The sequence below is a fragment of the Lithobates pipiens genome, unplaced genomic scaffold (assembly GCF_037356315.1).
Source record: "Lithobates pipiens isolate NorthernLeopardFrog02 unplaced genomic scaffold, aLitPip1_a1.2 Scaffold_1, whole genome shotgun sequence".
NCBI lineage: Eukaryota > Metazoa > Chordata > Amphibia > Anura > Ranidae > Lithobates > Lithobates pipiens.
Genome location: NW_027507685.1, coordinates 8,808,405 through 8,880,493, shown reverse-complemented (window position 1 = coordinate 8,880,493; position 72,089 = coordinate 8,808,405).

Genomic DNA, 72,089 nt, shown 5'->3' with positions numbered 1-72,089 from the left:
TATAGCTGGCTACTGTGTGCTTCACCTATAGCAGCCCCCTTTCCCTTAAGGCAAGCAGGCCTACCGGTGCTTGGTTGCCCCCAGGACTTATGCACAATGCTATAGTGGCTGGCCACCACGCCAGGGCAGATGCAAACTAAGCAAACAGACTACTTGCGATTGGTCTCTCTTGTTCTATTTAGTATCCGTGTTCCCTACTTTTTCAATCGTTTTATAAATATCCCTCTCCTGATAACCCTTTTCCAGAAACCTTGATCTCAGCACTTGTACCTGCTGATGGTAATCATACATATCCGTGCACTTACGCCTAATGTGTTGAAAGTGGCCTCTGGGAACTGCATTTAACCATGATACATGGTGGCAACTGAATAGGGGAATGTAAGAATTATGATCAGTCTCCTTAAAATACGTGGTAGTGGTCAGACTCCCATCTTTAACCATGATATTAAGATCAAGGAAACATACTGTAAGGAGATGCCTCTATCATTCTGATTGAGTCTTCAATGTACCTCCTCCAAAGATGTAACTCTCTTTCTCCCAAATGAGCCATAAACTAATTAGCTAAGCTGGAATCAAATTTTGTGCCCATAGCCACTCCACAGGTTTGTAGGATAAAGTCACCCTCAAACCAGAAGTAATTATGACCCATTGTGAAAATCAGAAGTTCTATGATGAAGTCTTTCTGCATTTGTTGTAAAGAGTGATCCTGCTCAAAATAAAACATCACCACCTTTAGTGCCTGCTGGTAACATATGATAGTATAGAGAGAGGCCACATCAGCTGTCACCATAATGCAGCCCACATTCTCCCAACAAATGAATAACTTGTGTTGTGTCTCTCAAATAAGAGGGAGTCATAGTAACCAGAGGCTGAAAAAAATCATCCACATATCTGCCTATTCTCACTTTCACAGAGTCAATGCCACTGATTATAGGGCAGCCTAGCAGTTTTGAAAGATTTTTATGGATTTTAGGCAAGTAGTACATAACCGGTACCCTTGGCACTGAGGGCATCAGGTATGCCCTTTCTTTTCTATTCAGAATTCCTTGCCGAAACCTATCATCAATTAAACTCAAAAGTTCGCTCTTAAATTTTGCTGTAGGATTTGAAGCCAGTGGTGCATAAGTTACATGGTGGGATAGAAACCTATTCATCTCCTCCAGATAATTACATTTGTCTAGGATGACGATACCGCCTCTTTTGTCCGCGGAACATATGACAATGTAATTTCACATGCAGATTTGCTTAAGGCTCTTAGTTCTAATTCTCTCTATTTTAAGTGCTACCAAATCCCTAAGGACCATTTCCTTAACCGCTTCCTGACCGCCTCACACAGATATTCTGCGGCAGAAGGGCACGTACAGGCAGATTAACGTACCTGTATGTGGCCCTTTAAGAGGCGGCTTGCAGGCGAGCGCCATGACTGTGATCACGGGTCCCAGGGACTAGATGTCCGCGGAGAAACCTGCGATTGTCTCATGGTGAGGAAGAACGGGAAGATGCTAATCTAAGCAAGCATCTCACCATTCTGCCTAATGACACTGTCACTGATCACAGCTCCCTGTAATTGGGAGCGGTGATCAGTGTAGTGTCACACATAGCCCCTCCCCCCACAGTTGGAATCACTCCCTAGGACACACTTAACCCCTACAGTGCCACCTAGTGGTTAACCCCTTCACTGCCAGTCACATTTACATAGTAATCAATGCATTTTTAATTGTACTAATCACTGTATAAATGTGAATGGTCCCAAACTCGCACCAAAAGTGTCCAATGTGTCCGCCATTATGTTGCAGTCACAATAAAAATCACTGATCGCTGCCATGGAGAAACAAAACCCGGGGGGGGGGGTTGAACAATGAAGCATTTGAAAAATTTGTATGTTGAATAGTATCTCCACCTCCTAACCTAATCTGAGATGAGGAATTAACCACATCACCTGTAGTAATCTGAGGTGGGTTGTTAGAAATGAATTGACTCCAATTTCCTATTGGATTTAAAATAAAATGTCTCTTGATATTCATCTTACGGATACATTTATGCACATCAATAAATGTCTCAAATTTATTGAGTCTCTGGGGGGATGCAAATTTGGTTATCTCCGGGAGTCTGCCCACTTAGACCTGACCTATATTGATTTCTGTAGTGTCTGGGGTCTCCCCTACGGTCCCAGTGTCCCTGATGATTATAATTATCTTTATGGGGAGGCCCTTTGTGATGGATAGCCTCCTCTAAACATGTTCTTATGGGCTGAAACTCTCTGATGGGTCTGCCGAAAACCACCAGAGAAATTAGGTTTTGTACCGTTATTTTTATTATTATTATATTTTGGTTTATAGGTAGTATAACCTCTCTGGTTATACAGAGGGGCATATCCCCTCTGTTCATTCATAGTATTCCCTCTAGCTTTCAGAGAGGGAGGTATAGTCATATTAGAAAATAAAATAGGGAGAGACTGAGGTAGAGAAGTGGGAGGTATAGCTACTCCCTCACTTTCCATAGGCTCATCCACTGTAATCTGTCATTTAAACACAACTTTATTAGAATAATCAGCAAAGTCACACTTGTATTTTTTCTTCTTTTTGATCTTTTGATCGTTGCCTTGTTTTTTAAGAAATTGTCTCATTTGATCAGATTTTTGTTTATAAATTTCTTGATTCTTAAATGGGTTCAATTTATCCTTAACCATAATAATTTCCTCATTGAGTATCCTGAGTTTATCTTGTTTCTTAACCAATAATAATTGTAGAAACTTAATACCATTCTCGTTAAAGTACACAAACCATCCCTCTAGGTCGGTTTCACCCTTTTTGGGTTCACCTCCCATTTTAGACTATGAGGTACCATTTTCTGTACGATGTACTGTTCAAGATATGCTACATCCCAACTGGTGTGTAACCAGATACCAGAAGATTTTTGAGTCTGAGAAAAATACCACCTATCTCATCAGTCTGCTCCACATTCTCATCAAACATCCCTTCAGTATTGATATTATGTTGGGATCTGTATTCAAAAATGTCTATGATGAATGGCATGCGGAATGACACAGTCACCTTGGCAATCTCCAGACCACGTCCGATAGTGACGATTTGCTTAAGTTGAAGCCTGCTACAGTGATTTCATCTTGTTTTTTCCTCTCAGGAGGTTAATGGACAAACGAATCAGGAAGTGAAGCGAAGCCTGTGGAGATGCCACGGTTCTTAGCACAAGACATGCTGCTGCATTGCTTATGAACGGCTTTTATCCTGTAAGTGCTACCCACTTATTTTATTGAATTCATTTACATAAAGTTACTGCACTATGGGAGCAATTATTTTTTATATTTTCGATATAAAAGGCTGCAGTTCTAGACAATATTAAGGGTCCTGGGGAGACCGATTTCCCTGAGCTTGGTGAGACTATTATTCTTTTGGTCATGGAGAGCTAGTACGAATGCTACTTACTCACTTGGGTGCGGAGCTGGATGCACATTGTGTGAAGGATCTTTCACGGTTTCCTCCTCTACAGCTTATCATCTATACTTAACACGGATGGTTGTTGTCATTTTCTCATTTATAGACTGACATTTTTGGGACTCTGTTAAAAACCATTCAAACACGCTTTTTCTGGGCCAACAAAAAACCCTGCATTAGCTTCAGTCACATGACCAAATCAAAAGCATGTGGATGCATGAGACTCCCAAATTTCAGGCACTACTACTATGCCATACATATTGCACAGTGGTTGACTGGAATTGTCACGCAGACAAAAATTATTGGATACACTTAAGCCTCGTACACACGAGAGGACTTATGTCCGACAGACTTCCGAAGGAGTTCTGCCGGAGTTCTGCCGGAGTTCCGACAGAGTTCTGACGGACTTTTCGACTGAGCGGACTTGGCCACACACAATCACACTAAACTCCGACGGATTCGAACGTGATGACGTACGACTGGACTCGAATAGGGAAGTTCATAGCCAGTAGCCAATAGCTGCACTAGCGTCGGTTTTAGTCCGTCGGAATAGCATACACACGAGCAAATTTTTCGAAGGGACCGGGTCCGGCGGAGTTCCGTCGGGAAAATTTGAAGCATGTTCCATATTCTAAAGTCCGTCAGACTTTGGTGAATCAAAAGTCCGTTGCAGCCCACACACGATCGAATAGTCTGACGGAATCAGTCCGTCGGACTTTGGATGTTGAAAAGTCCGCTTGTGTGTACGGGGCATTAGAAAGAACCTTTTCTACCTCAGAATTGGGGATTCCTCCAATGAGGTGCCCTAAAATGCTTCTGCAACATCCATTAAGAGGAGCCACTTTAAAGACCTTTCATCTCATCATTAAAAGGAATGATATCTCTTCTTCTCCTGGAACACTCAATCCACTAACAAACAACCCTGACTTCATTCCAGGAATAAACAACAAACACATCACCATGACCTCAGGTAAACCATTCTTGACAACTTATTGTTTTAAAGCAGGAATTTTTAAACTTAAATCTACACTGACAGATGAATTCAAATTCACTGACCTTCCATTCTGGACATACCTACAAATGTGTAGCTACCTCACAACACATAATTCTCCAAAAGGAGTCACCATAGAACACATACTTAAATGCGAAAAAATATTTAATTGTATTTTAATTATAACAAAACCACCAATTATTCAAATTAGTACAGCACCAAAACAAAAAGGGAGCATTTAAACACAGACTCATTAAAAGAAATATAACAATGTTGTCACACCTATTAAAAACAATAGGAAACTGACGGCAATTGGTCGGTGAAATGTGTCAGCAGTGACATCAGTACGCAACAACAGCACTGAGCGATGTTTGACCTGGTGTTTTTTCACATAGTCTGACTGACGAACGGCATGTACTCGTAAGAGAGGAGGGTAAATCGGCTTATCAACCTGCAAGAGAACCAATCGCTTTCCACCTCAAATAGATCCTTCACTGGCTGGAAGCAAACAAAAGGATTGGAGAGCTTGCAAAATAGCCACCTTTGTACCGGGGTATTGGGGTAGAGGAATGCACAGGAGGGATGGATATGTGATCCAGCAAGGATGATGAGAACATTGATTCTGAGAAATTAACCGCCTCCTTTCTAAATAATATATGCCCAGTGCTTAGTACTCCCCAAACTATAGACTGAATGTAAGCTAATGATAATGCTAACATGTGCATATCTAATAACATAAAGAAATAAGCAGCCCATTTTTATGCTACCGTCACTTAAGGTTTTATACCTATGAAATATACCATCAGTAACACACACCCGGTCAACTAACCATTCACCCACCCAAATACTCCAGGAGCATTATATCTGATTAATTAATTGAACTTAATAAAGTGCCCATATGGATATTATCCGTGCACATGACTAATATTAAGAAGATAATTTATGGCAATTGTGGTGTGTATGTGATGGATGTAGTCGCGGCGCCGTTTGATTGTTTTTAATAGGTGTGACAACGTTGTCATATTTTTTTTTTTAATGAGTCTGTGTTTAAATACTCCCTTTTTGCTTTGGTGTTGTACTAATTTGAATAATTGGTTGTTTTGTTATAATTAAAATAAATTTTTTTTTTTTTTTTTTTGCATTTACGTATGTGGTCTATGGTGACTCCTTTTGGAGAATTCTGTTTCTCCTAGTTTTTTCTTTATGCTTTGTTTGTCACCTGAACCACATTTTATCGCTATGATATGAATGGTAGTATTTGCAACGATTAAATTATATTTATGGTTGATCCAGGCAATTTTTGTTATTTTTTGTGTATGCTACTCCAGATAAACACAATTGTTGGTTCCCACAATCTTCAGACAAATGCTGGAGATGTGGGCAATCACGAGGCACAATGCTTCACATATGGTGGGAATGTACACATATTGCTCCGTATTGGACACAAATCAAAGACGTAAGCATTCAAATTACGGAAAATAAATTGCGATTAATGCCTGAATGTTGCTTGCTACACATAAACTCTAGGCCACTGCAAAAATACAAATGTTCTCTTACTAAACACATGCCCAATGCTGCCAAATCCCTCATACCCTTGCACTGGAAATCTGTCTCTGTGTCAACAATTAAAGACTGGCTACTAAGGATGAATGATATTCATGATATGGCAATTGCAAATAAATCCACCTCTCAATTTCAGGAAACTTGGACAACTTGGTTCATGTTCAAACTATCCGATCTATACGTAGAGCGCATGAACAAACTTTTATTTTGACTCACGCTATGGGTACTCCTTCATCCTTTTGGCAACTTGTACATTCTCAATGGATCAAAACAATCCCTTATCCTCAGAGTCTACTACCTCTCCCCCTCTTACCCTTCTTCATTCATTCAATTTTTATTTATCCTTTACTTCTTCTCTTGTCCCCATATGGGAAACCTTTGTTTTATGTTGAGATAACAGAACAGCTTAATTTCAACTGCTGTTGCAATATTATGATACTTTAAAGCTAACCCCTCTATGTATGCTATATATTGATTAAGGGTTAAAATCTAGTAGATGTATGATAATTAATACATCCAGTTTTACATTGTTTGTTCATTAATAATACTTACTACATTGGAGTCAACTTCTGTACCTTTGGCAAAGAAAAATGCCCTTTAGACTTTTGTATGTTATAACAGCTTACAAGATGGATGTACCATATACTTTTTCAATAAACTTTATTGTTACAAAAAAAAGAAATGGTGTCCCTGGGATTCTAGCAAGTGAGTTATAAAGACAAAGGCCCAGTTTGAGCCCTGGTTTACACTGACAGCGGTAGGAAATAGTGCGAGTTCAGCTAAAACACGATTTTATTCCCACATGTCAGTCCCGACTGCAGGGGGAATTTCAGAGACATCTGTGCCAGTTTCTGCACAGATGTCAATGGGAATTGCACCCTGAAATTGCCAAAAGTAGTACAGAAACTACATTTGGAAATTGCCGCGCTGCACCGATTGCAATTGCTGCCGATTTGTCATGCAATTTGACCTGTCAAATTGCATGCCAAATCACAATCATGTGAACCAGGGCTGACACATACAACACTGCCTATCCACCGGCTGAATTCATTACTAGGGATGAGCCGAACACTCCCCGGTTCAGTTCGCAGCAGAACATGCGAACAGGCAAAAAATTTGTTTGAACACAAAAAACTGATGTTTTTTCAGGAGCAGTGATTTTAATAATGCTTAAAGTGAAACAATAAAAGTGAAATATTCCTTTAAATTTCATACCTGGGGGGGCATCTATAGTATGCCTGTAAAGTGGCTCATGTTTTCCCCTGTATAGAACAGTCCGAGAGCAAAATTACATTTCTAAAGGAAAAAAAAGTCATTTAAAAGTACTCGTGGCTATAATGAATTGTCAGTCCCGGCAATACACATAAAAGTAATTGAAAAAAACGGTATGGGATTTCCCCACAGGGGAAAACCCGAACCATAATTGAAAATAAAATGAGTAGTAGTCCCCCCAGATTCTATACTAGGCCCTTCAGGTCTGGTATGAATATTAAGGGGAACCCCGTGCCAAAATTGTAAAAAATAAATGGTGTGGGGTCCCTCCAAAAATCCATACCAGACCCTTATCCGAGCACGCAACCTGGCAGGACACAGGAAAAGAGGGGGGATGAGGGAACACCCCTCCTGAACGTACCAGGCCACATGCCCTCAACATGGGGAGGGTGCTTTGGGGTAGTCATCCCCCCAAAGCACCTTGTCCCCATGTTGATGGGGACAAGGCCTCATCCCCACAACCCTTGCCTCTGGTTGTGGGGGTCTGCGGGCAGGGGGTCTTATAGGAATCTGGAAGCCCCCTTTAACAAGGGGACCCCCAGATCCCAGCCTCCCCCTGTGTGAAATGGTTGTATCTCTATCATTTCACAAAAAAAGTGTGAAAATTATAAAAAAAAACACAAGACATGGCTTAGGTCAATTCTTTTGTTAAAAAAAAATAAGAAAACGCGTCCCGCAAAGTCCATTCATCTTCTGCTTCTCTCACTCTGAGGGAACGAAAAAAAAAAGCTGCACGCTGCCACCGATCTGCCTCCATGGAAGGTACCCGCCGTAATGACTGCCTCTCAGGTGACAGCTCTTTTATAGCTGAGGGTGGGGCCACACAATGACATTGCCGGTTGACCCAGCTCCCCTCTGATGCATGGGACATCCCTATGGCTTTCCCATAGCTTCAGAGGGGGCAGCGTCACTCGGTTAAATAACCACGTACAGGTACATTAATATGACTGTGCGTGCCATTCTGCCAACGTATATTGGCAGAAACAAAATTATGTGCATTCATTTACTAGCATAAAAAAATATTCTACAGGATATATGGTGCTAAATTTAGCAAAACAGGTTTTAGGGGGCCTGCTTATAGGAGCCTACAATCTAAAAATTTGTTTAAACCTTCGAGTGGACACAGCTTTACTTTCAGTGTATAACGGGCAAGACATTTCATAGTACAACTACTCACCCACCAACCCACATCACATTTTTATCTGTAAGATTATAGAGACAAACTTAACAATCATTATTCTAACAAAGCATTCCAATATAATATTAAAAAAGGCACATATTCAAACTATAACACCCACCACACCCTACAATCCACACACATACATTGGTGACCGCGTTCTTCTGGAAGCTGCATTTTTGTGTACATGATTAAGCAATGAGATCAAAGAGCAGAAGGTCAGCAGATTCTCCCAAACCATGAATGCATGGTCAGACAGTAACAATACACATACAACAGCATGGCCACATAAACCCACTTTTGATAAAAAGAATGCACAAGAATTTCAGCAAACAAATCATGTTATTTACAATATCATTCCTTCTCCCCCACAAATCCCAGCAAAAACTGGCTTATTCTCAGGCCAAACAAACCCCCTACTGCAGTCCTTTATATAAGATAGGTTGTATTGTTAGCACACTGGCACACGCCCAATAGAAGTACACGCTCACCAGTATCTTTCAATCTGTCTCTTCATGTATGTCTAAAGTGATTGCACCTGATGAGCAGGAACACATAATACTATTTGCAACTGTGTTAGCCCTTGGCTATGTGGATCAAATCTCCAACTACAGGCCAAAGATCAGAGTTCATTTGCATGCACATAAACAAAGCAACAATTTTCTAAGCATATGTACCCGTGCAGTGTAAACCCTACAATTTTAAATGTCCAAGTACCTTGGCATGATTAGGACTAACAAACATTAACCAATTACAGACCGGACCATTTTGCTGGTCAAAGACCAGACCACTTTTTGCGATTCGGCACTGTGTCGCTTTAACTGACAATTGCGCGGTCGTGCAACGTGGCTCCCAAACAAAATTGGTGTCCTTTTTTTTCCACAAATAGAGCTTTCTTTTGATGGTATTTGATCACCCCTGCGGTTTTTATTTTTTGCGCTATAAACAAAAATAGAGCGACAATTTTGAAAAAAAAACGCATTATTTTTTACTTTTTGTTATAATAAATATCCCCCAAAAATATATAAAAAACATTTTTTTCCCTCACTTTAGGCCGATACGTATTCTTCTACATATTTTTTGTAAAAAAAATCGCAATAAGCGATTATTGATTGGTTTGCGCAAAAGTTATAGCGTTTACAAAATAGGGATAGTTTTATAGCATTTTTATTAATAATTTTTTATTATTTTTTTTTACTAGTAATGGCGGTGATCAGCGATTTTTATTGTGACTGCGACATTGTGGGGGACACATCGGACATTTTTGACACATTTTTGGAACCATTGTCATTTATACAGTAATCACTGCTATATAAATGCAGTGATTCCTATGTAAATTACACTGGCAGTGAAGGGGTTAACCAGTGGGTGGCAGTGTAGGGGTTAAGTGTTCCTAGGGGTGTGTTACTAACTGTGGGGGAGTTGGGCTTTCATTTAGTGAACACTGATCTCTGCTCCAATCACATGGAGCAGAGATCAGCGTCACTAGTTGGTAGGCAGAATGGAGAAATGCTGTTTACACGGCATTTCCTCCATTCAGCCGTTCCGTGAGACGATCGCGGGTATGCCCGTGGCGATCGAGTCTGCGGGACCCACGACCGGACTCACGGGGGTCCTGACCGGCACGCGAGCGCGCCGCCGGTGGTGCGCTTGCGATGGCAGGGCGGCATTGAAGATTGGACGTAACTGTACGCCAATATGCCTGCCCGTGCCATTCTGCCGACATACACCGGCGTGCGCTGGTCGGGAACCGGTTAAAGCGGAGTTCCACCCAAAAGTGGAACTTCCGCTCACTTGTCTCCTCCACAATTGGCACCTTTCGGGGGGGGAGGGGTGACAGGATTCCTGTCTATGACATGTATCCTGTTCCGACTTCAAGGAGTCCACACGGCGCAGCCCATGACATCACCATGGGGCTCCATGTCGCCGGACCAGTAGGAGAGTGTAGCGGGGCCTTGCACATACACAGTAGGGTTCCCAGCGTGAAGCCATAATCTGCAATGGCAGAGGCAACACCCAACAGCTGATGGAAACATCAGCTGTGGTGCCGACATCGCTGGACTCCAGGACAGGTAATTGTCTTATTATTAAAAGCCAGCAGCTGCAGTATGTGTAGCTGCTGGCTTTTAATTATTTTTTTGGGGCGGACCTCTGCTTTAACATCAGCCCCTGCCTTGTAATACTAATGAGTCACATGACACCCAGGAGAGAAAATGGCTAATTGGACCCAATTTGGCCATTTTTACTTAGGGGTGTACTCACTTTTGTTGCCTGCGGTTTAGACATTGGCTGCGTGTTGAGTTATTTTAAGGGGACAGCCAATGTACATTGTTATACAAGCTGTACACTCACTTCTGTACATTGTAGCAAAGTGTAATTTCTTCAGTGTTGTCACATGAAAAGATATAAAAAAATATTTACAAAAATGTGAGGGGTGTACTCACTTTGAGATACTGTAGGTGGTGGAATTACATTACTCAAGAGTTATTCTTATTGATTTATTCTGTGATATTTTGTGGTTCTTGGTGGGTGAGTGTAGAATAGTGATGTTACCCTCTAATGTTTGGGATTTAAATTTAGATTTCTGATGTTGGTACACATATAATTTATGGGCTCAAATTATGATTATTTGGAAATAATAAAAAACACACAAAGTTATCCAAAACATTAGGGGCAACCCGATTTGTCAAGGAAGGAACTCCCCCAAATATAACTTGCAGTCTCTTGGTTAACTTTGGACCTAAGATTCTATAATTTTTAAGCATATGCCAATGCCTTTTAATGTTTTTTACAGCATAATGTTCCGTGGAGAAGGATGTGGTCGATGACCAGGCAAACGTGTTAGATCACTGGTCATCAGACCTCAACCTCTGCACCAAAAGATCACTATGAACCTCCTTAACCTGAGCAATGGTAGAATCTAGTATCTCAGCCTCATAATCCCTTTCAATGAATCTCTGCCTCATAACATCCTCATAACTCCATAATAAAACATCTTTGTCGGGTACCTACATCGGACTTTAAATCCAAAAAAATATTCAACTGCTTCAAAACTCATAAAATGAAGAATAATGGTGTATAACCGGTTCCCGACTAGCTCACATAGATAAACTGTGGCACAATGGCACCACTGCGCAAAACCCTGTACAGGTACGGGGTCTCATTTAAGAGCCGCCAGAGGGCGCGTGCACCACTGCAAAGTGGGGGACCCAATGCGTGTTGCCAGTGGAAGCGATTGCCGCCAGCCACGCATGGCCAGTGGGCACGATCGCCGCCAGCCACGCACAATCGCATGCACGGGAGCCACAAAGCCCTGTTCTGTCAGGGGAGAGGAGACATATCATTTGTTCCTACTAAGTAGGAACACTGATATGTCTTCTCCCACAGTCAGTCCTATCCCCATACAGTTAGAACACATCTAGGGAACACACATTTAACCCCTTGATCGCCCCCTAGTGTTAACCCCTTCCCTACCAATGACACTTTACACAGTAATCAGTGCATATTTATAGCACCGATCGCTGTATAAATGTCAATGGTCCCAAATATGTGTCAAAAATTTCCAAGCTGTCCATCGCAATGTCGCAGCACTGCTAAAAATCACAGATCACTGTCATTACTAGTAAAATTGCCATAAATCTTTCCCATAGTTTGTAGATGCTGTAACCAATCAATATATACTTATTGTGATTTTGTTTACAAAAAATATGTAGAATAATATATATTGGCCTAAACTGATGAAGAAATTTGTTTTTTTTTTTAAATGGGGCATATTTATTATAGCAAAAAGTAAAAAATATAGTTTTTTTTCAAAATTGTCTCTCTTATTTTGTTTATAGCACAAAAAATAAAAACTGCAGAGGTAATCAAATACCCCAAAAGAAAGCTCTATTTGTGGGGAAAAAAGGACACAAATTTTGTTTGGGTACAGCATTGCATGACCGCGCTATTGTCAGTTAAATTGAAGCAGTGCCAAATTGTAAAAAGTGCTCTGGTCGGGAAGGGGGTATAATCTTCTGGGGCTGAATTCGATAAGAATGTACTATCAGTGGTAACCATACACAGACCATTCTAACACTTTGCCGAGTTCAAAATATTATTAACATGACAAGTGTCTTTCAAAAATAAAGGCTGCAAGTATTGATCTATGTATTTGCCTATCCTGGAGGTACAGTAACAGAACCCCTTCCATTATAATTTGGATGCCCAGGGTCTTTATGAACTTTTGGCATATAATATATCACTGGGCTAAGAGGGGCCAAAAGGACCAAGAAACCTATTTATTTTCAATCCACGATCCCCTGGCTGTATCCCCTAGTGACTATTCTCTGTAATTCCTTTTTTTTAAGAAACAACAGGATTACTCTTCAAAGGAATGTAAGTATCATGATTACTCAAGATATGATTCATCTCAGACAGGTAGTCCTGTTTATCTAGGACCACGATGCTTCCACCCTCATCTGTGGGCCTATAAATAATCAGATCACATAGCTTCTGTATACCAACCTCCAGGGTATTTTGCATCCTATTTTTTGTTGCCTTTAAACTATCCAGATCTTTCAGGAATAAATCGCAGAACACCGTGAAGGGAACATGGTTCCAGGTGGGTTAAACAATGAAGCTTTAGATAAGTTAGAGTGCTGGATAACAGTAAGTAACTCTATTCCAATCGTTAACTGGGTTAGAAATTTAAAAATATTTTAACGTTTAGTTTGCAAATATATTTTTGGATACCAATGGAAGTCTTAAATGTATTTAGTTTGAAGGGAGGGGCCAATTTCAACCCCTGGTCCAAAATGGCCTTTTTCTCTTTAGTTAAATCCATTTTATTCAGGTTGAAAATACTTGTACCGTCTACATCCTTTTTCTTTTGTGAATGTACTCGCCAACCACCTCTAGTTCTTCTTGTTGTGTGACTCTACATTTTTGGCCTAGACCCAGTGATGAAAACCCAAATGAGAGGCTCTATCTTGATTTTGATTGTAATTGGATTGATTATTAGACTGGGGGTCTTTGTGGTGAATTTCTATAATGGGTACCAAAATTGATGTTGGATGGGTTGAAATCTACCTATCTCCCTGCGATGGCCTTATTAAAGTTCTTCTATATGCAAATCTGTCATTAGAAATGACCAACATAAACCTTTTCATATCAGAAAAATAATTACGTAGACATGTTATTTAAAAAAAAAAAAATACTCTTCTATCAAAATGAATAGGTTGGAGTGTATTTTACAACACAATTAACAAAGAGTTAATAAAAAAGAATTGTTGTACCAAGTGTGACACTGCACTTAAGAAATATAAAATTAAAACAAACACATAACAGTGTCTTCTATTTACAATTAGAATAATAACAAACACACTGTAACAATGTATTCTTTTTCCAATTAAAACTAAAACAAACACATAACAATATTTTATTTCCCATAAGCAATATTAAAACAACAAAACCTCTTTGAACTGTGAAAATAGGCTTGATTAAATACAACTTTTCTAGTGAGTGCCCACAAAAAAGCATTCCAGTGTTACACAGGTACATAGCATGGAATAGTGCTGTGTGTAAAATTATGTATTATTGTGTATAACAAAAGATTAACCTTAAAATGAAATTAAACCCATTAATTTAAGTGGTAATTCACACATCGTGTGGTGACAGACATTGTACTGCATTGTAAACCATAAACCACGGGAACCACGCAGAAAACAATTGTTTCTTGTGTATCCCATTCACACTGCACTGCAGCCCTGGGCTGTGCTGCAGTGTGCTGCAATTAAATGCATGCATGCTGCATTTTATTACAGCGCACTATAAAGAACTGCATGGTACTGCACTGCCCCTTAGTGCAGCTGGAAATGGACAGCTGAGAGACAGCTAAAATGCTATGGCAGCTGTCTGTTCCTGTGCGAAAGGAGCCTAACAGTTTCCCCAAAACAGTTATATTCAAGGTATACCATGAAAGATAACTGTCACAGTTGCTTGTACTCTCAGCCAAACTGTCAAGCCATCAAATGGCTGGTGTCATAAATGATTACATGTGCAAAACCATGGCAATGTCAGATCAAACAGAGACTAAGATGGCAGCTTACTTGTCTGTAAAGGACATGAGAGTTTAGTTCCACTTTAAAGATGAGAAATATATTCTAAATATTTTTTGTACTAGTAAATGTGTGCCTGTTCCAAGGTTGGTGTGGTGTAAGGGGAGTTTAGGCACATTGGAAAGTGAGCATTCAAGTGTATCGGTGAGGTGGTGAACTCAGAAGGGGAGGTGTAGCGCTCAAGAGGGTTCAGTGTTGGAGGCAGGTTGAGAGGCATGCGGGCACAGTTATCAGAGGGGGACCATGTGCACATGTGGTGGTGAGAGTGGGGTGGTGCAGGTGCACTGGTGAAGTGGGGCACATAGACACAGTGCAGTAATAAGAGGGTGCCATAAGTAGGTTTGATGGTAAGAGTGGGGGAGTGCTGAACTGTGATGCCTTCCTGGACAGCCTGGTGTGGTGCGACTTGGGAAAGGCTTTGAGAGCAGGGGGTTGAATGTAGTGGTGCGACTTGGGAAAGGCTTTGAGAGCAGGGGGTTGAATGTAGGCAAAATAGGCATAGCAAACATGGGGTGGTAGAAATACAATTGTGGTGTTGAGGGTTGGGAGCACAGGCACAGATGGCTAAATGTGGGGACTTGTAGATACAGAGAGTGGAGAAGGGGTGTGATCAGATGTGCATGTGTGGTGGTGAAAATGGAGAAGTGGTTGTGTTAAGCTTGTAGGTGTTGTGAGAGCAGAAGTGGGATAGGTTTAGGTGTGCAGGAGTGGTGGTGAATGTGTGGAAAAGGTGTGGTTAGTCATGCATGTATGATGGTGAAAACAGAAGAGAAGCGGGGTTAGGCATGTCGATGTGGTGGTGAAGAAGGGTGAGGTTAGGCATGCATGTATGGTGATGAGTGCACAGAAGGGGTGGGATTAAGTTTGCAGATGTGATAGCAAGAGCGGAGGAAGGGTGGGGGTTTGGTGTGGTTAAAGAGTAGAGGAGGGGATTGTTAGGTGTACAAGTGTTGTGGAGAGAGTGCAAAAGAATTGGGGGTTAGGAGTGCAGGTGTGTTGGCGACAGCAGTGGTTTTAGAGTGAGAGCAATTGATGTATGCTAACCTGTGACACTTCACACAGAGAGAAGAAAGTGGTTAGAGAATCTGAACTGTCTCTCTTCGCTCAGCACCTGCACCCTGGCTCAGTACTTTTGTACTTGTGCCTTCAGCCACTGGTCATGCAGTGCAGGTCCATGGCCCTTTAGGAAAGGGGCCTGCCACTAGTACCATATCTTCCAGCTGCCCCTTCACCCTGTGCCAGTACTCCAGTTTGCAGACAAATACAGCCAGGCATAGCCAACATTTCAGCGTTTCCTCCAGCACATTCCTATAACTAGTAAGACACCAATGCCTCAACGCTGCCCAATTTTCACCTAGCAGCAGCTGTTAGGCCATTTGGGAGGCAAAGGTGACTGTTCAAATCTTCATCTTTTCAATTCACGCCTACTTCAATAGCAAAAACAATGGTATGCTTCTTGCATTCTGCAGTGCTATAAATTGTGTGCAGGGTGATACAGCGGTGATTAATGCTTTGATTGAAATGCATTAGCATTTTGCTGGGTTTGTTTGCATGCTCCAGACTGCTCATCTTTTATTGAATAAAGCATTGTGAAGGATTGTGGTCCAACAAATGATAACCTTTTTAACAAAGAATGAATGATGGGGCCAGAAAGTCACCAAATGTGGTGGATTGACTTCCCAAAGGAGGTAAAAGAAGAGACCGTATGTGTTTCATGGTGTACAAAGTTCAAATTTATTTTAATGTCTTTACCCTTACACTTATGCCCTTTAGGCTGACCTCCTGAATAAATGTATTCACCAGGGGTCCTTCTAAAGTTAAGAGACCTTACCCCCACAAGTATAGTTAATATTGGACTGCAATATACTTTCTAGGTGTCACTTAATTTTCTTTTTCTGCTTTAAATATTGCCTTCCACATGCTCTGTGCAAACAATAAAATCAAACAATTCAAGTATCTATCTAGATAGGTCATGAGTTAAATAATATAGTTCTATTATACTCCCAATCTCTATTTCTGAAAGCATAAAAACATTTTTAATACAATTTGATTCCATTTGGACAAGACTTCAGTGCTGCAGAGTGTAAGATTTGTCAGGATAAGTGTCATTTTTAACAGCAAAGATAAACTGTGAAGTATTTGGCTTCACAAAACATCAGAAGATCCATCAAAAGAGTAAGCCAGCTTCGCGATTCCTTCTTAAGGCAGATACAGCGATGCAGTGGTTTGGAAGATAGACTACGGGCAGGATATTTATTAATATGAGATACAAAACAAACATTTTCTTTTATAAAAGGATGTGCTTCTGTTAACTCCATAATTTGCTGTTTATAAAGGCTGCATACATCACAGACGCTGCAGCAATCTCTCTTTCCACACTTGGGTTCACAATAGGCAGACAGCAGGGAATTATGCTCCGAGGAGATTAACTGGAGACTCAAAAACAATACTTAACTCACAGCAAGACATTCAGATGTGCCACGCTGCACTGAGCGTAAAAAGCTGACATAGTCCAGGAGTTCTGACATTCATTTTCATAACACATTTGCTTTTAGCCACAAAAGGGAACAGTTAACCCTTTATTCTAAGCATAGATTAAATTTGAATCTTAAAAGGTTAAATACTGTATCGCATTTTGGTAGCAAGCCAATGGAGAAAAGCATCTTATGTTTGGGCGCTTTTTGGCAGAAAAATGCAGTTAAACTGAATGTCAAGCAGAATATCATACAGATATTATAAATACGACCCTAGAAGTGCATGTCCTCATAGCAGCCATAGAAAGCCACCATCTGCCAAAACATTGATTTCAACCTGTGTGATGTTGAAGTTCAGTGAATGCACAGTCAAAAAACAATTGCATTTTTCACAGGACACTTATAACCCTGTTTAACCTTCCAAAATGTTTGGATTAGCTTTTCTACCTACAAGCTATCCAGAATTTGCTTAAAAAATAAATTCAATTTAAAGCGGTTCTGCACCTAAAAAAAATATTAAAAGCCAGCAGCTACTAATATTGCAGCTGCTGACTTTTAATAAATGGACACTTACCTGTCCCAGGGTCCAGCGATGTCGGCGGCAGATGACGAGCGATCGCTCGTCTCTCTGCTGCCCCCGCCGCCATCCTCTGTCAGGGAATCGGGAAGTGAAGCGTTGCGGCTTCACTGCCCGATTCCCTACTGCGCATGCGCGAGTCGCGCTGCACGTCTCTTCTGGTCCCCCGCTGTGTCCTGGGAACTGTGTGTTTCCCAGAACACAATGGGGGGGGGGCGAGGCATCTGCAGGGGTCTGCGGCGGTCTGTCCCGGAAGTGGGTGCAGTTACCTGGGAGGGATCAGATTAGCGGAACTTCCCCTTTTGGGTGGAGAACCACTTTAAATTAACCCTTTTCTTTGCTAATGTATTAGGAAAAACGACCATATGAACTAATCAGCTTAAAACCCCAGTGCATAATCTGTTCACCTTTAGGTACCACCATCTTGACCCCATTACAGTATGAGGATAAATCTAGGCTTCGAATCACAGTTCACCTGTCAAAAACTCATATATAGAATAGTAATGTCCAAGGCACTTTGAGAGACACATTAACCCCTTCAGCCCTGGAAGGATTTACCCACTTCCTGACCGGGCCATTTTTTGCGATACAGCACTGCTTAGTTTTAACTGGAAAATGGTGTCCTTTTTTTCCCTTTTGGTGGTATTTGATCACATCTGTGTTTTTTATTTTTTGCACTATAAGCAAAGGCCAATGTGTATTCTGCTACATATTTTTGGTAAAAAAAAAAAAATGCAATAAGCGTATATAGATTGGTTTGAGCAAAAGTCATAGCGTCTACAAAATTGGGGATAGATTTTTTTTTTTTATTATTTTTTTTTTACTAGTAATGACGGTGATCTGCAATTTTTGATCTGCAAAATTGTGGTGGACAGATCGGACACCTAACTGAGATTTTTGACACATTTTTGGGAACCAATGACAATATTACAGTGATTAGTGCTAAAAATATGCACTGACATGTACTAATGGCACTGGCAGGGAAGGAGTTAACATCAGGGGCAATAAAGGGGTTAAATGTGTTCCCTCAGTGTGTTTACTAACTGCATGGGGGGTGGCCTGCCTGGGACAACACACAGATCCGTCTTCCTACCATAGCAGAAAGACAGGATCTGTGTCTCATCCCCTGACAGAACGGAGATCTGCCTTAATTACTTTGGCAGATCCCCATTCTGTAACTGCAGGGAATGATCATGGGCCCACTGATTGGCTCCCCCGCTGGCCGCATGTGCCCCCAGATCACCGCGTGTGAGCTCGATGTACAACTACTACGATTTGCACATAACTGCGGTGGCTGGTTGGCAACTGGTTAAAATTGATAAAAATTAAAATTTTATTAAAAAAACATGTCCTAAAAAGTACAATTCTAAAATATAGAACATTTCAGCAAGAATGGCCTGAGAGGGCTAAAGAATTTGGCCCGAACAGCATGGACATGTGGCCGCCCCCCAGACAGCTGTCTTATTTAATAAAAAAAAGTCATGGTCAATTTAAGAAAGTGGTTAATATGTCAGGTGGGAAAATAAGGGTCATGTGACATTGGAGTAGATTTGGGAATGTCACATGACCACATTCGAATGTCCCAGAAGGTCACATGACCAGTGGTAACATTCTGGAAGCAGGGCTCATCTATATAAAGGGGTCCCCCGTGGGATTTTCCTCACAGCTGGTCAGAGTACACCAACAAGCTCAGCTCAAAAGAGATATATAATACTAGAGCTACTGCTGTACAGACCATGAAGACCCCCATGCCATGCGGCAGGAGCAGGTGTATGAAGATAACAGACTGGCAGTGGCAGAGGTACCTGGCGCCATTAATAGGAGAGATGGACCTGTGACTCGCAGCCAGCAACTCTGCCAGCAAAACCAGTGCTACCCCCCCACTGCAACCTTTCCCCCTCAGAGTTAGTAGAACCAAATATGGCGCCACCGGAAGAGGCGGCTTCTAGTGCGGGGACCAGAAGACAGAAGAGCCAGCCTAAGAGAGAAAAGGAGGAGGAGAACACTATCTCCATTGCCGCCCAGAAACAGAGGGAGGCAGGCTCTTGTATCAGCATCCATGGTAATGGCTGAGGAGGCGGTAGTCTCAACACAGAGCGACAGACAATCATGACTTGTGTTGATGGCACAAAAGCAAATAATACCTACAGTGACTACTGGAGGCTTTAGAGAGCAGCAGCTGCTGAATTCTCCAAGGCAAGCTAATGCAACAGCAACATCTAGTGGTCAGGGTGAGTTGGTGCAGGTTTCTATAAATAAGTTAGCTGACAGCATTAATACTCCTAGTAATGATAATTCTAGTTACTATAATGTATGGGTTAATAAATGCAGGAACAGGATTGAAAATGTGTCTAATGTCAATAGTACTTCTTCAATTTCATCAGTTAATACTAATACCTGTAATACTTTTCCAGCGGAACTGAATATTGCTAATTCTTCAGTTCCAGAATCATGTCTAAAAGAGATTTTACCAGTACGACATGTCATTTAGACAAAAATGATCCATTTATCCATCACTGAAATGGGGTAATAAGGATATAGGTCTATAGTTAAACCTTATAGCACCTCAAAAACTGGTATACCCGAAACAACAGCCATCGGTCACAGTGTCCCCTTATAAAAGGGGTTACTGTTTCATGTTTAATGAGAACCAGTGCAAATGGGGGGTCATGCAAATACAAGCATGAGTGCTCGTACTGCTCAGGTCTCCACCCTTTACTCAAATGTTTCAAAATGAATACCAATATACACAGTCAAAGAGGTAACCATTCAAAAGGCTCACACACCAGTGAACCTACCAAACATGCAGCAATGGTTGGAAATATAGCCAGACCAGGAGACAGACAAGTTTTTAATTAAAGGTTTCTCCAGAGGTTTTCCTTTTCCTCCTTTGCCAGTTTTTAAAGGTAAAGGATACAAATTGGTTAATAATTTAAAGTTGGTATTACAATTTTCCCATATTAAGGAGAAACTAGATAAGCAAATTGGGGAGGCTAGAATAGCAGGACCATTTAGTTCCCCCCCCCCCCCCCCATTAAAAAAAAATTGAATATCTCCCTTAGGAATTATCTTTAAAAAGGTTCCCAATTAATTTCACTTAATACATAATTTATCCTTCCCGATGGGTTCATCATTAAATGATGAGATAAATGAGGAGCTAACATCCGTCTCATACTGTACATTTGAGGATGCTGTTCGGCATATCAGGAAATTTGGGAAAGCTACGCTACTCGCTAAAGCAGATATTAAAGCAGCATTTAGATTGCTTCTGATTAGTCCAGTTTCTTATAATTCACTTGTATTCGAAGATGAATTTTATTATGACATGTGACTCCCCATGGAATGTTCTATTTCATGTATGTATTTCGAGAAATTTGCATCATTTCTTCAATGGGTGGTTTCATTTGAATATGGTCATAATGGTATATTACACTACCTTTATGACTTCCTGTTTATTGGCCCTACCTAATCACCAATTTTTTTTTTCATGCTGCAATTGCTTGGTTCAATCACAAAAAAAAATTAGAGCCCCCTGGCTGATGAAAAGACTGTGTTGCCATCCACATCCACTGAATTTCTAGGCATAAGAATAGACACAGAATTTTTTGAATTTTAGCTACCATAGAATAAAGTTAACAAAATTATAACTATGATTTCTTGGATGTTAAGTCATAAAACATTTTTATTGAAAGAGTTTCAACCCTTATTAGGGCATTTGCAACCAGAGTTATGCCGATGGGCAGGATATTCTTGCGAAGGCTATATATAGCTATGTCAGAGCTTGAACCCCCATTTTCACACATTAGGTTAACAACAGACCTTAAAGAGGACCTCATAGTATGGATGACATTTTTTTGACTTATATAACGGGCATTCATTTTTTCAAACAGACTTTATATTCTCATCAGATATGGAACTATACACTGATGCAGCTGGATCATTAGGGTTTGCTGCAATATGGGGCATTCACTGGTGCTGTAGTGCATGGCCAGAAAGATGGATACAAATGAAAGCTACTAGTATAGTTCTACTCACATTATTCCTATTAGTTGTAGCATTAAAAATATGGGGTAAAAAATTTCCCAATAGAAGAATATTAATTAACTCATACAATTTACTGCATAGATAACTCCTTTATTGTCGATAAACAAAATCCCTTCTGGTAGTAAAATTACTTAGTTATCTGGTATTTTTATGTTTACTCTTTAATATCTGGGTAAAAGCAAGACACGTTCCAGGTAAAGAAAATCAAAATCTCGGTTGCAGATACACAAATTCCGTCAACTACTGCCAAATGCAGACAAGGAAGGATAGGTATGTCCTGAACATCTATTGGAACCTGATTTAAAAATTTTAAAGAAGTCAATCAAGAATTCGGTGGCTAATAGCACATGGGCCGAATACTCGGCCGCATGGCAAAGGAGGAAAAATTTCCCAAGGGAATTTGGGCTGCAGTTTTATCCTCCTTCAGAGACAAACATTCAAACATTTGAATATTTTCATGTACCCTAATACAGGTAGAACTATCCTATAGACAGACTGATAAGATACTAGCAGGGGTGTCCCTTTTCTTAAATTGCAAGGCTTCCCTCAGTGTACATCCTTCTTTTCTATAAAACAAGCCCTGATAGGTTACAAAAAGAAACATTATTTCCCAGATACTAGAAGGCCCATCTCTATATCATTGCTAAAATAAATTTGCAAGGTTACAAAAATGGTATGCTTCTCGGGATTTGAGTTGATTTTATTTAAAACTGCCTTTGTATTAGCATTCTTTGGTGCTATGAGAATATTTTAACTGTTACCCAAAAACAAAAAGTCTGTGTCTGGCCTGTTGTTCCATCATGTGATGGTTCACAGGGCAGGACTTAATATATTTATTGCAAATTTCAAAACAGACAAAACAGGTAAAGGTGTATGGATTACTCTTTATAGTTGCGGAAAAGATGAAATTTGTCCAATAAGAACTGTAAACAATTAAACCATCCGGTGAATAAAATTTTTTTGGGTTCATTTGGATGGGTCACCCCTTACAGCATATTAATTCAACATGGTTCTCAAAAAATGCATGTTGAAGTTAGGGTTACAAGCACCTAATTTCACATCCCACTTAGGATTGGTGCAGCAACGGAAGTGGAAGAAACGGAAAAAATGGGCCTTGAAGATGCAATAATTAAAAAAATAGGCAGATGGGAATCACAGCGGATTAACATTTATGTCAGACCTGATCTCTCACTTTCATTTTCTTTTTATAGGTAATAGAAGAATGATATGGATCCTGGGTCACTCCATTTTTTGGGCTAACAAAAGATCCAGGATGCGTCGCTATACAGCTAATCTATCAATGGATCCTGAGAAATTTCAAGTGTTATGGAGAGGTATTTGTGTTTTAAAATGGTTACATTTGTCTTTTTATCTCTCTAGGTTATTGGACTTATGGACAGTCCCAGATATCCTAATCGTCCACTTGGGGGGAAACTATGTGGGGAAAGCTAAAACCCTAAAATTAATGTTTGCAATGAAGTGTGATCTACATCAGTGGCAGCCCGTGCACTGTAGCACCACCTCCTCATCCATGCACTTGACCCTTTCAGGACGCTGGATACATGGATTCCCATGGTGGTGTGGGAGGGGGTGGTACTTTTTGAACCACCTGATTAGAGCCAGAGGTGGGGGTTGGTGCGGTGCTGGCAGAGCCGTGCTCGCGGGGGCTGGGATTGGTGCTGATTCTCTATCAAAGAATTCGTAGAAAATAGGTTAGGGTAATACAACTTCAACTGTCCCTTGGGAAAAAAAAAAGCTATGATTAATGTTTTTAGAAATGACCCTTTATTCATCCTTGGAAAGAATTTGAAAGAATAATGTCCAATCATTTAATAAAGAACGTGAAGTAATAATAAACTCACAAAATGTTACCGAAACTATTGATATTAAATAATATCATCCATAAACACATGCTTTAATATATACAATGTATATTTTCCAAAGAGGGCTTTGTCTAATGAATTAAATAAAATGAAAAAATAAATAAAATATATGGTTATTTAAAAATGTATATGTACAGAGAGCCCTTGTAATATTGCTGAATGTGCATAGCTTTGTGTCAGTTTCCTGCTGTTTGGGCACATAAGAAAGCCTTTAAAAATAAATTTCTGAATTGCTTAGCCAGTCAATTATTATTCAGAATGTTTTGCTCTCTGGAGGCAGGCTACCTAGAAGAACTACTTTTAAATCATATCAGCTGGATTACTGAAGAAAACCAGGTTGCTTTGAACAGGCTGGATTGGGGAACTTCTCCATTGCTGGTTTAATTGACGTCACCAAGCAATTCTCCTGAGAAAGCTGCAATGTGTGCTTTTTGCACTTAAAAACTTGCAAATAAAAACTGATTTCTCATATAAATATTGCCTATTAAAGGGCAAAACATGATAGCTGTTTAGTAATAGGATAATAAAACCTTTGATTTCCCTTCATGTATGCACCCATCTTATAGAAATATAAAGTGATGGCAGAAAAAAAGACTACATAGTCTATCAAGTCTGTCCCTGTTTTGTTGGGTTTTTTTTTGTTTGTTTTTGTTTTTAAACGTTTTGTCTGAGTATAGACTGATTATTTTTACAAGGCATATTTCAATTTACTTGCTGTTGAATACTTCCAGACGTCTGTTCCAAGTACCAACTACATCTTTCTGGAAAAATAATACTTTCTATGGTTGGTTTTTAACTTTCCTCCTGCAGTTTGAGGTCATGTCCCTGTGTTCTTGATGTTAGCTTCATATTGAAAATACTGTCTTCTTGAACCTTATCGATACCCTTAAACGTTTCAGTCATGTTCCTCCTTTCCCTTTTAGCTTGCAATAAATCCACTCTTATGTCATTGATTACAATAACAAATCCGGGAACTGCCTATTTTCAAAAAAGAGATGTATGCTTACTAAGCAAATCAAGAATTTAGAAAATATTTCATGCAATATTTCAATGTATTTAAAACATTAGGACATACTGTACAGGTACCGTATATCAGAAAGGGACTGACATATTGTGTTTCGCTCTCAAAACACGACTATGTGTGTGGTTCTAAACGGACAGCTAAACACTTGTCAAAGACTCCAGCAAACGGAAGCCCAATGCTTGATTTGTTTACCGAAGTAATCCAACTTTATATTACTTCTTTTTTATTTATATTATTTGTGAAACTGCAATACAATACAATAACAATACAATACAATACAATACAATACAATACAATAACAAGATATCAGTACACATAGAATAACTAGTTTAGCATAAATGACAGATGACACAACAGAAAGGCACTTACAGTTGATGATGTCTCAAGCCCCTTGGGAGAGAAACAGACATGCTGCCTCCATGTAGAATGACAATCTAAAATGGTAGAAGAACTTCCTGAACCAAATGTCACTTCCTGTCTGAGAAATTAACTTAACTAGAGATAAAACTGCTACAGAATTTGGCCACTAGATAGCAGAGGTAAACTACACATTCTATATAACTAATTCTAACTACATCTACCTATCCTGTAAAGGCAGTAGACTTGTGCACAACGGAAAATTTCATTTAGTTTCGGTTCATTGTCATTTGTAAAATACATAATTTGTTCTGTTATATTTGTTATGTTAGGTTAATACGTTTTCAAATAATTCGTTATTATTCGTAGAGTGTCGAATTAATTCGTTCGTTCGTTGAAATTCGCTATTTATATATGTATAGACATTCGTGATAATGATTCGTAGTTTGGAAAGTCGTTTGTTTATTGAATCTTTTAACACACACAATGACAACATCTCTTCTCCTCGGCTCAAATACAATACAACACCCTTCTCACTCAGTTCTCAGGAATGCACTTTGCCAGTAATCCAACCTCCGGCACAAAATTAATTAGCTGATTGGACTATAAGATTTACTTTGAGCTGACCTTTTGTTTCATTAGATCTTTAAAGAATTACCGAATCATGTTGAATTCATTCGAATTCATTCATTATATTTCTTTCATATTCGTTGTTATTCGTTATTTTTTTATTCGGACATTCGGATGCATCGAAAGATGCAAAATTCGGCCGAATTTCGATTCATTACGAAACGAATTGCACAAGCCTAAAAGGCAGTATACTCCCTGTCTGATATAATAAATTATATCACTACTTATATATATATCTACTCTACAGGGAAAAACACACTACAAAGAAAATACGTTCCTGTCTAACATAAACTAAAACATTAGTCCACAATATCAGTGTCTCTTGGCTATGGTACTTCAAGCTGGTAGCCCACATGAAGAAATAGTTTTGTCCATATACCCATTGGATTGGAGAAGCCACACTAGGCCAAACTATCTCCAATGCCAATTGTAATCCACAGGATGAATTTTCACTCATGACGAATGTCACGTTTGAAAGCCGTCAGTGACAAGCTCTATGTTATGTATTGTGTCAACAACTTAACAAAAATAACTGTTCAAAGGAGAACAATGACATCTGAAACTGGTTTGGCTTACACTTTAACAGTCCGTTGTTTCGTCACTTTGACTTCAACCTTTCTGACATTGCCATCTTTACTCGGCAATGTATTTGTGACAATTCCCATAGGCCAGTTGTTTCTGCTGAAGAAACCTGAAAAACAAAACAGTCTTTCTCTATATCCCAGCTTAGGCCCAAACTCTTCTGTAAAGGAAGGGCATCTGTTCCCAGGCAAAGGTCTTTGAAATCCTTAGCTCTGTCTTCCACAGTGAAAGCTTCCATGACTTGTTTGCTGTTACAGGCTATCTTATGTAGTCGCAAATTAGTCTCTGCCAGCATTTTTTTGCTTTGTTGAGAATGTTGATTACCCCTTCAGGTGTGTTAGCTGAAGCAAGTCCATCGTCTACATAGAAATGTCTCATCACAAGGTGTTTGGCATCTTGACCATAATGTTCTGCACCTTTCTGGGCAGCTTTGCGCATGCAGTATATGGCAACAGCAGGAGAAGGGCTGCTACCAAAAACATGCACCCTCATTCTATACTCTGTCACCTCTTTATCTGTGTCGTTATCCTTGTACCACAGGAAAAGCAGGTAATCATGATGGTCTTCTCTCACTAGAAAACCATAAAACATCTGTTGCACATCCCCTGTGAAGGCAATAGGCTCTTTCCTGAAGTGTGTTGTTTAGATCTGGGCCAGAATGTCTGCACACAGTGTTTCCTGTTTAAGCAAAGCATCCCCTGTTGCCATGACAAAGATTTAAGTCATTCATCTCCTTGTCAAATCAATAAAAACAAGGGGAACTAGGTGCTTAAATAGAAGGATCAAGCTATTGAGGCCCCGTTCACAGTGACGGAGTCCGCCAGCAGATCCACCCGCTCAGCAGGCAGGAGAAGGGGCAGTGAAGCTGGAGGGGAAAATGGCCCCCTGGTCAAACACAACCCTATAATTAACAGGATGTGAGCATAATAGTAAATTATTTTGAAATATAAAATATAAGAGAAGACTACCCAATCCTATAAATAGACTACTGCAGTATATTTTAGTGCGTTACTGCATGTTTAATGCAGTATATTTTGGTGCGCTATTGCAGGTGTACCGCAGTATATTGCAGTACATTACTGCACTTTTAATGCAGTATATTTCAGTGGGTTATTGCATGTTTAATGCAGTATATTTCAGTGTGTTAGTGCACATTTACCACAGTATATTGCAGTGCATCAGTGCAGCTTTACTGCAATATATTGTAGTGCATCAGTGCAATTTTACTGCAGTATATTGTAGTGTGTCAGTAGAGTGTGTCTGTTTAGTGAGTACTCAAGTTAAAGTGTACCAAACACCACTTTCCATTGATTAGATTGGAGTTCCACCCAAAAGTGGAACTTTCACTTCTTCTCCTTCCCCTGCTGCTGGGCCAGTAAGAGAGTGTAGCAAGTGTAGCAAGCTTCGCACATGAGCAATAGGGACCTGGTGGTCAACACAGTATGTGTAGCTGCTGAACTAAAATCTTCCCCTTCTCCCCTTTCTCTTCTTTTCTTTTCTCCTCTTCTCTTTTCTTCCTTCCCCTCCTCTTTTCTTTTCTTTTCCTTTTTTCACTTTTATTCACTTTTAATTACTCAATGATTAAGTGTAGGCGTCACATGTGTGGAGACTTCATGATGATGGTCCATCAGCTGTCACTGCTTTTCACCTTTGATTTTACTATCACGTGTTGACACCTCTACAGTATATATTTGTTTCTCACTCTGAACAAAAGTTAGCTATGAGTAAGCGCTGATTTTAACGTGAAACGCATCAGATTTTGTTCTATTTTTTCCCTTTGCTGTGGTGATTCGTGTGATGTGAGGTTTTTCATTTTGAAGAAATAAAGGCACATTTTACTTTTCATTCGATCCGGAGTGCGGCTGTCCAGAGTTTGTTCGTTTTCCATTTATCAGGCAAAAGTCATAACAGGAACACATCAGAGACACACTGGATATGTTGACCAGGCAAAGGCACGGAACGCATGAGCAAGGCCGTTTAAATAGCAAAAAGGGGCTGGCTGTAGGCAGGACTAATAAGGGCAGATAATGATAAACAGGTAAGTCACTGTTGAAACAATGAGGGGCTGGTTAATTAACTGACAGCTGAACAGCTTTGAGCACTGAGAAGAGAGCTGCTATTAGCCCAGCTCTGACACATACACAGCCAGTGCTCAGTTGGCTGAAATTTAGCTGGATTTCCACCTGCCTGTGAACTGCCTGATTTGCGACATGCCCACCAGGTGGAACTCGACTTTGGCAAAGCTGCAGTGGCTGCTCATGCAGAAGACGGCTGTCAATGAGTACCTGTGTCAGTATGGCACAACGGCAGGCTCATGCCGGCTCTGCTTTTTTTCCCATGCCAATGACTGCTGATAAAGGATGCATGCACTGTACTGTCACTTTTTGAGGAGGCGACAAGAATGGTGAGCCGTGACAATGCATGTTGTGTTCCTGCTGGAGCAGACTCTGCATTATGGCATTATGGACAGGGCATTATGGACAGGGCATATGAGGAAGAGCAGCAGGAGGAAGAGGAGGACTTCCTTTTCCTTTTTCTCTCAAGGCCCGCTTTATGCAGACACCATTTTTGGGACACCACATGACACACAAAAGGAGAGGGAGGAGGAGGGGGATTTTTAAAGTTTTGGAGGCATTGAAGAAGAGGAAGACATATGTCAACCCTTAACAGATGGTTTTCAATCCCAAGAACCCTTGGGAGTAGTAATAATGTAATCAAAATAATGTAATCCTCTGTGACCTGAGGAGTCTGCTTTTCATGCCTCCGCAAACTTGCTGTGCATGGGCTCCCTCATTCTTCAAAGCCTGCAAAAGGACCTGAGAATATGTGGCATCAAGTAGAAGGAACAGTATTGGTTGGCAACCCTCCTTGACCACTGTTACAAGGGGAAAGTCTCAGGACTCATTCCGTATCCACCGAGGGTGCAGGAGATGAAATCTCTTGAGGACACCTTTAACAGGAGTTTATGTAACACCTTTTCTGACTCTGGTAAGTTACAGTCTGGTTGAAAACGTAGTTTTGAGTGTTTTGTTGGTCGGGAGAAGAGCAGTGTAGAAGGGGGCCGCCTCAGTGATGCCTTTCAAACATTTTTTAGTCCTCGGCGCCCAGGGCTGTTAGCTTCCACGTCCTATCGGCAGCATCTGCATCATATGGTGGGAGATTATTTAAGGGTGAAAACAGAGATGGAGAGCTTTCCAGTTGATGTTCCACTGGGTTACGGGGTCAGGAGAATAGACCACTGGCCAGAACTTGCCCAGTATGCAATTGAGCTGTTGGGCTGCCCTGCATCCAGCGTGCTTTCTGAGTGGGCATTCAGTGCTGCCATACCCTTTTTATGACCAATTACCTGCATATAAGCCTTCAAAATGGGCACTTTGTATTTTTCCAGTTCGGGTCCCATAGACTTTAATGGGGCTTGTTATTTAGTTCCAAACTTTTGCAATGTTCAAAAGTTCTAATGCAAACCAAACCAGGGGTTGTTTTTCCCATGTCTACTTATAAACAAATTACTCAATCAAGATGGCACTCTGACTGACATAATCATCTATCTTACTACAGTTTTTCTGTAGCCAGCAAAACTGGCCTTTGGGTATGTTATTCTTCTAGAGCCAATGCTGGCAGCTATTAAAATGGAGGTAGGAGCTGCCACCCATGGATTTAAAATGGTTTCTAGTAATAATGGAAACTACCTTCATGGGTCAGCTCCAGATCTAGGAAAACCAGAACCATGGGGTCCACCATGGACATGAAGGTTAGGCCAAAATAATTGTTCTTACAATACTTCAGAAACAAGACTGGAGTATTAGAATACTCCTCACTGATTATAATTATGTCATCAATATATCTACGAAATAGATAATGTGTCTACTGTGAGGGTCATTGTGCCAATTAGAGAGTTCCTTACAAAGAAAAAAAGCAGGGGGGTGGGGGGAGAGCAGCACCAAGCCACTTCTAGTGCAGTATCGTTTTATTCACAAATTTCAAATGTACAAAGATAATATATACACTCACATGGTGTCCAGTAAAGTAAGGCTTTTCAAGTTGACAGTGTCAAAACGAGGGAGCCCAGATGTAAGCAGCAGGTGCCGCTTGTCAGCCAAAGCTATGGGCTGCAAGGCAGCGACTCGGGGAGACACATCAGGATCTCTCAGTGTCAGAGCGATTCCAGAGCCATCAAAAATTGGTTCATCCTACCACAGTACTAGCCATTCAGAATTTCAAAATCTTATGAAGGAGGTAAAAGCATTCTGATTGGCCAACGTTGTGGTAGGTGTGGCCTTGCCTCTGAAAAGCATTACGATTGGCCAACACTATAGTAGGCTGAACCAAGTTTTGACAGCTTTAGAATCTTTACAGTCATTGGGTTCCCAGCCCATCTTTGAAGCAATCTTGCCACCATTAGTAGCCATACACAAGAGACTTCAAATTTGTTTATGAACTCAGAAACTCCCCTCTGCACTATTTTTTATTCATCACCTGGACTGATTTAATCACAGTCAGCATTATTTATATGGTATATACATTGCCTGTAGCTAGCAGGTTTTAGCGCTGAGCTTCACACTTTATGTTATCTCCTCTTTTGTTACTGAATTTCTCACAAAGACCCATTTTGAGATTTGCATAGTTGGAGCATAGTTAGCTTCCATGGCAGTGCTGTGGGTTTGCAAGAATAATTGATCCAAAAAGGAGAAATAATTATGCTCCAAGCTAAAGTGAGTATGATCCATGATGAACCTAATTTGCTTGAAATTCATGTCAGGATCCTGAGCTAGAAAATATTAAATGGCATTTAAGCCAATCGTATGGGGAATCAACATATGGAACAAGCTCACAACCATGGATACCCGGATATCCAGCGAAACCACAAAAAAGACAGATAGAGCACACAGATCTAGTGCATTATCCTAAAACTATTGCTTTATTCATGTAAAAAATTGTAATTATTATACTCACAAGATGACAAATGTAACAAGCGCACCACATGGTACAGCATCATTGAATCCACATTGCATCATATAAGAGCCCTCTGGGCTCTGAGGAAGAAGCTAGTCCTCAAACACGTTAACCTATAGAATCTTCACCTTCTCCTACCACATGATATGTTGCAATGTAGATTTAATGATACTGTACCATGTGATGTGCTTTTTACATTTGTCATCTTGTGAGTATAATGCTTACCATTTTTTACATTAAGAAAGCAATGGTTTCAGGATAATGCACTAGGTCTGTGCACCCTCTCTGTCTTTTTGTGGTTTTAGTTGTTCCAGACTCCCCTAGTCTTAAGAGGGCAACAAGACAAATTGCATTTATACAAGCTAGGACTGACATATAGCCTACGTACATTGTATGGATCCACTCCCAAGCGCGGGAGGTTTTTGTGTTTGTGTGGACCTGAACATCCAGTGTCCCAACTATAATTTCATAGGATATGGATCAGGTGTCCAGAATCTTTAATAAAGGATGTCAGGTTGAAAACCAATAGTTGTAAAAAGTGATCAATATACAAAGAGATCCCATTGGTCAAAATGTTGGTACTGGCTATTGTTGGTCATCCAGGTGTGTCCAAAATACTTTTGTGGATCTTTGGCAGGTGGTAAAAATAGCGAGTACTATACTTTTTTAGGAAGGAGACATTCCCTTTCTTTTTTTGGCTCTCTGGCTCTATGCTAAGCTATATCGTTATTATTTGACTGCAAAGTAGGCTGCAGGCACCCAGCAAAGAGCTGAGGTTTTACTAACACTAATGTAAGGAGAGCTATGTATGGCCTCTATGGTACTGAGGCCAAGTAGAGCTTGCTTATGATTGGGACTTAGCTTGAGCCCAACTGTTCTTTACTTTTTTATGAAGGTCCTCCTCTGCTAGCCTTTTCTCTTATTCGTATACATACCTCAATCCAGCAAGATCTCAGCAGGGCCCTAAAAATACTTGTCAAAATTTTCACTGCTGGGACCACACATGCCTGCCGTAATCTTTGTTGAATCCAATAGAGAAATCATACTCCACTGGAGTACAACATCAGAATTACCAATAAGATAACAAGCTGCTAAGTACTGCAGGGGAGGCTGAACATCTGAGATCTCTCTGAACATAGAATTGGTAATAATACGACTGTGGGAAGGGACTGCAGACTTTTAAAAGAAGAACATACCTGCATTTAATTTTAAATATACATATCTCTTAATACTAAATGGTTTTGATCTAAGTTTTAACAGCTGTTGCCGTGCCTCAGATTTCTTTAGATTGCTTTATAATGTTTATTTTACTTTGTTCAGTTAATCAATTAATGAGCTGATTACAAACCTAATGAAGCAGCTTTAACACTTTTAGATAATTAGTGATAATTGTATCCTGGAGAAGAAAATATGTTATAAGTCAGCAAGACTTTTATTGAATACGCCACTAAAGCCTAAACAGATAGAAGACATCGAATTGTAGGTGTGTAGGTGAAAATTTCAGTAAGCACACTATTACACCCAAAGTAAATTATCAGCAAAGTAACTAATTGAGTTAATGAGTATGGTACGTAATAGTGGTGTATGGCTAATTAGCAACTCTGTATTTTTTTTTTTACATACAAGACAGAGGCACACATGGAGCTGAAAAATATGAACCACCAAGTAGAATGCTAGTCTCATGAAAGACAATGTAGAGAGTTCAGGTAAAGCAATAGGTATGGCAATGTGAAATATCAGAATGCCATGAATTGAAGAATTTTGGTGATCATTGTCCTAATTGGTGCCATGCTAAGACATAGAATAGTTCATACTTTGTGTATATTTCCAAATCTAGAAAATACCAATAAAGCAATGATGTTAAAAAGTTAGTATAAAAGCAGGAGTTATATGCCAAATATTGCCTAGAGGCGATTCAGTTCGCATTGTGCGCTATATAAGTATTTCATTCATTCATTCATTCATTGTCATAAGTAGTGCTGATATTTTACTGGAGCACAATTTAAAGACATATCACATCTTAGTCACTTTCAAATGTTTTAATTGGTTTAACTTAATATTAGTTTAGTAATATTAATTGTGCAATGTCCTTGTAATGATGGGCTTCCGAGTTATGTCTGCAGTTTGTAGTGTAATGGCTCATTATGTCACACAGCATCTAGTTCATGCCTTGTCATTTCCACTGCATTGCATTACAAATATGGGAGTGCTAATATGATTAAGATACATTTTTTCCAGCATGGTGAGCTCTCCTTAATTGTCCTATTTGTTTGAGCTATTTCAGGTCTAATTACTGTGTAGCTCCCACCCGCAGAGCACTAGACTGAGAGACACAGGGATTGTGGGATATGTAATTTCTTCACCGAAAATGTTAGTTCTCAGACCACAGATAAAGGTCCGCATTAACCTGAGGAATGCCATGCCACGTACCCCATGTTTGCACACAGACAGGAACTTCTGACACAGGAATGTGAAGATTTACACTATAGGCTGCATGCACAGGACAATAGATGTCACTGTGAAATTACATAATCAATGCACATCCTATCCAGGTGAAAAATACAAGGTGCAATTAATAATTAGTTACAATATCTTCCATGGAAATTTCACCAACTCAAGAGCAATAATGCATATAGCAAATATGAAAAACGTCAGATTTCCAGCCTAACTTGGTTCAGTTTTGCCACCAAAATACTTTTGTTGCATTTTAGCTTTCAAAATAGCTTTTTGGAGAATATGGCAAATCTTACTATTCAATGTGCTAAAGTCCTTTTTAGTATAGCATTATTAATAACAGTGACTGTATTATTATTATTATTGTTACTATTGTTGTATTTTACAATGGATGTGAATGCACAATGGCTTTCATAGTGCCCTCTTTGTGCAATGCAACCCCAGAGATGTTTTTTTTCAGCACTAAAAAATAAGGATTTGGCAGTCAGTTGTCGTTACAATTTGGCTGACACAAGGTATCATTAGCAAATTTACAAATAGGGCTGAGTATAATGTAATAAAAATTAAATGAATGTCTGAGTGAGGAAAGACAAGAAGTAAATAAACAAAAGATCTCACACTTCTATCATATGATTATTGCTAAAAACACACCATTTCATGTACTATATTATAAAATCTTGCAGTAAGAAGCAAAAGAAAGGCAAAACGAGAAAAGAATTTGAGTGTACGAATGAGTATGAAGAAATATTTTTGGAATAGTTAAAATAGGGTGTATTAAAGTCTAGCTTCAAATGAAACCTTGCATGTCCTATTTTTGGAATCGTACACAGAAACCTTACTTGGTTTATGCATCTTAATATGAAATAATTTAATGTGAGACAGGTCCCAGCCTCCTGGGATTTTTGATGCATTTTTCTTTCCAAAACAATTGTGATAATTAAACTTTGTGACATTTTAATAGGCTATTTTTAAAGTGAATATCTCAAAAAATAATCCAGGAAAAAAACTACATCATAATTAACTTTAAAATGTTAAATATAGTTTTATAGATAATAAAGTCTTGTTTATTTATTATTTTTAAACTAAGAAACATGTTAAACTTACCTGTTCTTTGCAGGGGTTTCTGCACAGAGCAGCCTGATCCTCCTCAGAGTAGGCAGCTTGCTCTGGGGGCACCCACACAGTCTTTATCAGGAGCCGCAGATCTGCATGTCTATTTACACACAGAGCCATGGCTCTGCCCTGCCCCACCCCCTCCTTCCCCTGACTGATTGCCTCAGCTGATTAGAAGTGAGAGACCCCAGAGAGCCGAGGCTCTCGTCCAAATCGCTGCATCGAGAGGGGGCTCAGGTAAGTATTAGTGGGGCTGGGAGAGCTTTTGGGAATGTTTTTTTCCTTTATGCATAGAAGGCATGAAGGTAAAAAAAACCTTGAGCCTTTAATGAATATATCGTTCTCTATTTATGAAAATTCACTGGGTAGCTAAATAAAACAAATGATTTAACAGACACAGCACAGGAAAATGTCTAAATTGTTGAGCTTACAATTTTATGTAAATTTTAAAGACCTTTTGCTGGATTGTTCTTTAACTTCCTGAAGTAAAGTATCTAGTTTCTTAGATTGACTTAAAACATACTATTACAATTACTATTACATTGGTTAAAAGCTTTCAGTAACTAGAATAAACATTAGAAAAGAATAAAGGAAGCACTATGTTATATTATTTAATGTTAGAACGGCAATTAATGTCATCCTAGCCATAAGTTTGGAGTATAATGCAAAAATTAAGGTCAGCATTTGGGGCTAAAGTCTAATCCATCCCAATACCTATATGACAAACCCATCAGTTGCCTTACTTTTCTGTTGGAAGCAATATGCATGCATGTGTTGTACCTGATATATTCCAAATGAAACACATAGTTATCTATAGATTTTTAGGTAGGGTTGAGTCTAACTTAGTCAAAATACATGAGATTTATAAAGTACTCTTTCATCCTGTCTGAATTTTAATCCCACAGAACGGGGCCTTTACCTTTCTTTGATAACTGTGAAATGTACAACATCTCTGGAGGTATAGGCTTCTCTGCTAATGAAATAATATACCATATTTATCGGCGTATAACACGTACATTCCTTTTAAGAGGGAAGTTTCAGGAAAAAACTTACATTTTAAATAAGGAACTTTGAAGCAAAATAAGGGTCAGTGCCCATCTGCAGCCTCACCATTGCCATCAATGCAGCCTGATCAATGCCCATTGCGGCCTCATCAGTCCACATCAATGCAGCCTCATCAGTCCACATCAGTGCAGCCTCACCATTGCCTTCAATGCAGCAGCCTCACCATTGCCATCAGTGCAACCTGATCAATGCCCATCTGCAGCCTAGAGGGGAGAAGGAGGGGGACAAGCTCCAACAGATTACATACAGTGAGAATCTCCTATGATAGACAGAGCAGTGGTCCAATGGCAGCCCAGGAGATGGGACTTCCTATTACAGAGACCGACAAGTAAACATGAGATTCTCACTGTATGTAATCTGACGGCGCTTGTCCCGTCCTCCTCCCTGTCCCCTCCCAGGCAGCTAAAATTGAAGTATTGCCGTATAACACGCACACACTATTTTCACCCAATTTTCATGGTGAAAAAGTGAGTGTTATACGACAATAAATACAGTAATTAACAATTTAGGGTACTAGAAATTCCCAAACCAGTATATAACCTTAATAATTGATCTGTTGATCCTGGATACAAATTGAACAGATGGCAATAGCATTCCAAACTAAACAACTCATTAGTGCCCTGTGGCTGCAGCACTGACCACTGTATTCATTATAGGGTACGATAAACGCAACCTTAAGAACATGGCGATCATTACTTCATAAGCCAGGGGCATTACAATATTATCTGTACAATTCATGCCTCTATCTGCCTTAGCCCTTGTACACATGGTCGGAGAATCCGTTGGAATGTGTCCTATTGGACCGTGTTGTGAGGCCGCGTACACACGGGCGGACTGCTCGCCCAACCTTGTCCGCTGAACAGTGTTTGGGCGGACAGTCCGCTCGTGTGTGGGCTTTCAGCGGACAGTTTCAGCGGACAGTTGGACGGACAAAGTCTTTCGGAAATTCCGAAAAACTGTCCGCTGAAACTGTGTTTGAGCGAACAGTCCGCCCGTGTGTGGGCCTGTCCGCTGTACTTTCGAAATGAGCGGACTGTTCCCGCTCGGAAAGTCCGCCCATTTCGAGCGCGTGTACAGGTAGGCGGGGCCCGCGAAGGAGACGTCGCGGGCTCCGCCGCCTGGAATGGGCTTAAAGGGGAACCCCAACGCCGAAAAAAATCGGCGTGGGGGTTCCCCCAAAGTCCACACCAGACCCTTGTCCGAGCACGCTACCCGGCCGGCCAGGAAAGGGGGGCGAGCGAGCGCGCCCCCCCTCCTGAGCCGTACCAGGCCGCGTGCCCTCAACATGGGGGGGTGCCTTGGGGAAGGGGGGGCCGCGCGGCCCCCCCACCCCAAAGCACCTTGTCCCCATGTTGATGAGGACAAGGGCCTCTTCCCGACAACCCTGGCCGTTGGTTGTCGGGGTCTGCGGGCGGGGGGCTTATCGGAATCCGGGAGCCCCCTTTAAGAAGGGGGCCCCCGGATACCGGCCCCCCACCCTATGTGAATGAGTATGGGGTACAATGTACCCCTACCCATTCACCTGTGAAATAAAGTACAAAAAAAAACACAACACACAAGATAAAATAATTTATTGCACAGCTCCGGGGGTCATCCGTCTTCGGGGGTCTTCTCGCCGGACTCCTCCGCTATCTTCTTGTAGCTCTTTTACTAGCGGAGGAGTCCGGCTTTCTTCCTCCCCGCCGCCGGCCTCTTCTCCCGACTTCGGGGGTCTTGTCCCCCTCTTCGGTTCTTCTGCCGGGCCACCGCGCCTTCTTGTAGCTCTTTTGCAGGCGGTGGCCCGGTCTTCTGTCGCCGCTGCCTTCCGTTCTTCTGTCGCCGCCTTCGGTTCTTCTGCCGGGCCACCGCGCCTTCTTGTAGCTCTTTTACAGGCGGTGGCCCGGTCTTCTGTCGCCGCTGTCGCTGTCGCCGCCTTCCGTTCTTGTTCTTCTTCTTGTTCTTCTTCTTCTTCTTCTCCAGGCGATGTTGACACGTCGCTCCCTCCGGCCGGAATGCCAGAGCCGCGCTGTGCGGTCACTTATATAGTGACAATGGGGCGGGGTCACATGGTATATGTCACATGGGTTGGTCACATGAATTGATGTCACATGGGGACTATGACATCGTAAGGGGGCGGGGTCACCATGTGACCAACCCATGTGACATATACCATGTGACACCGCCCCATTGTCACTATATAAGTGGCAGCGGAGCGTGTCCCTGGCATTCCGGCCGGAGGGAGCGACGTGTCAACATAGCCTGGAGAAGAAGAAGAACAACAACAAGAAGAAGAACAAGAACGGAAGGTGGCGACAGCGACAGCGGCGACAGAAGACCGGGCCACCGCCTGTAAAAGAGCTACAAGAAGGCGCGGTGGCCCGGCAGAAGAACCGAAGGCGGCGACAGAAGAACGGAAGGCAGCGGCGACAGAAGACCGGGCCACCGCCTGCAAAAGAGCTACAAGAAGGCGCGGTGGCCCGGCAGAAGAACCGAAGAGGGGGACAAGACCCCCGAAGTCGGGAGAAGAGGCCGGCGGCGGGGAGGAAGAAAGCCGGACTCCTCCGCTAGTAAAAGAGCTACACACACATAGCGGAGGAGTCCGGCGAGAAGACCCCCGAAGACGGAAGACCCCCGGAGCTGTGCAATAAAATATTTTTTCCCCTGTGTTGTGTTTTTTTTTGTACTTTATTTCACAGGTGAATGGGTAGGGGTACATTGTACCCCATACTCATTCACATAGGGTGGGGGGCCGGTATCCGGGGGCCCCCTTCTTAAAGGGGGCTCCCGGATTCCGATAAGCCCCCCGCCCGCAGACCCCGACAACCAACGGCCAGGGTTGTCGGGAAGAGGCCCTTGTCCTCATCAACATGGGGACAAGGTGCTTTGGGGTGGGGGGGCCGCGCGGCCCCCCCTTCCCCAAGGCACCCCCCATGTTGAGGGCACGCGGCCTGGTACGGCTCAGGAGGGGGGGGCGCGCTCGCTCGCCCCCCTTTCCTGGCCGGCCGGGTAGCGTGCTCGGACAAGGGTCTGGTGTGGACTTTGGGGGAACCCCCACGCCGATTTTTTTCGGCGTTGGGGTTCCCCTTTAAGCCCATTCCAGGCGGCGGAGCCCGCGAAGTCTCCTTCGCGGGCCCCGCCTACCTGTACACGCGCTCGAAATGGGCGGATTTGCCTCCGCCTTACGTGGGCGAGTCCGTTCATTTCAAAAGTTGAGCGGACTGTTTGGCAAACAGTTCGTTGAAACAGTCCGCTCGTGTGTGGGCAAGTCCGCTCATGCAAATTTTGAGCGGACTGTTTGCCGAAACTGTTTGACGAACAAGGTTGGGCAAACAGTCCGCGCGTGTGTACGCGGCCTCAGATAATCCGACTGTGTGTGGTATACATCGCACTGATTCCGTCGGAATATCCGTCGGACCCAATTTTACAACTTGTTGGAAATATTTCCCGACCAACTGGTTCGATCGGACATACTCCGATCATGTGTAGAGAATCTTGATCGGACCAAGTGCCACGCATGCTCAGATCAAATTCCTACATCAAAGCTATTGGCTACTAGCCTGAACATTGACCCATCGTAACGAAATTACGTCATCACGTTCTGAATGATTGGATTTTTCGACAACTTAGTCCGACCGTGTGTATGCAACAGTTTCGGACAAGGTCCGACGGACAAAATCCGACGGATAAAATCCGACAGATTTGGTTGTCGAAATCTCCGACCGTGTGTACAGGGGCTTAGAACTGTTGAGTCCTGACTTATCTTTTAGTCACTGGATCAGTGCTGGTCTTCAATGAACTGGAGATCTATTTCAGGGTTCTTACTTATCATCAATCCAAACCCTATACGAAGCCTACAACATCAGTAGCAAGTACTTTTGTTTATTTAATTTTTTTTCTCTTAAAGATTTTTATTATAGCTATAAAAGGTAGAAGCAAATATACATTTATTTCAGAAACAAGTAAGACAAGGTGGATAGTACAAAACAAGTTACGTTAGTATTTCTAACACTGGTTTAGTTGATAAACTGAAACAATCAGTCATAGGTTATCTAGAAGGTGATTTAACTGAAATAAGTTGAAGACTTACTGATTTTAAAGGGTTCTGCTTATTGATGCGAAGGTCTCATCCCTGTTCATGCATCATAAAAGTCCTTGCAGGTCTCTTTCGGTCTGGGTTTAGTATAGGAAAGTCAATTTAAAGTTTGTTGTTAGTATTGGTTGGGTGTGTGTTTTGAGCATGCAAGATGATCACTTGAGTACACCTGGGAATTTCTGGTGTAATTTCTCACAGATGGGTTTAGGCTTAGTGTGTGTGGTTTATTTTATGTAGGAAGTTAAAATCTAAATACGTAGTTAGGTTTCTGTATGACATTGAGTTGGGCAGGTTCAAGAAGGACAAAAAGGAGGGGGGGGGGTGGGGAAAAGCGATAGGCAAAATGGGTAAGGGGGCGGAAGGAGTGGATCATCATCTCTCTCTCCCTCTGTAGGGTTGGGTGGGGGAATAGTTGGTTACATCAGCAAGTAGACTAGGCCACCAGAATTGTTGGTAAAGGGCCCAAAAGAGTTTATTCTTTTCCCAGGGTGGCCAGCAGCCTTGGGAGAATGGTAAGTCTGGAGCACGGTAGTACGGAGACTCTCTGGGACAAAGCAGCGGTCAAAAGGTTTCTCTGGAGGAGCCTGGACCTGAGCAGTGAGAATTTTGTCACCCAAAGGAGAAGGGAGACTGGTGCAAATCGTAGCCAGAATACGATCAGGAGGAATCGCAGGGATCTGGAACCGACTCCATCTTAGAGGTGGAGGAAAATTGTTGTGACAGAGCGTCAGCCCTAACATTCTTAGTACTGGGTAAGAATGAGACTATGCAATTGAAATTGGACAAGAAAAGAGCCCATTGCGTACTTCTGGGAGAGAGGCGTTTAGAACCAGCACAGTGGTACCTTCAAGGAGATGTCTTCATTCTTTCAGAGCTAAAATGATTGCTAACAACTCTGTCACCAATCTCATAATTGCACTCCGCAGGTGACAATTTCTTGGAAAAGTACCCCCAAGGATGCTTAGCGCTCTTAGAGGTAGGACATTGAGACAGAAGGGTGCCAACACCAGTCTCAGAAGCATCAACCTCAAGGATAAAAGGTAACATAGGATTAGGATGTGCCAACACAGGAGCAGAAACAAAGGCAGCCTTGAGACTCTCAAAGGCCTTAAAGGATTCTGGAGACCAACTCTGTAGGTTACCGTCCTTTCTGGTCATATCAGACAGGGGATTGACCAGAGACGAGAAGTTACAAAAAAGTCTAATAATAGTTGGCAAAGCCCATATGCTGAAGACGATGTAAGCCCATGGGTCGGGCCACTGTAGAACTGCAGAAAGTTTCTCCGGGTCCTTTTTTGTCAAACCAGCAGTGGAAATGGCATAACCCAGGAATTTAACCTGTTCATGATGGAATTCGCATTTCTCCAATTATAGGAGCTGGCAATTATTCACCAGCTCAGAGAAGGAAGGGCTGAGCCCATCCTTGACAAGGAGACGGGGTAGGGCATTTATCTTTAGGATGGCTGCTCTGTCAAACCAAGAGAAAATGGGTTTCTTCTAATGTATAATCAATAGTTAGATTTTGTAGGCCTGTTAGATTTTTGGGGTATGTGTCTTTAAAGTTTCGAGGGAATTGTATTCCTAGGTAGGTTATTGTGTCTTTTTTCCATTGAAAATGAAAGTTTCTGTGGCATTTTAGTGGCTATTTGGTTAGGAAGTTATTGGGTTGATTCTAAGGCTACATAGGAAGGGTTCTCGGGTGAGTGTAAATAATGGAGGGGAGATGGGGCAACCTTGCCTTGTACCATTGTGGATGGGGAAGGCATTTGACAGGGGGCTGTTGACTTTTGCCATGGGGTTTGCATAAAGGGCCATTGTAAAGCTTAATAGGTGATTATCCAAGCCCATTGTCAGGAACCATGAAACAGAGAAGAAGTACAATCAAATCACACTTGTTTATTAATAAAAATAAAAAGGTAAATAGGAAAAAGCGTAGTCAAGCAAGCCAGAGTCCAGTAGCCAGATCGGGTAGTCAGCCAGTCCAAAGTTCATAAACCAGATCGGGTAATCAACCAGTCCAGACGTCAGAGATCCAAGGAGAGCAACTGCAAGCAGGATGGAAGCCAGGAGGGATGTTAGCAAGCCAGTCTTGAAACAACAGCAGGAGATGGTTCCTAGTGATGTTACTAAACTTGAAGGCAATGGAGAAATGAGCTGGAAGACTTTAAATAGGCAGGCCAGACGAGCATCATCTGGAACAGCTGGTAACTGTGGAGAGAGAAGAGAGCTGGCAATTAGCCGACAGCTGAGCGGCCAGCCCAGAGGAGGAAGGGCCAAGCCAACCCTGACACCCATGTGTGTAAGGACTGCTTCCATGTAATCCCAGGCCACCTTGTCAAATGCCTTCTCCACGTCCAGAGAAAGGAAAAAGCCTGCTTAATTAGAAGAGGTCAGGAGATGGTGTAGGTTTATAGCTTTGATTGTGTTATTCCTGGGTTTCCTGCCACGGACAAAGCCCACTTGGTCATGGTCAGTGATGGATGGGAGAAAAGGGAGTAACTGGTGAGTTAGGATTTTTGCAAAGATTTTGATGTCTTGATTTAATAGGGATATTGATCTATAGTTGGCTATGTTGGTGGGTTGGTTTTCCTTCTTTAGGGATGACAAAGATATGTGCTTTTAGTAAACCTAGCGTAAGTGCATTGTCAGCAGAGAAGGAGTTAAATGTTTTGAGGAAGGGGTCAGAAAGTGTATCTGAAAAGGTCTTGTAGTAGGCAGTTGAAAGCCCGTCTGGGCCAGGGCTTTTCCCTGGTTTTTGATTTTTGAGAGGGAAATCCCATTCTTGTGTTTATTGAGGTTTATTCTGTCAGTGGTGTCAGAGGTGAATGATTTGGGACAATTTTTCTCTATGAAGCTCTGTATGAAGGCTGGTCTAGATGTTGGCATTGACTTTTGCGCTTCTGAGGCTGGTTATATAAGTCTGCATAAAAACATTCAACTCGTTGTGCTATATCTGGATTTCATTTTAATGTGTTGCCTGATGGGGTCTTAAAGCGGAGGTCCACCCTAAAGTGGACCTTCCACTCATTGGAATCCTCCCCCCCTCCGGCGCCACAATTGGCACCTTTCAGGGGGGGGGGGTGCAGGTACTTGTACAGTACAGGTATCTGCACCCACTTCTGGGATAGCTCTCTGCAGAAAGGGGCGTAGATCTACGCCCCTTTCCGAAAGTCCCCCGCTGCCTGCTGGGAAACACACAGATCCCAGAGGCAGCGGGTCCATCCTTATTGTGCAGCGCGACTCGCGCATGCGCAGTAGGGAACCGGGAAATGAAGCCGAAAGGCTCCACTTCCTGATTCCCATACCCAAGATGGCGGCGGCAGCACCCAAGAGACGATCGAGAGATCGGCTTCGGGTGCCGACATCGCGGGCGCGCTGGGCGGGTAAGTGTCCTTATTTTAAAAGTCAGCAGCTGCTGTATTTGTAGCTGCTGGCTTTTAAAAAAAAAAAATGGCGGAACTCCCGGCGGACTCCCGCTTTGAGCTGGTGTACTGTTTTTTAGTTTTCTTGGAGCATAGAGCTTGTGCTAACATATGGCTGCTTTTGTTACTGTGCTTATAAAAAAGCTTCTAAGAAATATATATAGTTTCTCCTCATCCCTTGTTCAAGTTCTTCTAGAAGAAGTTTTCGGGTCTCAATAAGTTTCTGATAGGTGTGTTGGGCTAGGTCGTGTTTATGTTAAGTTTGGATTTTGGTCAAGAGGTTTTTTTTTATGTGTTTCTGGTTTTCACGTTTTAGGCTAGAGGCTAGAGATATGAAGTGTCCTTGTATCACACACATGTGCACCTCCCACTGGGTGAGACCTGAGGTGTCAGGAGTATCATTGTCTTGAAAGTAGTTGGTGATAGTGGTACAAAGTTTCCTAACTCTTTCTTTGTTAGTAAGTTGGCATCAAGTCTCCAAATTTTGGAAGTGTGGTTATGTTCGGGGAAAGTTAGACAGAGAGTGATTGGATGGTGGTCTGAGATTATCATTGGTACAAAAGTTGTTTTGGATAGAAAGGGCAAGTCTTGTTGACTGAGGAAGAAATAGTCAAGTCGAGTATTTGTTGTGTGGGGCCGAGAAGAACGTGAAATCTTTGTCTTGGGGGGTAGGGTTCGTAACGTGTCATGGAGGAATAATTCTTGGAGTCTAATTTGTCTAAGCCCTTGTACACACGGTCGGAGATTCCGACAACCAAATCCGTCGGATTTTGTCCGATGGATTTTGTCCGAAACTGTTGTATACACACGGTCGGACAAAGTTGTCGGAAAATCCGACGTGATGACAGTATTTCTTTACTACGGGACTACGTTCACGCTAGTAGCCAATAGCTTTGGTGTAGGAATTTGATCTGAGCATGCGTGGCACTTTATCCAATCGGAATTCTCTACACATGATCGGAGTATGTCCGATCGGAGCATTTTGTCTGAAAATTTTACCAACAAGTTGGAAAACTTGGTCCGTCGGATACTCCGATGTAGACCACACACAGTCGGAATATCCGACAAAACGGTCCGATTGGACACATTCCGTCGGAATCTCCGACCGTGTGTACAAGGACTTAGAGCTCAGGTGAGAAGAACCTGTAGAAGTATCAGTAATGGGGTCGAGGGGGAAGTTGAAGCCTCCTCCTAAAAAGAGCATACCAGATTGAAAGGAGATTAATAGGCGAGTGGTACTTTTATAAATACCTCTGTATCGGTAATATGCTCTCTCCTCTCATGTGGTATGAACCCTTCTTTTCCTGAGACCGTTTACAACTTTCTGAGCATAATAATCCTTGGCAGAAAGGGTTTTCTTGCATATATAAATAATTAATAAATCCAAATAATATGCAAAAATACCATCAATGGAATATTGGGAAAACAAGCTCAGCATATCAATAGATTTTTTTCTCAATGGCACTGAGCACTTTGACATCCTCTCAAATGTTCTAAATGTATTGTATATCCCACTAGGAATCCAGTCAGAAAATGTAAACAACTGGTAATATACACCCACTAGACTTGCCTCTATGTTCCCATCCCTCTCCACCAAGTGCTGGAGTAATTGTGGTTACAACAGATCTCCAGTTCATATATCTGGTGGGACTATCTAAGCTTTATTACCTTTTGGAGATATGACATGTTTCTCTCTTCTGTCACAGGCATTTCAGTTACTATCTCACCCCAACTAGCCCTGCTGGGAATAGGGATTGATAACTGGCCTAGTCCACTACATACTATTGTAACCCATATACTCATAGCTGCCACATTCTCTATTGAAAAAATGAAACTAATGAAAAAACAACTCTGCGGACACTATTCAGCAATGAATCAATATTATTAATAATCATTTCCTTTTACAGTACATGTTTGCTAAAGCCCACCTCACCACCTCCACATTTTATGCTCAGTGGACATCTTGGCCCAAAGATCACAGATATTTTCTCTCATCTTACTTAGGCCGCGTACACACGGGCGGACTGTTCGCCCAACTTTGTCCGCTGAACAGTGTTTCAGTGGACAGTCCGCTCGTGTGTGGGCTTCAGCGGACTGTTTCAGCGGACAGTCTGACGAACAAAGTTTTTCGGAATTTCCGTAAGACTGTCCGCCCAAACTTGGTTTCAGCGGACAGTCCGCTCGTGTGTAGGCTCGTTCGACAGACTAAGTTTCGCGCATGCTCAGAAAGGATTTACACGGCGAAGGTTGCATTGCAGTGTATTGGACGTCGAATTTCTCGTCCCGTCGTACGTGCCGTTCACGTCATCGCGCACGCTTTCAGCGGACTGTCTGCTCATCGTGTGTGGTCAAGTCCGTTCATGCAAATTTTGAGCGGACTGTTTGTCGGATTGTCTGACGAACTAAGTTGGGCGAACAGTCCGCCCGTGTGTACGCGGCCTTAGAAGTAAGCTGTCCTGGCTGCCCTTAATCGTAGCAGAGCATCAACATTAACATTATCATTAATATTAACATTATCATCTACCATAGTGGTACATGCTTGACTACTGTCACTTTTACTTGAACCATTGCTGTGTAATACTCATAATATTATACCTGTAACGGTCACCCTTTGCTTCTCTTTTTTTGTGACAATAACACTGTTTGTCCTTTGAACTTTTTCCTTGTAAAGATAAAATAAATACTAATAGTGATAAAAAAAATAACTGTTGAAATGTCTGCAACTGAGGCATTACTTAATGACAGTATAAGATGTAAGCTGTATAATAGTATTTTCAAATTATTTCAATACGAGTCTCATTATATATCAGCATTCAGACTTTAAATATAATTATAACGGCCTCTAAGGACTGATAACTGTTCTGTTGTCTATACCAGGGTGTTGTTCTTGGAGTTGATATGCATAATGAATGTTGCTGTTTACTAATTTCATGCAGCATGTAATACTAGCTTGTTACTTTTATTTCCAGATGCATGACAATTTTTAAAAGTTATTTTTTTTAAATACATACGTTTTTTTTGATACAGTACACGTACTGTTTCTTGTGTGTATTAAAGTACAAAAACAAGATGTTCTCCAAAGCATCTGCCTATTTTTTTCTTTTTCAATCCTGTACCATAAAAATACCTATGCTTGCTGACCTATAGAATATGCATATACAAGCCCAACAACAGTATGTTTGTGCAGCTTTAACTGAACCCCTCATTGGTAGAAATGCACATTCCCTCATAGGGTGACACAGGAAAAAATAAGTTTTAGGATATGTACAGAATGTGATAAATTCAAGATAGGAACAAATTCACATTTATTTAGCAGAGTGGGAGGCTATATCATATTTTAGGTCTCTATTGCTGTTTTTGTCTCAGTGATACTTGGACCGACACCATTTCTAGTCCTGGCGTTACCAAAACAGAGAATAGGTAGAAATAACTCAATAAGGACACAGATAAAATAACGTAACAAAAGTTCTAATCTTACCCGCTGCATTAAAGCTTGAAGGTTTTGGCTGGTGTTAGCCCTTGTACACACGGTCGGAGATTCCGACGGAATGTGTCCTATCGGACCGGTTTGTCGGATAATCCGACTGTGTGTGGTATGCATCGGACTGTTTCCGTCGGAATATCCGTCGGACCCAATTTTACAACTTGTTGGAAATATTTTCTGACAAACTGGTCCGATAGGACATACTCCGATCATGTGTAGAGAATTTTGATCGGACAAAGTGCCACGCATGCTCAGATCAAATTCCTACATCAAAGCTATTGGCTACTAGCCTGAACGTAGTCCCATCGTAACGAAATTAAGTCATCACGTTCTGAATGATCGGATTTTTCGACAACTTTGTCCAACCGTGTGTATGCAACAGTTTCGGACAAGATCCGACGGACAAAATCCGACAGACAAAATCCGACAGATTTGGTTGTCGAAATCTCCGACCGTGTGTACAGGGGCTAAGACTTTAAAACCACAGGGATTGGTGTTTGGTGTTTTGGAAGTATTATTGAAGAGCAGAAGCTGCCTCCTTTCTAATTTCTGAATCAGTACATTTTAATCCAATACCCATATAGGAGATTTCTTATGTTTATTGAAAGAAGTGTGTCATTTTTTTCCAATAGGTTTTTATTGGATTTTACAGTTTACAAAAAGGGAATCAGATAAGGTACAGTAAAACATAACTTATATTGTGGCCACATTTAATACATGACACATTTCTGATTACATTAATTATATGAATACATTAATTGTTGATAACAAGAAAAGTAATTGTTCCTCCTATTGTTGGAGAGGTTGGCTATCAGTTCAACCACTTATAATCTTTCTCTATGTGTCACAGTGGGTGACCATTAGACCTGAGTCTTTCCTTGCCTATACTGTTTCAACAATGCAAGTAGGATATGAAGGAGATTGACCACAAACAGAAAAGAAAAGAAACAAAATACAAACATAACTTTAACTAAACATTCCAGTCAGAGTGTTATGGGTTATTACAATACCATACAAGTCCTGGGGATAGGGACCCTATTTATTTGGTCAGACTATGCTTCATAGGCATGAAATCAAAAGTTCAGAAAATAGCTCCTTCTGAGGACCATTTGAGCCAAGGCACCCAGTTCTGACAAATTGTTTCAAAATTCCCTGTAATTGATGAGAAAGGGACCTCATAAGTGCTGTGGGTGTGGTTTGTTCTGATCACCTCTGTAATTTCTGGGGCTTTTGTTTCTTTCCAGTGTCTGAGTATGGTTAAACGTATTGCTAATAGTATATGGGATATTACAGTTCTGTGGGATAAAGGGATAGAGTTCAATTCCAGGGATAGTATTGTCATTCCTGGGGATAATGCTTGGATATTATTCTCTCTACCTGAGTCCATAGTAGGTAGAGTTTTGGACAGAACCACAAGATGTGAATTAAGGTGCCCGAAGAACCACAGAGTATCCAGCATTCTGAGGAGGCATGGGGGTAAATCTTAGATATATACGGTGCAGTGTCAATTACTAGTGCAGTAGTATTTTTTGATGCAATTCCCAGAGATTTGCACTCTTAGTGGAGGTAAAAATGAGATGTAATATTTTCTTCCAATGTTGTGCTGGGTATTCTTTCCCTATTTCCTGTTGCAAGCAATCACTGGTTGGGATTTAATGCAGTTGTTTTTTTTTGTAGGCATGAGTAGATGATTTATATACCTTGGTGCAGGATTGGGGGTTGTTGATAATATTGGGTTATTTTCACAGGGATTATTGTCTGGAGTTTTGAATTATTTTTCAGTAGATGGGCTATCTGTCTGTATTTATATTGTTCTTTGGGGGGGTAGATTGTATTCTAGTTGTAAGGTTCTGAAAGTTTTAAGTGATGGGCCTTCTAATATCTTATAAGTGAACAATCCCCTTTTCCTTCCATATATTAAGGTTAATATTAGGGTTGAGATGGGAAAGTGCAGATATGGGGAGATTTAAAGGCGTTACATTACTGCTCCACTGTTGATATTTGCAAAGCTAAACCCAGGAGCATAGTGATGCTAGGATGGGCGGTGCTAGTTTGATATCAAGGGAGGTATTATGGGGTACAGTTAGTAAAAAATCTTGTAAGTTCCCCCCAGGCAATCTGAGATTGTTCCAATTCAACCCATAGGACATTTGAGTTTGGAAGTAACCAATGTTGCAGTTCTGAAAATATTGTCGCAAAATAATAATCTTGCAAATGTACATGACCGACTCCACTTGCCTCCCTGTGTTTAATTAACCTGCCAAATGTTCATCTGGCCCTCTTGCCCTGCCAAACATACTTATTTAGTATGGGTTGTAGTGAACTAAAATAAGAATTGGGTATTGGGTTTGCTAAAGTCCTAAATAGATACAGTAGTTGTGGTAAAATTTGCATCTTAAAGGCCACTAACCAGCCCGTCCATGACAGTTCAGCTAGAGCAAGTTTGCTCAACTTGGAGCTAAATGTATTTAGGAAGGGAGTGTAGTTGGCTGTTATAAGATCTTTAAGTTTAGGGGTCAGCGTAATGCCCAAGTATTTAATACCACCATCTTTCCACATGTATGGAAATTGTTGTACTCGTTTTTGTTTGGTCTTGTTCGGGATACCCGAGTTTTAGATGTAAGACTTGGTCCCATTAACTTTGTAGTACAATATACCATTTAATGTCTGTAATGCCATGTTAACTGAATCCAGGGAAGTTTCCGCATTTGTGAGCATCAATATGATGTCATCAGTGAATGGAGCCATTGAAACCAAACTTAGTCAACACTTGTACTACAAATTGCCAATGTATCCTATCAAACGCCTTCTCTGCATCCAGCGCCAGGAGCCGAGAAGGCATTTTGTGTTTGTTGGCCAAGTGAATCAAATTTAGTAATTTAGTAGCATCAGCTGTCTGGTGCCCCTAGATAAATCCAGACTGATCCATATCTATAAGGGAAGGTAGAATGTCTACTAGTCTAGTGGCCAGTAGTTTTTGCATAAATTTTAAGATCATTATTGAGTAGTGATACGGGCCGAAAGTTTTGTGGAGTGTTTGGATCTTTCCCTGGCTTCGGCAGAGAACTATCATGGCCTTGAGCATCTCTGAAGGCAATGACGTTAAGGTGGCAGCAGAACCAAAGATCTCCACCAAATGTGGAAACAGGATATCCTGAAAGGTTTTGTAGTACTCCCCTGTGAAGCCATCTGGGCCCAGGGATTTGTTATTGGGTAGGGATTGTATAATCTAACGTACCTCTGATTCAGTTACAGGGGAGTTGAGGTTGTTAAGGTGCTCGGCAGAGAGCTTGGGGGAGTCTAATTCTGTTTAGAAATGCTTTTATGATAGCTGGTGAGGGTTGTGGTATGGTGGAATCATTCTTAAAGTTGTATAGTGACCCATAATAATGACTGAAAGCATCAGCTATTGCTTGGGGATGGAACTGTTTTGTTTGGGTGTTGAGGTGTAATATGTATGGGATTTGGGTTTTGTATCAGTGTTCTTTGATTCAGTTAGCTAATAGTTTCCCTGCTATATTGGCACTTGTGCAATAGGACATTTTGAGTCTCCTGAAGGCTTTTTCAAAGTCCTCCAGGAGGAGCAATCTGAAGTCATTGCAGGAATGTGTCAGTTGATCTGGCGGTGATTGGGAGGGTTGTGTCTTATTTCATATTTTTAAGAGTGCCAGTTTCTCAACATTAGCGCTTGGATGTGCTGCTGCATCATCCTCTTAATTCTCACCCTCTGTTGAATAAGGATACCTCTCACAAATGCCTTCTGAGCATTCCATACAATAAATGAATCAGTAACATATTTGTGATTATTTATCAAAAAATTCACTGAGTTGTTCAATTTTGGACTTTGTCGAAGCATTCTGGAAGAGTCGGGGATTGGATCGCCATATGTAAGTAGTATTGTGATTGGAAGAGTTCCCTGCTGCTAGCTTCACTGAAGCATGGTCTGACCAAGGAAAAGTATTAATCACAAAATATTTGCATTTAATAAATAACCATTTATCTACCAGGAACAGGTCAATTCTGCTATAAGATCCATCGCTATTGGAGAAAAACTAGTAGCCCCTCTCATTAGCGTTCAGCCACCTCCAGACATCATAGAGTTTGTATGATTTTAACACAGTTTGCAATGATGGTGGAGGTCTTTTCGATTTTGAGGTGGAGTCGAGGGATGGGTCAGGAGTTAAGTTGAAGTCCCCACAAAGCAGTAACGTCCCCTGCTGTAGTGTGCCAATTATTTTTCATGACCTTGTGGAAGATCTGTCGGGTATTGGGTGCGTATATATTCGCCACAGTGTAGGTAGTGGAGTTGATTTCCAACACAAGTATTATATAGTGACCTTGCGGTTCTGCGAGTACCTTATGAAGCTTGAAAGCTACTGTGTCCCTTACAGCCAGAATCATTCCTTTCGTTTTTGTATCCGCTTTGGCTGTGTATATGAAGGGAAACTTAGGGTGAGTGCATTTAGGAGGTACCTGATTGTGAAAATGCATCTCTTGGCCTCCTTCCAAAGGGACCTGCATTTTGCTGGGTGATTAAGACCTTAGGCCGCGTACACACGGGCAGACTGTATTGCCTACTTAGTCCGTCATACAATCCGACGGACAGTCCGTCATACTTTCGAATGAACGGACTTGACCACACACGGATGCACAAACAATCCGTCGAAAGCTTGCGCGATGACGTGTACAGCACGTACGACGGGACTAGAAATAGGAAGTCCAATACACAGCAATGCACCCTTCCGCCGTGTAAATCCTTTCTGAGCATGCGCCATTCTTAGTCCGTCGAACTAGCCTACTGACGAGCGGATTGTCCGCTGAAACCAAAGTATGACGGACAGAATTTCGAAAAATCCGAAATACTTAGTACGCCAGACTGCACGAAGTGAAAAAGTCCGCTGAAGCCCACACACGAGCGGACTGTCCGCTGAAATGTGTTTCGACGGACTAAGTAGGCCATACAGTCCGCCCGTGTGTACACGGCCTTAGAGTTAATGGCTAGAAAGTTTAACGCCATGGAAGAAGAGTAGGGTAGAGTTGAGTGGTGCACGATGGGAGGGTTTCACTTACGTTCAGTGGCATCTCGAACTGCAGAGCTGTGAAGTCTGATGGAGCTCCAAGCTCCATGTTGTCATCTAGATACTCGTAGGCACATAGAGAGAAAAAAAAAAGACTTCTGACTGTAGAAACAAGGAAGTATCGTTTAAATGGACAGTAACATAGGATAAAAGTGGCAAGCATGAAAAAAGAGGGGGGAAATAATTGCGACTTTAATATGAAGCACACAACTGAATAAACAAACCAATAAGTATATATTAGATATTTAATATTGCAAAGGAGTATACATCTTAATAAAGGTAGAAGATAATTAGTCTCAATAAATAACGTCTAATGAACATATACGGTATGTATGTCAGTATTTTATCTTATACTATAATGAATCATTCCTTTATACATTATCATGCTATTATATGGTTATACTTATTGCTTTCTGGGTATCCATACTCAATGTCCATTATATGTTTTACCATGTTGGAATACCTATTTGTATATATCCATGAACTATTTAGACGTTATTTATTGAGACTAATTATCTTCTACTGTTATTAAGATGTATGTATACTCCTTTGCAATATTAAATATCTATTATATACTTATTGGTTTGTTCATTCAGTTGTGTGCTTCATATTAAAGCCCCACTTATTTCCCCACTCTTTTTTCATATATGCAACAGGGATGGAGGTATATAAATTTACCCAGTCAATGCTTCATATAAAGTCCCAATTTCCTTTTCCTCTTATATTAAACAGTGGCAACTAGCCAAAAAAGTGAAAAAAAAAAGTGTTTGGGTGTGGCTCATACATAGCCACTCAGAAATGTAGAGGGGGAAAAAAAGTTTGGATCAGAGGGAAATCTGTCCTCTATGTCTGCCAATTTAGCCTTGATCATCTCCATATCATCCTCTTTACTGTCATTAGCATCCACCAAGTCATTAATCGTTGCTGCATATTCCCCCATCTTTCTGGGCTCCCAGAGGTTGGTGTAGCTGGCGAGGTTTGTAGGCTTTTAGGTGGGCTGCTCCTTTTTTGAGTTGTGCCCCTCTGTGTGGAATGCTGTGCAGAGAAAGGTACTGGGGTGGATAATGAGCCGGCACCATTTTGTTTAGGCCCCGGGTTGAAGAATACTGTCAGCATCTGAGGATGATCTCCTTCCTTCCTGAGCCTAGGCATGATGCCTCGATGCTCCCCGGGGACTGTTGGGCTAGAACGCCGCAATAGGGTGCTGAAAGGTTGCCCTGTTGGGTCGACGTGAGGCGCTTTGTCCCCGCTGGTACCGAAGCTCCGCGATCAAGCACCCATCACGGTCTCCATCTAGCTCCACCCCTAAGATGTGTGTCATTTGAAGAGTGATTGAATAAATCCGAAAGTTCAAAACCTTTTCTAAATAAAAGTGATAATCATATTAAAGGAGAAGTATGGGCTATAATTCTCCTATGGATCACAGCAGTGCAGTTTGTTCTACTGTGACTCGTTTTCAGCTGACAGTGGGCTAAACATCGGTGAGCCAGTCCAGGCTCTGAAAAGATGCTGACCATATAGTTGAAATCCAACCAGCAACCTTGACCGGCATCTGGCTCAGTCTCTCAGTGATCTGCCGTGCTGGATTGAGAGCTGGAGAGGCAGAGCAGAGAGCCAATGAATGACAGTCATGACTCTCTGCTCAGAGTTGAGGGGCAGAACTGAGTGATCAGCTGCGTTTGATCATTCAGTTCTCACTGCAAGGCCAGTGGGGGACAGACACAGCATTGCATAAATACTGCATCTACCTAGGTGAGTATGAGTGCTTATTTCATACTTCTATTTTAAATGTACAAGTAGAATATCTTTCTTTCAAATGTATTTGTTTACAATTTATAAACTGTATAGACTGTAAGGGTCTATAGATAAAAAAATAATTATTCTGTGAAGTTGTCTTCCACATTCATATAGCCACAACAAATTAACACAGCAATGTTTGTAATATTATTATCTCCTATCATTGACAGCTCCATCTAGTGGCCAAAATGCAGAATGTTTCTAAAACATTAAAGCGGGAGTCCGCCGTTTTTTTTTTTTTTAAAAGCCAGCAGCTACAAATACTGCAGCTGGGACTTTTAAAATAATGACACTTACCCGCCCAGCGCGCCCGTGATGTCGGCACCCGAAGCCGATCTCTCGATCGTCTCTTGGGTGCTGCCGCCATCATCTTGGGTATGGGAATAAGGAAGTGGAGCCTTGCGGCTTCATTTCCCGGTTCCTTACTGCGCATGCGCGAGTCGCGCTGCGCAATAAGGATGGTCCCCGCTGTCTCTGGGATCCGTGTGCTTCCCAGCAGACAGCGGGGGACCTTCAGAAAGGGGCATAGATTCTGCGGAAAGGGGCGTACCTTCTGCAGATATCTATGCCGGAAGTGGGTGCAGATACCTGTACTGTACAGGTATCTGCACCCCCCTGAAAGGTGCCAAATGTGGTGCCGGAGGGGGGGAGGGTTCCAATGAGCGGAAGTTCCACTTTAGGGTGGACCTCCGCTTTAAATTAAAAAATTACTGCATCATAGACATTAGATGGAGCTGACAATCATAAACATATTACAATGTGGTGATAGTCCATTGTGCCTGTGAAAATGGTGTAATAATCCACATGGCCATTTATTTTCAAAATATAGATCCCTTAGGCCAGGTTCACACTATAGCGATGCGGGAACGCCGCAAATCCACGGCGTTTTACCGCATCACACACCTCCTGCCGGCAGTTCACACTGCCCTATGCGGACGGCTGGGAGTGTCAATGATATGTTAATGACACCCCCAGTTCCGTCTGCATATCGCAGTGCGATCTGCAGACTCGCACAGGAATCGGATCGCATGGTGTGAACACCCATGCGATCCGATTCTGTTGCGGACCAAAAAAAGGGTCCCGTGCGAGTTTGCTGCGGGAGCGATGCGAATTCAGCCATACTATCTGTATGGCTGAACTCGCATCGCTACGGAGATCGGATGTGATTTGCGGTGCGAATCACATCCGGATCTCCCCCCGCAGCAGTGTGAACCCGGCCTTAGACTGTAAGGATAACAAATGGACATTTCCAAGGTGAAAAGAACGGATTGAAAAGGAAGATTGAAGTCACCAGATAAAAAGCAAGAACCAATCATAAACATCTTTTTTTTTTTTTTACAAATAGACACAAAAGACTTTAGTTTTCTATAGCATGGATAACAAATAGACTTTTCTAAGGTGATGAGAAAGGATTGTGAAAAAGTGGTTGAAGTCACCAGATAAAAGCAGGGGAACCATTCTAAATATATTCAAATGTACATATCGTCATCTAAAAATAAGGCTATATATTTAGACTATTGATATTGAAAATGTTATGTATTGTAGGTGGGGTTTGCAGCTGAGCCTTTAAGACAAAAAATGTTTATTGTGATTATTTAAGTGTATGTCAGGGCAAAAATATAAAATATACAGTATAGCTCTTAAGTAAATATGTGCATTTTTACCTATCCCTGTGCCCGTAAGTGCAGAAAAATACAGGATAATCTGTTAGAAATACACTCAGTCCCTACTTTACTTCTATGTGCGAGCAAATAAATAAGTTGTAAGTGTTCAAATACACTTTAATACTTCTTCATCAAATCTGAATGCTACTCATTTGGATTTGATATCTTATTAGAAACTGCAAGGTCTTTGACAGAAGTGGATAAAATTGAGTAGAAGATTCAGCAGCTTTGATAAAGTAGGTTTATACAGACAACTTGAAAACACCAAGAACCGTGACGTTTTACAGAATTTCTTTTTTTTTTCAATAGAATTTTTTGAAAGAAGTAACAGTACAAAGTCATAGCAAAAGCGACAGGATAAGTGTCACACTGATTTATACATTTTCACTAATGCCACGTACACACGATCGGAATTCCGGCCAGAAAAAGACCGATGAGAGCTTTTCATCGGAAAATGCGACCGTGTGTATGCTCCATCAGAATTTAGCTGTCCGAATTTCTGCCAGCCAAAAATTTATAGCATGTTCTCAATTTTCCCGACGGAAAAACTTTCTATCGGGAAATTCTGAACGCGTGTATGCAATTCCGACACGCCAAAAATCACGCATGCTCAGATTCAACTACGAGACAGAAGCTATTGGCTACTGGCTATCGAACTTCCTTTTCTATTCACGTTGTAAGTGGTGTACGTCATCGCGTTATAAATGATCGGAATTTGGTGTGACCGTGTGTAGGCAAGACAGCTTGAGCCGAATTCCGTCGGAATTCCGTCTGGGAAAACCATCAAAGCTTTTTCCGATGAGAATTCCGATCGTGTGTACCCGGCATAAGTGTTGCTTATATCAAAAGATGCATTTACATGAGTTATTTATCGGCGTGTTTAAGGAGCACTCATGGGGTATACAGGATATATAACTTTAAATGAGTGGTAAAGGCAAAAAAGTCATAATTAGTATAAAGTTCATTAACCACTTCAGGACCGCCGTATTGCCATTGTACGTCAACACAATGGCACAGGCAGGCACAATCACGTAGATTTACGTGATTGCCTTCCAGCGGGTGGGGGGTCCGATCGGACCCCCTCCCGCTGTTTACGGCAGTCCGGTTCGGTCCAGGAGCGCTCCGTGATGAGGGGATGGCCGTTGGTTTTCGGCCACCCCCTCTGGATCGCTCCTGGCCAATGAGAAGCTTCCTCCCCTGTGTATTGTTTACACAGGAAGGAGGAAGTGATGTCATTCTCCTCGGGGCGGTCTTTTTGACCGGACTACGAGGAGAAGACTAATAGTAAGTGTGCACCAACACTACACTGACATGTAGGTACACACAGGCACACAAACCCCCCCCCGATCGCCCCCCGATCCCCCTCCCCCCCCAGTCACAGTGTCACTGATTGCATTGATCATTTCTTTACTGATCAATGCATTCAGTGTCAGTTGTGACAGTAAAAACTGTCAGGACAGTTAGTGTTAGGTCCAGGGTAGCCCCCTATCACCCCCCAATAAAGATTTAACCCCCTGATTGCCCCTAGAGTTAACCCTTTCACCCCCTTTTGCCAGTGTCACTAAGCGATCATTTTTCTGATCGCTGCATGTGTCGCTAGGTAGCTAGTTATTTTTTTAGGTTCACCGCCAGGTTTTTATATCGCTAGGTACCCCGATATACTACCCAATAATGGTTTTAACCCCCTGATTGCCGCTAGTTAACCCTTTCACCCCCTTTTGCCAGTGTCACTAAGCGATCATTTTTCTGATCGCTGCATGTGTCGCTAGGTAGCTAGTTATTTTTTTAGGTTCACCGCCAGGTTTTTATAGCGCTAGGTACCCCGATATACTACCCAATAATGGTTTTAACCCCCTGATTGCCGCTAGTTAACCCTTTCACCCCCTTTTGCCAGTGTCACTAAGCGATCATTTTTCTGATCGCTGCATGTGTCGCTAGGTAGCTAGTTATTTTTTTAGGTTCACCGCCAGGTTTTTATATCGCTAGGTACCCCGATATACTACCCAATAATGGTTTTAACCCCCTGATTGCCGCTAGTTAACCCTTTCACCCCCTTTTGCCAGTGTCACTAAGCGATCGTTTTTCTGATCGCTGCATTAGTGTCGCTACAGTCGCTAGGTAGCTAGTTATTTTTTTAGGTTCACCGCCAGGTTTTTATAGCGCTAGGTACCCCGATATACTACCCAATAATGGTTTTAACCCCCTGATTTCCGCTAGTTAACCCTTTCACCCCCTTTTGCCAGTGTCACTAAGCGATAATTTTTCTGAGCGCTGCATCAGTGTCGCTAGTGTCGCTAGGTAGCTAGTTATTTTTTTAGGTTCACCGCCAGGTTTTTATAGCGCTAGGTACCCCGATATACTACCCAATAATGGTTTTAACCCCCTGATTGCTGCTAGTTAACCCTTTCACCCCCTTTCACCAGCGATCACAGTATAAGTGTCACTGGTGACGCTGGTTAGCCAGTTAGTTATTTAGGTTCCCCGTCAGGTTTTTATATAGCGCCAGGGACCCCCATATACTACCTAATAAAAATTTGAACCCCCTGATTGCCCCTAGTTAACCCTTTCACCACTGATCACCGTATAAGTGTTACGGGTGACTCTGGTTAGTTTGTTTTTTATAGCATCAGGGCACCCACCATTTATTACCCAATAAAGGTTTAACCCCCTGATCACCCGGCGGGTGATATCAATTAGGTTTTAGGGTCAGGGTCTGCGTCGCCCCAGGCAGCGCTAGGTTAGTGCCAGTACCGCTAACACCCACACGCAAAGCATACACCTCCCGTAGTGGTATAGAATCTGAAAAGATCAATATCTGATCTGATCAGATCTATACTAGCGTCCCCAGCAGTTTAGGGTTCCAAAAAAACGCATTGTTAGCGGGATCAGCCCAGATACCTGCTGGCACCTGCGTTTTGCCCCTCTGCCCAGCCCACCCAAGTGCAGTATCGATCGATCACTGTCACTTACAAAACACTAAACACATAACTGCAGCGATCGCAGAGTCAGGCCTGATCCCTGCCATCGCTAACAGGTTTTTTGGTAGCATTTTATATTCAAATCCGGAAGGCAGTGCTTGGTTTTCAGGGTCCCGTACGTGGCTAGGCTCCCAAAAAGTCCCCCACATGTGGTATCCACGTACTCGGGAGAAGCAGCAGAATTTATTTTGGGGTGTAATTTGACTTCTGCCCATAGCATGTGTGAGCAATATATCATTTAGTGACAACTTTGTGCAAAAAAAAAAAAGTTTGTAATATTCCCGCAACTTTTGGCAAAATATAAAATATTCCATGGACTCAACATGCCTCTCAGTAAATAGCTTGGGGTGTCTACTTTCCAAAATGGGGTCATTTGGGGGGGTTTTGTGCTATTTTGGCATTTTATGGCCTTCGAAACTGTGATAGGTAGTGAGGAGTTAAATCAAAAATTTGCACCCTTAGAAACCTGAAGGTGGTGATTGGTTTTCGGGGTGCCGTGCGCGACTAGACTCCCAAAAAGTCCCACACATGTGGTATCCCCGTACTCAGGAGAAGCAGCAGAATGTATTTTGGGGTGTCATTTCACATATGCCCATAGCATGTGTGAGCAATATATCATTTAGTGACAACTTGGTGCAAAAAAAAAAAGTTTGTAATATTCCCGCAACTTGTGGCAAAATATAAAATATTCCATGGACTCAACATGCCTCTCAGTAAATAGCTTGGGGTGTCTACTTTCCAAAATGGGGTCATTTTGGGGGGTTTTGTGCTATTTTGGCATTTTATGGCCTTCGAAACTGTGATAGGTAGTGAGGAGTTAAATCAAAAATTTGCACCCTTAGAAATCCTGAAGGTGGTGATTGGTTTTCGGGGTGCCGTGCGCGACTAGACTCCCAAAAAGTCCCACACATGTGGTATCCCCATACTCGGGAGAAGTAGCGGAATATATTTTGGGGTGCAATTCCACATATAACCATGGCATGTGTGAGCAATATATCATTTAGTGACAACTTTTTGTAATTTTTTGTCATTATTCAATCCCTTAGGACAAAAAAAATAAATATTCAATGGGCTCAACATACCCATCAGCAATTTCCTTGGGGTGTCTACTTTCCAAAATGGGGTCATTTGGGGGGGATTTGTACTGCCCTGCCACTTTAGCACCTCAAGAAATGAGATCGGCAGTCATAAATTAAAAGCTGTGTAAATTCCAGAAAATGTACTCTAGTTTGTAGACGCTATAACTTTTGCGCAAACCAAAAAATATACGCTTATTGACATTTTTTTTACTAAAGACATGTGGCTGAATAAATTTTGCCCTCAATGTATGACTAAAATTTAGTTTATTCGATTTTTCTTATAACAAAAAGAAGAAAATATCTTTTTTTTTCAAAATTTTCGCTCTTTTTCCATTTATATCGCAAAAAAAAAAAATCGCAGAGGCAATCAAATACCATCAAAAGAAAGCTCTATTTGTGGGAAGAAAAGGACGCAAATTTCGTTTGGGTCCAATATTGCATGACCGCGCAATTACCAGTTAAAGCAGCGCAGTGCGAAATTGCAAAAAGACATCTGGTCCTTAAGGTGTTTATTGGTCCGGAGCTGAAGTGGTTAAGTAGACAGCAGGGAGAAAGAAGACTAGAATAAGCTACATTGTAAAACAACAGGAAAAATAAGGAGGTAGACAAAATGTTATATTTAAAAAATTATGCACAAATTATTCCACCACTAGAGTTAAAGTCAGACAGTGGCCAGGCTATAGATTTTCTAAGTTTTTGCATATTTTAACATTCACTAAATGAGTTTTAAAACAATAATATCTATAGTTACAGGCACTGTGAAGCAATTTGTCTTGAAAGTTTGCAGCAAAAGCACTAAAACCCTACATGTCATTCTCCCAGCAGCTCAGCTTTCCCTTTTCCCCAATCCTGGAAACAAATGCTCTATCTTTAGATTAGTGATCGCAAGGCTGGGAAGCTGCTAATTCACTGGATGAGGGGAGCTGGGTAAACCGAGCTGCTGAGTCACCGGATGAGGGAAGCCGAGTAAACTGAGCTGCTGAGTCACTGGATGAGGGGAGCTGGGTAAACTGAGCTGCTGAGAGATCAACTTAAACGACTCCATTGGTTCTTCTGTGAACCCCCACCTTGTAAAACAACCCACTCAGTTTAAAATAGAAATAAAAGGCGAAACATTTGTGTAGTCATATAAAAATATATTATAATACCTTTTTCCCTTTTTTTTTTTTATTAATTGCATACACTCTGTTCTTGGCTGCATAAGGAGCTCAGAGAGCAAAGACGCATCAAAAACAGGGGTGAACAGCGGCACTAGATATGGTGAGAACATAAAATTAGATAGCAACTGGAACATAGGTATACATAAAATGTGTGTGAATAAGCACACATAATATTAAAACATTTGTTTAAAACATAATGTCCATAAATGATCTGAGATCTTGTATGATTAGCACCTGGAGGCAGCTCCCTAAGCCCTTGTACACACGGTCGGACATTCCGACAACCAAATCCGTTGGATTTTGTCCGAAACTGTTGCATACACACGGTCGGAATGTCCGATCGTTCAGAAGGTGATGACGTTATTTCGTTACGACGGGACTACGTTCACGCTAGTAGTCAATAGCTTTGGTGTAGGAATTTGATCTGAGCATGCGTGGCACTTTGTCCGATCGGAATTCTCTACACATGATCGGACAAAGTCCGACCGGATCATGTTGTCGGAAAATTTTACCGACAAGTTGGAAAACTTTGTTCGTCGGATACTCCGACGGAAACAGTCCGATGGAGACCACACACGATCGGATTGTCCGATTGGACACATTCCGTCGGAATCTCCGACTGTGTGTACAAGGGCTTAGAGTGAAGTGATGAGCAAGGACACATCAGCACACTGCTTTTCCCAGTGAATGGCTGTTCTACTGAGCAGAGTTTGCCAGCACAAGCCTATTCATTGAAGGAGAGCAGGCTAAGTTCCCAGCGCAGCCAGAAAATTTACCATGTTGTCCTCTCATGCCTAGTGTCTCAGTTTTTAATAGGAAATCATAGAGACTGGAAGGAACATCAGGGATTTCACACAAAGAATGCAATCCAAAGAGAACAGAATACTTTTTCATACAAGTACATGGTACAGTAGGCACATATCAGGAAGATGAAATGTCGGGGTAATGTATTGTTTAACCACTTGCTTACTGGGCACTTAAACCCCCCTCCTGCCCAGACCAATTTTCAGCTTTCAGCGCTGATGCACTTTGAATGACAATTGCGCGGTCATATAACACTGTACCCAAATGAAATTTTTATCATTTTTTTCCCACAAATAGAGCTTTCTTTTTGTGGTATTTAATTACAGCTGGGAGTTTTATTTTTTGCTAAACAAACAAAAAAAGATGCAAAATAATGAAAAAAAATAAAAATCATGTTTAATAGTTTGTTATAAAATTTTGCAAACAGGTCATTTTTCTCCTTCATTGAAATGCGCTGATGAGGCGGCACTGGTAGGCACTGATAGGCTGCACTGGTGGGCACTGATAGTCACAGTTATGGCGGCACTAATAGGCACAGATAAGGTGGCACTGATAGGCACAGATAAGGCAGTACTGATGGGCACAGATAAGGCGACACTGATGGGCAAAGATGGGCACAGATAAGATGGCACTGATGGGTGGCACTGATGGGTGGCACGGATGGGTGGCATGGATGGGCACTGATAGGTACCACTGATAGATGGGACTGATGGGCACTGATAGGTGGCACTGATAGGTGGCTCTGATAGGTGGCACTGCTGGGCACTGATGGGCGGCACTGATGGGCACTGATGGGCACTGGTAGATGACACTGATGGGCACGGATATGTGGCACTGGGGTGCAGCACCGTTGTTGAGGCAGATTGTGGCTGGCACTGTGGGCACTGATGGGTGGCACTGTTGGCACTGATGTGTGGCACTGTGGGCACTGCTAGGTGGCACTGTGGGCACTGTTGGGTGGCACTGTGGGCACTGCTGGGTGGCACTATGGGCACTGCTGGGTGGCACTTACTGGGGGCACTTATTTATTCCTGAGGGGGGCAGGTGGGCACTGGTAAGCTGGCCGTGATCAGGACTGATGTCCCGATCATGGCCGCCGATTACCGGCTCTGTTGTATCACATGATCAGCTGTCATTGGCTGACAGCTGATCATGTGGTAAGGGGTCGGGATCGACCCCTTGCTCGGATCCATGATCATAGACTCGCTGATCACAGAGCGCGCCGCTCAGGGGGCGCGCAGGCCGCTCGTGCATGGGACGACGTCAATAGACGTAGTCCCGGCAAAGGAGGTCCGCACTGTAGCCGTCATTTGGCTATAGCGCGGATCTCTAGTGGTTAAGGGTGAATTGATTTACAGTTCCTGCAGCTACAGAGGTCAGTGAGGGCTTTTTAAATGCTTGTTAAGAATAGGTTAATACATGATTGTCTGTACTCTGATTACAGATTCATCTTCAGTTAATATTATACTTATACTATCGGTACCCAAGAAATTACTTTCTTTTTTCAGTTTACCTTATTCCTTCTTTCTTTCCTCCTCCTCCTTTTTTCTTTTTAACATAATAAAGCTCTGTATTATATTCACTATTTCAAACACATGCACTCATATATTGAAGGATGTGCTGAGCTTCACAGCTTTAAAATCATGTCTAGTTTTAAGCAATCTGAAAATTGTGAAATACTGCCTTAATAATGACATAATAGTCTCAGCTGGTATTGAAAATAGAAAATTGTGTGTCGGATAATCCAGATCCCTGTGGCACTAAAAGGTAATAGAGTGCAGGCAATAAGTCTGTGTCCAGATGTAATAACTTCATTTAATTTAGCCAATGCTTTAAGTTATTAGTGAGTCCTGTTTATGCTGTTCAGTTACTAGAACAAACGGTTTCCATTTATTCTCTGGAAATATCATAAAATAAAATATCAGCCCAAAGAATGATGGCAGTTTTTGGCAGTTTTTGGAATCTATATATTCTTACAAGAATTCCTAAGCTTATCTGATTATTGATAGATACCCGGTTTGGAATTTGCACAAAACCTCATCTGCAACTGAGGTCATAAAGCCAATGTTTTCAGCAACACACACTGGTGCTTGGATTTCTTTTGCTATCACAGGGAATATAAATATCCAGTGTAATAGAAATAGGCAGTGACAGGTACCCTTTACTGAGAGATCTGGAGTCTATTAGACCCCAGATCTCTCCTCTGCCCTTAAGCCTAGATTCACGTTGGAGTGATTTGGCATGCGATTTGACATGCCACATGGGAGGCTATTGCCGACAATGGCACCATCCGAATAAGTGTGGTGCCGACTTTACCTGAGTGATTCATAAACAAAGTGACTTTGGGGGGGGGGGGGGTGATTTGTATAGACATATGTGCAGGAACGCGCACAGATGTCTTTGAAATCGCTCCGGAATTTGGACACGAGGATATGAAATTGTGCGAGTTCAGCTGAATTTGCACGATTTCCAACACGCAGTCAGTGTGAACCTAGGGTAAAAGGGTCATACCAAGATCAATATAATCTGATGCTTTTTTCAAACCACAAATGATTTGTTAAGAACCGTGAAGCCAGAAGTGATGAAATGCTCCATCGCTTTTTGGCTTCCTGTACCATAATCATGATCAAAGCCATTCCGGTCTCCAATCAGCTCTATGGTCAGTCAGTGGAGCATCCATCTGCACACTCAGGTCTCCGCTAGGATTGCTTTTACAAAAAAAGTCGAACACCGTCTGAGAAAAAAACAAACTAGCTTCACTGCCACAGAGACACTGGAGTGGAAAAATTCCTATGGCGTTGGACTTTATATTGTGATATTTTTGGACTTTTTATTACTATTTTCAAATTATTGTTGATACCGCATGGTGGTTTATACTAGCTTAATTTGAGGATTCTGTTTGATGTCATTTAATGTATGATGTACTACATCTTTAGCATAACATATTTTATTCTTATTTGGGTTTAATACCACTTTAGACTCCATTCACCCTTGTGTGACTTGCCATGCCAACTTTGAACATATAGGTTGCATGACAAGTCGTTCCCCATGTTTTCCAATGATACTCATTCATATATGCAGAACTTAAAGTTGCAGTGACTCCAAAGTAGTTCATGCACTACTTTGGTCCTACTTTTAATGCAACTTGAGGGCCATAGAATGCAATGTAAACCTTCAGAACTTGCATGAAAGTCGAACTTAAATGTTATACAATGCAACTTGTGTGAAACAGTTGTCCATTATCAGTGGTCAAAGCCAAAGTTGTATCGAAGTTGCACCCATCCAAAGTTGCGTCAAAGTTGCATCAAAGTTGTATTTCAAATTTGGCGCAACTTTGGAGTCATACAAGTGTGAATGGAGCCTAAAAGTGGAGCATTTTTGCGTTTTTTTTTCCTTGCACCAGATTGAGTATTTTTTAGGCCTGGTTCAACTATGCAATTTGCTTTTGATACATTTCTGAAGTGCTTTTTGTGGTGCATTTTTGCATTTTTGAACACGTTTTGTGAAGCGTTTTCTTGCGTTTTTGATGCTTTATACATTTTGCATTTTTATGTTTTTTTTTTTTACCAATTTATTTTTGGGCAGATTAAAAAGCACAAAACACAAATTGCGACAAAATCGTGGTAAAGATTTTTCTGCAGCTTCTCCATTGAAGCCTATTGAACCAATTAAGCACCGTTTCTTGTTTAACAAAAAGTCCCTGACCCTTTCCAAAAACGCAGCGGCTGCCAAAAGCCTAGATTGAATGTGTCCCACAGGAAACAAACTGCAGTGTGCTTCTGCAAAAAGCACCAAAAAATGCTTAGGTGAGAACCAGGTCTTACAAAGTGAAGATTCACCACATTCACTGAGGCTCAGTTCACACTAGTGTGGGCCGTTGTTACAGTTGTGGGTCCCTGGAATTGCATTGATTACCACACCCACAGCCAAATCGCACTGCTCCTGTGAGACAGCCCACAGAGCATTCAAGGTTGCGGGAACTGCAGGGAAACCACATGATCAAAAAGACAGTGCAGTTTCCCTGTGGCCACATGTTTAAAAAGGTGCATGCATCTTTTTTGTGCAGTTCACATGGCACAGCGGCCCATTCATATGAATAGGCTACCATCCTCGAGCAAATGCGGGATGCACAGCTCGCACTAGTATTAACCGAGCCTAAGCTCTGGGGAAAATGAGTGCAACAGTACTTGCAATTTTACTTTACGCCATATTGTCAAAAGTATTGGGGTGCCTGCCTTTACAGGCACGTGAATTTAATGGCATCCCAGTCTTTGTCCATAGGGTTTAATATTGAGTTGGCCCAGCTTTTGCAGCAATAACAACTTTAACTCTTCTGGGAAGGTTGTCCACAAGGTTTAGGAGTGTGTCTATGGAAATGTTTGACTATTTTTCCAGATTCACATTTGCAAGGTCAGCCACTGATATTGGATGAGCTCAAATTCATACCAAAAGTATTCTATTGGGTTGAGGTCAGGACTCTGACCAGTGCACTAGTCTGAATCATTTGGTGGAGGGGGATTATGGTGTGGGGTGTTTTTTCAGAGGTTGGGCTTGGCCCCTTAGTTCCAGTGAAGGGAACTCTTAAGGCATCAGCATACCAAGATATTTTGAACAATTTCATGCCCCCAACCTTGTGGGAACAGTTTTGGTATTGACATTACATGACTGCACACCAATGCACAAAGCAAAGTTCATGAAGATATGGATGAGTGCGTTTCTAGTGGAGGAGCTTGAATGACCTGCACCGAATCCTGACCTCAGCCTGATAGAACATCTTTGGGATGAATTTGAGTGGAAGTTGCCAGACAGGCCTTTTCGTCCAACATCACTGACCTCACAAATGCACTTCTAAAAGAATGATCAAACATTTCCACAGACACACTCCTAAACCTTGTGGACAGACTTCCAAGAAGACTTAAAGCTGTTATAGTTGCAAAGGGTCGGCTAACGCAATGATATTTGACAAAATAATATATTTGCCTTTATTAAATTAACCCCAAAGTATGGTCATGATTTTCCACAGTCCCCGAATAATGGTTTTGCACTGGGATAATATTGATTCAGCATCATCCAACCCTCCATCCTATGCAATGAATGTGATGCGATGACTTTCTGGACATAAGGTTTAGAGAAAGTTCTTCCTTATTGGCTATAAATCAAATGTTTTCTTTAGCAGGCATTATGCAAAAGACCATGGATCAATTATTCTAAAGAGGTGTAATAAGCAAATATTTTGTTGGGTGAACTTGTACCATTGTCTTCTAAAATGGTACTGTAGTGTCAATGTGACTGTGAGTTTGAAAAAGTAGGAGTTGTCTAGTAGACCGATCATCGGAGAATGTGCAGTGGTGGTCTTCCCATCTGTTCTTGAGCTCAGAGTTTCTTGAAGGAATTATCGTTTTTCAGCATCTAAGCCCAAAACAAACAAAAAACAAAGGAGAAAAATAAAAATCACAGGTGGCTCAGGGGAGGGTATATCTATCTATCTATCTATCTATCTATCTATCTATCTATCTATCTATCTATCTATCTATCTATCTATCTATTTATCTATCTATCTCTAATCTATCTATCTATCGCTAATCTATCTATCTATATCTAATCTATTAATCTATCTATCTATCTATCTATCTATCTATCTATCTATCTATCTATCTATCTATCTATCTATCTATCTCTAATCTATCTCTAATCTATCTATCTATCTATCTATCTATCTATCTATCTATCTATCTATCTATCTATCTATCTATCTATCTATCTATCTATCTATCTCTAATCTATTAATCTATCTATCTATCTCTAATCTATCTATCTATATCTTTTTTTTTTACTTCTTTATTTTTATTCAATTATCAACAATTGTGTCACGGTCGTTCCACCACCCCGGTCACCCAAGTAAGACTTACCCGCAGGTTCCCTGTACGAGGGGATCGTCGGTGCCTTCAGACGCGGGTTGGCGCTAACGAACGCACGCGAGTGCACGTAGTCCCCAACAGGCGCACGCGGGTGCGCGTTGACACGAGCGGGCGCACGCGGGTGCGCGACGAGCCGAACGGGCGTACGCGGGTACGCGGGGTCACGAACGGGAGCACGGTCACCCGCGGGGGTACGCAGACGTACCGTGCGACCGTTCTTGGCGCCCAGTTGCCTACTTAAGGGACCTGCTCCTGCTCCTCTGTGCTGTCCCGTCTACAGCGTTCCCGTGACTCCTGCTATCCGTTCCTGTGTGTGTGTTCCTGATTCTGTACCCGGCCTGTTCCTGGACTTTGCCTGTTAGCCGCCTGCCTCCGACCCTTTGCCTGATTGACCACGCTTCTGCCTTCTGCCTTGTACCTCTGCTGCCCGATTGTTGCCGACCCAGCTCGTCCCTGACCACGTCTGCCAGTCTGCCTACGGACCTGCACTGACTACTTCTTCTGCAGCTCCTGCCTGTTCACCTGTGCCAGCTGTCCAGCAGTTCCTGTCCAGCATCCTGCGCTGGTTGCACCTTCCGCTCCGGTCCACCACCTGCTCCGGTCTCTTCTACCAGCTAACCAGTCTGGCACTTGTGCCCTCCGGACTCCTGAATCCCTGTTTCCATCTCCAGGGGCTCTCGAGCCGGAGGCTTACGAGGCGCCGCTCCCTGCACGCTTGGGCTCTCCAACCAGGTACGTGACAGTACGGGACAGCCATGTCCGAGCCCTCGCAGGGAGCGTCTCCTGGATGAACTTTGCCACCATCTAGCCGGCCTCACCCAGGCCGTGAAGAACCTGCAAGAGGGTTACGGTCGCTTGGAGGAACGGGTTCAAGCCCTATCTGCCGCAGCTCCAGTTGCCTCAGGACCTCCAGGTCCTCCTTCAGTGGTCATGTTGCCGCCAGAGCCAAGGGTCCCTACACCAGACCGTTTTTCCGGTAACCGGAATAAGTTTAGGGCCTTCCGGAATTCCTGCGAGCTCTTCTTCGCCCTTCAACCCCGGACCTTCTCTCTCGAGGCAACGAAAGTAGGGTTCGTTATCTCCTTGCTTACCGACGAACCCCAGGCCTGGGCACATCGCCTCCTTGAACGAAAGGACCCCTCTCTGGACTCCTTAGATGTCTTCTTCCAAGCCATGTCTCGTCTATATGAGGACCCCCAGCTCGCAGCTACCGCAGAAGCGGCTTTGCATGTACTCCAGCAAGGTCGCAGGCCAGTAGAGGACTATGTGTCTGAGTTCAGGCGCTGGAGCGCCGACACGGAGTGGAACAACTCAGCTCTCCGTTACCAGTTCCGCATGGGACTCTCGGAGGCTTTGAAGGACGAACTGGCCCGTGTAGGAACCCCTGAGACCCTTGAAGCGCTCATCGACCTCTCTGTCCAGATCGATAGGCGTTTGAGAGAGCGTCGTCTGGAGCGCTCTTCTTCCACCTCTCGCCCAGTCTGGATGATGCCACGGGTTCCAAGTGCCAATCCACCGGTTCTTCCTGGTCCTTCTTCTCCGGATTTATCGGAACCCATGCAGCTGGGACTACTGCGTCCACCTCTGACCCCCGAGGAGCGCCAACGCCGAAGATCTGGTAACCTGTGCCTCTACTGCGGGGGATCTGGACATTATGTTCGCACTTGCCCCGCCAAGTCGCGTAAGTGCCTGCTTATACCTCCCGCCTCTTCTCCTACTCCGCCTAGTACCAGTACCATCTCTCACCTGGCTGTGCCTCTTCTTTTACAGTTCTCCGGCAAGACTATCAGCGTCAACGCGATCATTGACTCTGGGGCCTGTAGCGGTTTTATGGACCTATCCTTCGCCCTGAGAAACAACATTCCCCTTCGGCCCAGGGCCAAGGAACTTCCAATCTATTTGGCCGACGGTTCCTCTCTGAGATCCGGACCTGTAACCCAGGAAACATCTCCCCTTCTTGTCACCGTCACGGGGGACCACCAGGAGCACCTGTGTCTGGACATTATCGAGTCTCCACTCTTTCCCATAATTCTTGGCATGCCCTGGTTGAAGGCCCACAATCCCCTTATAAATTGGTTCACTGGGAAGATCGAGTTTCCATCTGCCTATTGTCATCAGTATTGCCTTCCAGCCATCAAGACGGACCCTCCTTCCCTGCTCTGCTTGGAGACAGACACCGAGATCCGACAGGCAGTGCCCGAAGTCTATCATCAATTTTTGGACGTTTTTAGTAAGAAGGGCGCAGAGACTTTACCTCCCCACAGACTATATGATTGCCCGATAGACTTGCTTCCGGGAGCGGAGATTCCCTTCGGGAGAATCTTCCCCCTATCTGAGACCGAGCTGGGAGCTCTAAAGACCTACCTGGATGATAATTTAAAGAAGGGCTTTATCCGACCTTCCACTTCCCCGGCAGGTGCGGGGATTTTCTTCGTCCAGAAGAAGGACCACTCCCTACGGCCATGTGTAGACTACCGGGCACTCAATAAGGTTACTGTGAAAAACCGCTACCCTCTACCGTTGGTGCCTGAATTGTTCCAGAGACTGGGGTCGGCTAGAGTGTTCTCCAAGCTAGATCTGCGGGGCGCCTACAACCTGGTCCGTATCCGCAAAGGCGATGAGTGGAAGACCGCCTTTCGTACCCGCTTCGGGCATTATGAGTATCTTGTCATGCCCTTCGGACTCTGTAATGCCCCTGCTACATTCCAGCATTTCGTTAATGATGTTTTCAGAGAGTACTTAGACCTGTTTGTTGTCATATACCTTGACGATATCCTAATCTTTTCTTCCTCTCTAGTCGAACACCGGGAACATGTGAAGGTTATCCTGGCTCGTCTCCGTCTCCATGGCCTGTACGCCAAACCAGAGAAGTGCGTCTTCGAGCAACAGAGCATTCAATTCCTGGGCTTGATCATCTCAGTAAATGGAATAGAAATGGATCCCCAGAAAATCTCAGCCATCCTAGACTGGCCCGCTCCCTCGGATCGGAAAGGGGTCCAACGGTTCGTGGGATTTGCCAATTTCTATAGAAAGTTCATCAGAGGATTTTCATCCATCATCTCCCCCATCACGGAGCTGACCAAACAGGGTCAAAGATTCCTGTGGACTCCCAAGGCGCAAGAAGCCTTCGAAACCTTGAAGAATCTGTTTGTTTCTGCTTCGATCCTGAGACACCCCGACGCCACGCTGCCCTATATCCTGGAGGTAGATGCTTCGGAAGTAGCCGTTGGGGCGGTATTATCCCAGAGACAGGGACCTAAGTCACTTCTGTACCCGGTGGCCTTTTTCTCCCGTAAACTCTCAGAAGCTGAGCGGAACTACGACGTCGGAGACCGGGAATTACTGGCAATCAAGGCGGCGTTGGAGGAATGGCGCTACCTCCTTGAAGGTGCTTCCCACCCGATCCTGGTTTATACGGACCACAAGAACCTGGAGTATCTTAAATCTGCCAAGCGACTGAAGCCAAGACAGGCCCGGTGGGCACTTTTCTTTTCCAGGTTCGTGTTCCATATCACGTACAGGCCCGGGTCGAAAAACGTGAAGCCCGATGCTCTCTCCCGGATGTACAATGAGCCAGTGGTATCTCCTACGCCAGACACCATTCTTCCCCCAGGAAACTTTCTCCTGCTCCAAGAAGACCTCTTGTCCCGAATTAAACAGGCCTCCAGTGATCCGGCTCTATCTTCTGACACCTCCTTAACCTCCAAAGACGGTCTTCTCTGGCACCAGGACAGAATCTTTGTCCCCCAGGAGTTACGTACTGCGGTCCTCAGCTCCTGCCACGACCACCCATTGGCCGGTCACTTTGGGGCATTCAAAACCTCAGACTTACTTCAACGCACGTTTTGGTGGCCTCAGATGAAGAAACACTGCAGGGAATATGTAGAAGCATGTACCACCTGCATTAGGAATAAGGGGAGTAAGTCGAAGGTTTGGGGCTTGCTGAGGCCATTGCCCATCCCGGATAGGCCGTGGAAGATGATATCCATGGATTTTATCGTGGAACTGCCCCCCTCTGAAGACTTTTCCTCGATTCTGGTGGTGGTGGACAGGTTTACTAAAATGGCTCACTTCTTACCCATGAAGGGGACTCCATCGGCCACAGAGATGGCCAGGACTTTTATTAAAGAAGTAGTAAGGCTCCACGGCATTCCTGCTGACATCACCTCTGACAGGGGAGTTCAATTCACGTCCAGGTTTTGGAAGGCTCTCTGTGGGGCCCTGAAAATTGAGCTTCGCTTATCTTCGGCCTATCACCCCCAAACTAACGGCCAGACCGAGAGAACCAACCAAACGCTGGAGCAGTATCTGCGTTGCTTCTCTTCCTTCTCCCAGGACGATTGGGTATCGCTTCTACCTTTAGCAGAATTCGCATATAATAATTCCGTCCATTCGGCCACCAAACAGTCCCCCTTCTTTGCGAACTTTGGTTTCCACCCACTTTTTCTGCCCGGTAATCTTCCTGAGTGTTCAGTACCGGCGGTCCAGGAGGACCTTAACTTCTTCAGGAATAACAACAGGATCCTTCAAGAAACGCTGGCTAAGACCCAGGAACACTATAAGGAAGTCTTCAATAGGAAGAGAAGGGGCGAACTTAACCTCCAGGTCGGGGACCAGGTCTGGCTGTCTACTTTAAACTTGAAGTTGGCCTGCCCTTCCAGGAAGCTGGGCCCGAAGTTTGTGGGTCCATTCCCCATTCTGAGGAAACTAAATGAAGTAGCCTTTGAGCTGAAACTCCCGGGGTCATTCCGGATCCACCCGGTCTTTCATGTTTCATTGCTCAAGCCTGCGGTTCCGGACCCCTTTGCCGACCGGAGTACCAACCCCCCAGAACCCGTGATGATTGATGGGGAATTGGAGTTTGAGGTTGAAGCTATCTTGGATTGCAGGAGGAGACGTAACCAGACCCAGTTCCTGGTTAAAT